At 37.7% G+C, this 60,948-nt stretch overlaps 1 protein-coding gene across 1 annotated transcript; it reads left to right on the forward strand.

Annotated features, from left to right (window-relative positions):
• The first annotated feature begins 28,651 nt into the window (after positions 1 to 28,651).
• LOC141489648 (spermatogenesis-associated serine-rich protein 1-like) lies at positions 28,652 to 60,687 on the forward strand. The gene is given in 8 exon segments (XM_074190171.1): positions 28,652 to 28,814; positions 32,818 to 32,971; positions 41,650 to 41,768; positions 43,293 to 43,366; positions 43,368 to 43,449; positions 53,830 to 53,950; positions 57,192 to 57,254; positions 60,211 to 60,687. Coding segments are annotated over 8 exon segments (810 nt in total). The 5' UTR covers positions 28,652 to 28,768; the 3' UTR covers positions 60,362 to 60,687.
• The last annotated feature ends 261 nt before the right edge of the window (positions 60,688 to 60,948 follow it).

Here is a 60,948-nt window from a genome sequence, read left to right on the forward strand (position 1 = left end):
TTGGCCATAACCATCACATGATCCAAGTCAACTTTTCTGAGTTGTCAACAAGCACCCCAAGGGAATATGTAATACAGATTGTAGGATTATGCCAATTATGACCACATCATGTAAAATATACATAAATGTATGTTAGTTTTTCATTATATACAAGAAAAATAATAACAATAAAGTTGTCTGTGGCAATTCCAATGAGTCATATAATGTTTTAAAATAAAGGTCCTGGAGCAGCTAGGTGGCGCAGTGGATAGAGCACCGGCCCTGGAGTCAGGAGTACCTGGGTTCAAATTCGGTCTCAGACACTTAATAATTACCTAGTCACCTAGCTGTGTGGCCTTGGGTAAGCCACTTAACCCTATTTGCCTTGCAAAAAATAAAAAATAAAAAAAATAAATAAAAATAAAGGTCCTAATTCCTATATGCATATCCTTGGTAAAAAGAAAAATAATAACAATCAAAACCAAAAACTCCAGCTGTCTGTGAGACTGAACAATGTAAAAATTTACAAAATCAAGCCATGTTAATTAAGATCTGTGATGTTGCAATATTGGTGCATGTGTTCACCCAATTCTTTCATTTTCTGGTTACACAATGTGGGCTGCATGAATGAATTTTGAGGGTCGAAGGTTGGAAACACCTGATTTAATGGGTTCACAATAGAAGATTTGCATGTTACCAAGAAAATTGGCACTAGGGAGGAACAAATTACTACATCACTTTGGGGAGTGCAAACTCCCTTTTGGCGTTTTATCAGATGAATGTCAAACACTCTTTCCTTAGCATTAGTATTTCAGGACTCAAGAATTGGTCAGTTGAATTTAATATTAACAGAAGTCAGATTTTAAGTTAACCAAAAATTGGAGAAGAAATCAACTTGAGCTCTGAAAAATAAAAATTATAATAAAATGAAATAAAAATTCTCATAATAATGTGTATGTGATAGTGTGCTAGTAAATATTCCCCTGATCCTGAGCAAGTCACTTCACCCTGTTTACCTTACTTTCTTCATCTGTAAAATGAGCTGAGAAGGAAATGACAAACCACTATAGAATCTTTGCCAAGAAAACCCAAATAATGTCCCAGAGACACGACTGAAATGACCAAGCAATAATAAGTCAGTTATTTTCTTCTCAGTTTAAAAGTTTCCATTTTCTATTTCTCTTTACCATGGTAATTTTTCACTTTTTTTGTTTTGTTTTGTTTTGGCTTGAGGGGATGACTTGCTGGTGTCCCTGATGAGATGCATCCTTTGACCTCTTTAGTGAAAAAAGATTCTAAGGAGCTTTTTCCATCTCAGAGTTGTGTAGAATCTCAATTGAATCATTTGCATTCTCCTTTCTAATTCTCTCTCCTCCTCCTCCTCCTCCTCCTCCTCCTCCTCCTCCTCCTCCTCCTCATCTTCTAATAACCTCTTTTTTTTATTTTTGGCAAGGCAATGGGGTTAAATGAATTGCTCAAGGTCACACAGCTAGGTAATTATTAAGTGTCTGAGTCCAAATTTCAACTCAGGTCCTCCCAATAACCTCTTAATTAGTCTCTGCCTCTTGCATCTTCTCTCATCAAACCATCTTCTATGTAACTGTTAAATGATGCTCCTAAAGCAAAGATCTGACTGTTGTTCCTACCCTTCCTCAAAAAAACTGCATTGCCTTTGGGACAAAATACAGATTTTTCTTTGTTTCACAATCAGACTTCAACTTATATTTTCACATTTATTTCCTATTACTTTCCTTGAAAACCTAATGTTCCCGTCAAAATATCTTACTTGTTATTTCCCATGTGTGACATAGAATTGAATTTATATGTTCTATAATCCCATGGAGGGGGGTGGGATGATTCTGAATTAGAGTTTAGTTCACTTTTTAGTGTTTAGCCTGCTAGAGTCTGAGAAACATTTGTTCTAATCTATGTCCAGTTTCCATATTGGGATTTCCCATGGTCCTTTGCTGTAACCCCATTCCCAAATGATACCATGCTATGCCTTTAGGAAAGAACTTTGCCTTTTTTAATTCACCTACTGGTATCACAGCGGGACTTGTGTAGGCCAGGCTTCATTTTCTGTGGGACAGATGGACCAAGGACACAGTCACCCTTCCTGTCAGAGGGTTAGACAATAGGAGTGATTTCTTTAGATTTATTAGTATTTAGCACAGGAATTCTTAAACTGAGTTTCATGAACATAGCTTTGTACATTTTTGTATATTGATTACTCATAAATCATATAGATAACTATTTTAATATAACCAGTTTTCTTTGTAATTCCATAAATTTTATTTTGTACATTTAAAAGGATTGTTTTGAGATGGAGTGAGATTATTCTCTGGACTAGTTAATGCTAGAATTTATTTTGCTTAACTATGAGTATTTGTTAAAAGTTTTGGTTTTCTCTCTTTTTTTTTCCAGTAGGAGGGGAAAGGTGAGAGGGAGAGAAAAAAAGATTTTTGTTAATGGAAAAAAAATTAAATAAAAAATATAAAATATATAATTCTCTGGAGCCCAAAGACTGAAAAAAATGTTTCATGACATAAACTAAGTTGCTCTAGAAGTTCCTTCTTAAAGGTATAGCTATCATATTTTTGTTTGAGAGTTTATGTAAGAGTGGGGCTGGAAATGGGGGCTCTTTCCCCTGATTCGTTCAGATAGGCTTCTTTGGATGAGGTTCATTGTGAAGAGTATTATTTAGCCTCTTTGGTCTCCACCAGAAATCTAAAGCTGTACTGTGAGATGGCGCATACAGTGTGGTCCCCAAATCCTCTACTTTTTCACTTTACTCAAGTGGATTGCAATTGTTTAGTAAGAAGATTTATTTTTTTCTTATACTTATAGCAGCATCAAACCAGGAATTTTTTTTTCTGGATCTTTCTATTGTTCCTACTATTGCTGTATCACCCTGAATAAGCCCAGTCTAGTCAGATATCAAAAACTAAGCAAGGCTGGGCTAGATTAATATCTGGATGGGGGAATTTCAGAATAAATTTGAGCCTCCTGGTTCTCAATGACTCAAATTTCTTTTTTAAAAATTTTTTTTATTAAAGATTTTATTTATTTTGAGTTTTACAATTTTTCCCCAATCTTACTTCCCTCCCCCACCCCCACCCCCACAGAAGGCAGTTTGTCAGTCTTTACATTGTTTCCATGGTAAACATTGATCCAAATTTAGTGTGATGAGAGAGAAATGATATCCTTAAGGAAGAAACATAAAGTATAAGAGATAGCAAGATCAGACAATAAGATATTAGGGTTTTTTTTTTTCTAAATTTAAGGTAATAGTCCTTGGTCTTTGTTCAAACTCTGCAGTTCTTTCTCTGGATACAGATGGCATTCTCCATTGCAGACAGCCCCACAATGTCCCTGATTGTTGCACTGATGGAATGAACAAGTCCATCAAGGTTGATCATCATCCCCATGTTGCTGTTAGGGTGTACAGTGTTTTTCTGGTTCTGCTCATCTCACTCATCATCAGTTCATGCAAATTCCTCCAGGCTTCCCTGAATTCTCATCCCTCCTGGTTTCTAATAGAACAATAGTGTTCCATGACATACATATACCACAGTTTGCTAAGCCATTCCCCAATTGAAGGACATTTACTTGATTTCCAATTCTTTGACACCACAAACAGGGCTGCTATGAATATTTTTGTACAAGTGACGTTTTTACCCTTTTACATCATCTCTTCAGGGTATAGACCGAGGAGTGGTATGCTAGATCAAAGGGTATGCATATTTTTTTTACAAATAATATTTTGTATACATTAATAAGTTATTCTTGTTTAAGAGTAAACAAAATACCCCCTCCCCCCAAAAAATATAGACTCACTTGAGCCGTAAAGGGGAGAGAAAAAAATTAAAATAAAAAAAATAATAGTAATAATTGTAGGTATGGCCAGGAAACGAAATGGATGGAGCACCAGCCCTGGAGCCAGGAGCACCTGAGCCCATATCTGGCCCCATACACCCAACACTCACCCAGCCATGTGACATGCAAGCCACCACAACCCCACTGCCCTGTGAAAACCAAAAAAAAAAAAAAAAGAAAAAGAAGACCTAAAATAAAATAAAGTATTAATAATAATAGTAGGGGTGGCTGGGTGGAGACAGAGCATTGGCCCTTGAGCCAGGAGCACCCAGGTCCAAATCCGGCCTCAGACACCCAACAATCACCCTGCTATGCGGCCCCAGGCAGGTCACCCAGCCCTATTTGCCTGGCACCCCCCCAAAATAATATTAATAAAGAATGTGCTTCAGTCTTTGTTCCAACACCAACAACTCTGTTGCGGGTGGATTAAATTCTTTATAAGTCCATTGTAAAAGTTACTTCCATATTTTTCCAACGTTGCCATTGCTGATTGCAACTCCCTCCTTTCGTATTTCTCTACTACCATGTACTATATTTTCTCTCCTTTCACTCTGACTCTGCTGTAGGGTAACTGAGTGGCGCAGCAGACAGATCCCTGGCTCTGGGGCCAAGAGGCCCTGAGCCCCCCCCCCACCCCTTAGGCCCAGCATCCATCTGGCCCTATGGTCCCGGACAGGCCTTCCAATGCCAGCCCCTTGCAAGAAGTAAAAAAGAAAATGTATTATATCTGACCACTCTCCCCCCATGGTCCATCCTCTCCTCCTCCATCACTCACATCTCCACCCCTTCCCCCTGTCCCCCCCTCTCCTTCTTACTCCAGATGTCTGTACCCCATTGAGTATATATGCTGTTTCCTCTCCTAACCACCTCTGATGAGAGCGAAGATTCCCTCATTCCCCCTTGTCTTCCCCCCTTCCATATCAATGCAATAGCTCATTGTAATAAAGAAAAATCTTATTATATGAAATATCTTGGCCTATTCCCCCCTCTCCTTTTTTTTCCCCATTACATTTCCCTTTTTTCTATTGACTCCATTTTACACCATATTTTATCTTCAAATTCAGCTTTCTCCTGTGCTTCATCTATAAAAGCTCCCTCTACCTGCTCTGTTAATTGAGAAGGTTCATATGAGTATTATCAGTGTCATTTTTCTATACAGGAATACATGCAGTTCATCATCATTAAGTCCCTCATATTTTCCCCTTCTCCTCCACTCTCTATGCTTCACCTGAGTCCTGTATCTGAAGATCAAACCTTCTGTTCAGCTCTGGCCATTCCAACAGGAACATTTGAAATTCCCCTGGTTCATTGAAAGTCCATCTTTTTCCCTGGAAGACGACATTCAGTTTTGCTGGGTAGTTGATTCTCGGTTGCATTCCAAGCTCTTTTGCCTTCCGGTATATTATATTCCAAGCCCTATGAGCTTTTAATGTAGTTGCTGCTAAGTCCTGTGTGACCCTGACTGCAGCTCCACGATATTTGAACTGTGTCCTTCTGGCTGCTTGTAATATTTTCTCTTTGACTTTGGAGTTCTGGAACTTGGCTATAATATTCCTAGCGGTTGGTTTTTTGGGATCTCTTTCTCTGGGGGATCAGTGGATTCTCTCCATTTCTATTTTGCCCTCTGCTTCTAGAATATCAGGGCAATTTTCCTGTAGTAATTCTTTGAAAATGATGTCAAGGCTATTTTCCTGATCATGACTTTCAGTCAATGACTCAAATTTCATTTAAAATGTAATAATGGGGGTGGCTAGGTGGCACAGTGGATAGAGCACTGGTCCTGGAGTCAGGAGTACCTGGGTTCAAATCTGGTCTCAGACACTTAATAATTACCTAGCTGTGTGGCCTTGGGCAAGCCACTTAACCCCATTGCCTAGCAAAAACCTAAAAAAATGTAATAACATCAAGTTTTCCCTATGAAATTGATAGTACTCTTAAAATCATATTTTGTTCTCTAAATATTCATATATGTAGTACATAGTGACTTATTCCAACTTCCACATGAACTGACAAGGTGAATGTCCAGAGTAAAGTTGGCTATTTCCCTTTACAATTCTATAGGGTAACCCTGAGGAATTAGGCTTGCTTATCTAATGTTACAGCTTGTGAGGCCTTAACTTTCTATAATGATTAATTTGTATCAACATTTACTGTAGTGACAAAAAAAAACAACACAACACCACATCTACATATGGATCCCGGGCAAAGTAGGCTTAAGATTAGAGTATACAGCAGGGATATACAGTGAGAGGGTGGCAGATGGCTCACCTCCATCCCTCCCTGCACATCCCTGGTGTAAAGGTGGCAAAAGGGATAACTCATAGTTCATCGTACTCTTTATGCACTCTCCAAGATTCTATCTCTAGGGATGGTGTAGCTTCTCAACTGTACTCTTATAGAGTCTTCCTTGACTTGTCCCTCTTGGCTCTTGATGCAGATATTGCCATTAGTTGTCCAGGGCTACTGCTTGGACACCAATGAGAAATATGAGGAAGTCCAAATCCTCTGGATCCTTTGAAATTCAGAAGGTATTTCTGTAACCAAGATAGGAGAGCAAAAATAAAATGGGGATTCTCTAACTCCCATTTCCCCTTCTCTCAAACAGTTCCTTCTTAAAAGTCTAACTGGAGTCTGTCTCCTCAATCAATGAATGCTTGAATCTACTGGATTCTGAGCTACCTCCTGGTTTTATACTGCCCCCATTCCCCCATCACTTTCTGACAGGTTATAATCAAGTCCCTTGGGGTGGCTAGGTGGTGCAGTGAATAGAGCACTGACCTTGGAGTCAGGAGTACCTGAATTCAAATTCGGCCTCAGACACTTAATAATTACCTAGCTGTGTGGCCTTGGGCAAGCCACTTAACCTCATTGCCTTGAAAAATCTAAAAAAAAAATTATCAAGTCCCTTACCCAATTGGAACACACTTCCTGCCAAAGTCACTTCAGCTTATTCAGTGTTTTTTTTTCATTTTTATTTTTTTCCTATAATGTGCAATGTTAGTTTTCAATATTTATCCTTTTTCAAGCTTTTGAGCTCCACATTTTTTTTTACTTCCCTCCCCTCCATGGCAACAAACAATCTAATATAGATTGTATGTATATACAATCATGTTTAACATATTTCCATATTAGAAATATTGTGAAAAAAATAGAACTAAGGGGGAAAACCATGAGACAGAAAGAAGAAACATAAAAGAATCTTTACAGAAGTGAATATAGTATGTTTAGACACCATAGTTTTTTCTCCAGATGTGGATGGCATTTTCCAAAACAAGTCTTTTAGGATTGTCCTTGATCACTAAATTGCTTAGAGGAAACTTCGTCCATCAAAGTTGATCATCTCATAATATTGTTGTGAACACAACAATGTTCTGGTTCTGCTCACTTCACTCAGCATCATTTCATGCAATCTTTCAAGGTTTTTCTGAAGTCTATTCTTATGATTTCTTACAGAGCAATAAATCATAATTTGTTTAGCCATTCCCCAATTGATGGGCATCCCTTAAATTTCCTCTTTACCACTACAAAAAGAGCTGCTATAAATATTTTTCCCTTTTTCATGATCTCTTTGGGATATATTAATTCATAGTGATATTGTTGGATCAAAGGATAAGCACAATTTTATTGGCCTTTGACCATAGTTCTAAATTGTTTTCCAGAATGGTTGGTTCACTTCACAACTCCACCAATGGTACATTAGTGTCTCAGTTTTCCCACATCCTCTCCAACTTATCCAGTGGTTTTCAAAGACTTTTTGCACTGTCTAAATTTTTGATTGACTGAGACATGTTTTCATCTTACTAAGGTATCAGGGCATAGTATTTTGTCATTTGCTTTAAGTGGGGTGGGGCAATTGTCTAGGTCAACATGGATAGATTTAAGGGGGCTATGAATATGGATGGGAAGATTAGATTTTTATTTTCAATATAATTGATTTCTTTCCTTAATCAAATATATTTTATTCTGTGAATTTAAAACATTATTATGAGGAGAGTTCCATAGCTTTCATCAGACTGCTTGCTAAAAGGGTCCATGACACACAAAAAAGGTTAAAAATGTCAATTATAGAGGTACTTACTTTAAATATGATCTCTCTCTCTCTCTCTCTCTATATATATATATATATATATATTATATATATATAATATATATATGTCTGTTTCACCCTCTTAAATAATAAAATACATGTAAGATAGGCTAAATACATTAAGATAAGAGACTATAATACCCTGAAGATCTCAAGTCCTCAGCAATCCAACATCTCATTTTATATCTTTGAAACTCACATTTTCCAGTTTCTTTTTTCTATTTTTTCAGTTACTAATAAAAATTCTTTTTCTTTCCCTTTAAACCATCAAACCCTTCATACACAAATGAGTAATCATCCTACTTCTTTGACATAGTTTGTTTTCTGTTCAAAACTAAAATCCTATCTGAAAGTTATGTTTCTTCATACATATATTTTAGCAATTTTTAGTAAATTGAAGTTTTTAAAAAAAAAACTATTCCTTTCAGGCATCAGAATAATCTACAATAGCAGCAATGCCTTAACAAGTCATTTAGATATTCTTTGCACAAAAGTACTTTTTCTTCTTTATTCAATTAAATTGCTCTATATGGAAAGGACTTTAAAGGGACAGTACCTTATGGTAAAAATTTGGAAATAGTGTGGTGGAGGAACAAGAAATTTTGGTCTTCAGTTGCTTCCTAGATGGAATGTTTTTTTCCAAATGATGATGGGTTGGGATGCAGTGGGGAGGAAGAAATCAATTTTTGAGGAAAGCTCTTGACCAAAGGAAGGGCATCTACCAGAGTTGAGTGGCCATGAGGAGAGGAACAGAGAGCTAATTGTCTTCCAGCCTTTTGTAATCCTAGTTCTCAAACTCATTTGTATAGGACACTTTCCTCATAGTGAAAAATCAATATCCTGTTCCTGTGTGAGGGATGGGGCAGAGCTGGCTGAGAGCAGAGGAGAAAGGAGAACCAGGCTTCTCTCTTCAGGCTTTTGGGGCTCCACAATTCTAGTTGGGCTTTCCCCATTAATAATGATCAGAAATTTAACTTCATCTTGAAAAAGACAGTCCTTAGACTAGTAATACTCAAGGAGGAGAGACATTTCTAATTTCTTCTACCATAACCTTTCTTCAAGGGATACTTGTAGAATGTCAGATCATATGCAGGGATGGTCCCACCAGAAAGAGAGGTAACTAGGATACCAAAGAAAGAAGGGATCCATTCCAGAGTGATAATAAGTAGATTTTACTGAGGGAGCTTACCAGAGTGGACCTGGGCAGCATCAGTATAGTGGTAGATCTCCTCTAGGCACCCAGGTTTAGCCAGATATTATATCAGGACAGAACAAAGAAGGCTTATTGCCAAAAGATGGTCCATGGTCACATATAAGTTTTCCCAGGGAATGTAGTTGTTTTGTTATTTGCCATAAATATGGTATTTGAGGTTTCATCCCCTTACTCTTGCTCCTGCCATACAATATTTTATTTCCTGCTAGAACAGGAAGCAGAAAGGAAGTTGGAACCAGAAGGTTGACCACTCTACTCTCTTCAGAGAGATGGGGTACTGGTTAGAATTATTTCCATCTGTTCCCTTAAATATCATAATTTAGCAGATGGGATTTTCATGTTCAAACTAACTTCTGATTGTTGTTTCATTAATTGGGAGAAACTGGACCAAGCTTTATATCCAAGGATTAGCTTTCTTCCCACTAAATACCAGTTTCGCAATAAACATACTCAGGAAAATAGCAAAGAATCTCATTTATCCAAGTTGATGGAAAAACAGAAATCAGAGAAAGTATACATAGGAACTACATACCAGTTAATACAAAATGAGGAAGCTCTTCCATTAGGAATGAGGTAATTCAGTTCAACCAAGAGAGAGAATTCTAGATCTCATACAAGGTGATTTTCCCCAGAGTCTTTATTGTAGCAAGCTAGGCATAAGGACATGATGAAAACTGCTAACTCCTCTCATGTTAGCTTCTTCCCAGCATCCTGAAGCGGGGTTGACCTCATCCATCTTTTCCTCTTGAAGCTTCAAGCCAGAAGCATTTGAAGGTCAGAGACTAAAGAAACTGAAGAGTCTAATGCCCTTCAAGCAGATGAAGAGCATTGATTTTCACCAGTGAGGAGAGACTTCCATGCCACTATGCTTTGGGACAAAGGTTATACATTTTTTTGAAAGATTTTATTTATTTTGAATTTTACAATTCCCCTCCCCAATCTTGCTTCCCTCCCCCCACCCCCCACAGAAGGTAGTCTTTACATTGTTTCCATGGAATGCATTGATCTAAGTTGAATGTGATGAGAGAGAAACCATATCCTTAAGGAAGAAACATAAAGTATGAGATCTAGCAGAATTACATAATAAGATTTTTTTAAAATTAAAGGTAATAGTGTTTGGTCTTTGTTCAAACACCACAATTCTTTCTCAGATTACAGATGGCATTCTCCATTGAAGATACCCCCAAATTGTGCCTGATTGTTGCCCTGTTGGTATGAGCAAACCCATTAATGTTGATCATCACTTCTGTGTGGCCTGTTAGGGATGTTCTTCTGGTTCTGCTCATCTGGCTCAGCATCAGTTCATGCAAATCCTTCCAGGCTTCCTTGAATTCCCATCCCTTCTTGTTTCTAATAGAACGATAGTGTTCCATCACATACAGGTACCACAGTTTATTAAGCCATTCCCTAGTTGATGGACATTCCCTTAATTTCCAATTCCTTGCCACCACAGAGCTGCTATGAATAGTTTTGTACAAGTGATGTTTTTATCCTTTTTTCATAATCTCTTCAGGGTATAGCCCCAGATATTGCTGGATCAAAGGGTAGGCATATTTTTGGTGCCTTTTGGGCATAATTCCAAATTGCTCTTCAGAAAGGTTGGATGAGTTCACAGCTCTAAAAGGTTATACTTTTAATGGAGAGGAATGGGAAGCAGAAATTTACAGAAGTGTTCTGGGAGTAGCAAGACCCTGCTTGGGCAAGGAGACAGGCTGTGATTTTAAGCAGATTTGTGTGCTGGTGAGAAAGGTTCAGTACAATGTATACAGAGAAAAAAATTTACCCCCCTCAGCTTTCCCATAGCTTTTGGTAAAAGTAACAAACTTATTGCTTATTAGAAGATGGCTAAGCCCTGCGTCTTTGGAAGTTTCTTTTGTCTGAGTTCACTTTGATCTTTTTCCTATTAAAAATGGCTAATTGTCTCCTTTGCTAACTCTTCATCCATGTTATATCCATTATTTAGGATGTCTTCCAAGATTCTGTCCTGAGCCCTCATCATTTTTCCTTTATTTGATCATCTCATCAGCTCCCATGGGTATAATTATCATATCTATGTGGATGATTTCCATGTCTATTTATCTAATGCCTCTTACAAACTACAGCTTTGTATCTTTTAGACGTCTTGAACTGATGTCCCATTGGTATCTCAAACTCAAACATGTCCTGAACAAAACTAATGATCTTCTCTCTCAAAGACTTCCTTCTTCCAAACTCCCTTATTCTTATCCAGGTCACCGCCATCCTTCCAGTTACCCGTCTTACAACCTTTGTATCAGGTGAAAAGAAAAACAATAAATGTATACTTTTGAACAAGAGACTCCAATCACAGTTATAAAACTGATTGTAAATCCTTCTTCCCTTTCAACATTTCCAGCCAGTTGCTTGGCAAGTGGTTTCCCAGAAAACCCCTATTTATTCCTTTTTTACTTCCTTCTTCCTCTACTGGGAGAGAGAGACAGAGTCAGCTATATTATGTATCTGAATAAATAATGTTAATAATAATAAATTCTTTATATGTCTCTGTCTCTGCTTTCTCTCTCTCTCTCCACACACACACACACACACACACACACACACACACACACACACGAGAGACAGAGGGGGGAGAAAGAGGAAGACAAAAAGAGTCATAGAGACAGAGAGAAATAGAGACATACAGAAACAGAGAGGGACAAAACAGAAGGGGACAGAAAGAGCCAGAGAGAGCCAGAGAGGGAAATGAGAATTTTGATTTATTTGAACAACTTCTCAGAGCAAGTAGCATATCTATATTCACTAGGGTTTCTCTGAGCATCACAATGATGTGCAGGTAGCTAACTGGCTGAATAAGTTAGGTACCTAGTATTACCCAGGGACTGTTTTGAAAAGAAACCATTCATCAAAGGGGAGGGGACTGCAGAAGAGTCAGCAGAGCAAGTCTCTCCCCAATGGAGGAATACCTGGTCTCCCACAAAGATGGGTGGGGAATAAAAGTGACTGACAATTCTGCTTCCCTCCTCACCAGCCCAGTAGTACGAAGCACAGTCATACTGTGTGTATATGCTCTAACCCCTCAGAAATCTGTAAATTCTTTGAGGGTAGAGATGATTATTTCTCATCTGTGCAATTCTTGTACCTTGTAGACTTGTTAGTGAGTATTGGCTGAATACTTGGATTGAATGCTGATAGAAGTCAGCACTGTGTGTGGTCATGGTTGCCACCTGGTGGCTTTGATATTAAACTTCATCTGCTTTTTTGAGAACAATGTGGGTTGGGGTTGGGGGATGGGGGAATAAGGAGATGGGGTCAGTAGGTTCACAGAATTTAGATCAAGGAACGGGGAGCAATTTCGGATTCTTGTCTTTTTTGAACATAGGAGCACAATTGCCACAGGGATTCTGCCTTCATTGTAATTTAAGCTCTCCTGGAATTATGTCAGTAAACCTATGAAAAGTTGGAGGAGGGGAAGGAAAAACTTGTTTAGGACTGAAGAAAAGGGGTGTTAGACTTGAGGTGAGGGAGAAGTTTTATAGAATTTCCACTTGGAAGGGACTTCTGAGTTAGCTGGATATTAGTGACCCAAAATGGAGGAATCACAGAATTATAGAATTGGAAAGTGAGAAAAAAATCTTGGTAGGTACATGGGTGGTGCAGTGGATGGAGAGTTGCATATAGATTCAGAGAACCCTGAGTTCAAAAATTGTCTTCTAATACTTGCTGATTGTTTTAGACTAAGAAAGTCATTTAACCGCTCCCTGCCTCAATTTCGTCATCTGAAAAATGGAGTTAATCATAGCACTTATCGCCTAATATTGTTGTGAGAGTAAAATGTAAAGTAGTTTGCAAGTGTTAAATTCTAGTACTTATTATTATCTAGACCAACTAATTCAGGAGAAGAATTTTAGAATCATATATTTGACAAATGATTATCTAGATTTTTAAAATTTTTTTTAAATTTAAGGTAATGGGATTAAAAGTGACTTGCCCAAGGTCACACAACTAGACAATTAAGTGTCTTGAGGCTGAATTTGAACTCAGATATTCCTACTCCAGGGCAGGTGCTCTATCTACTGTACCAAATTAACTAGGTTTTGAAACCCAGAGACCTGAAGACTGACAAAGTGAAGGCAGTTAAGTGGCTCAAAGGAGAGACCACTGGGCCTGAAGTAAAGGAGATCTGAGTTTAATTTGGATCTCACATGCTTACTAGCTATGTGACCCTGGGCAAATCACTTAACCTCCATTTGTCTTAATCCACTATAGGAGGAAATGACAGAACACTTCAGTTATTGTTTGGCCTTCATTTTTCCAAGTGGACCAGTGGGTGATATTCTTGATTTGTGTATCAACTGGATTTAAGAGAGGCATTGTTGCACAAAGTCATCAGCTTCACTTTATCTTCCTGAGTCATTGAAATCCAATGGCCCAAATTGAAGGACAATGACCCAGGATACACTGGATGACCTAGACATTTTTTTTTGGCAAGGCAATGGAGTTAAGTGGCTTGTCCAAGGCCACACAGGTGGTTATTAAGTATCTGATTTGAACTTAAGTACTCCTGACTCCAGGGCCGGTGCTCTATCCACGCCTGACCTAGACATCTTTGATGCCTGACCAAACTCTAAGCCCTCCACAGAGTCTGCTTTCTCTGCCTTCATTGCCATGGGGGTGAATTGTTCTCATACAATCATTCTGCCAGGAAAAATCGTCAGATTCATGGAGCACATATCCCCCAACTCACTAATATCTTTTAGCTTGTCAAGAAAAACCCTTTGATGGAGTTACAAAGAGTTGGACATGACCAAAATGACTGAATGACAATGAGAACCTGCTACTTTGAGTTCATGTTGTATGAAAACTGATGGAAGGAGCTGGGGATCAACTGGACTTGAAGAAAGAGAAGAGAATTTGATAATGGTCTTCAGGTATTTATGTGAGGGAAAGATGCCCCAAGGGGATATCTGTGGGTAAAAGCTGTAAGGGAAACATAGATTTGATGTAAATTCCTAACAATTATGATTGTTTCAAAGTTGAAGGGGCTGCCTCTGAAGGGAATGAGTTGAGAATCTTCCAGTAGAACTTGGATGATCATTTCTGGGAGTTGTAGAAAGGATTCATAGCCAGGTGGGTTGGACTTGATGATTTCTCAGAACCGTTTTGGTTTTTTGATTCTATGGTAAAAGTTCATGTCTTATGCCAAATGTCATTAGTCTATTAGTATGCCAAAGACCAGTGAATAGCAACAAAGAACTGAGGTTGTAGAAAACCAAACTCTGACTTTGACTTTTTCCTCACCTTTTCTCTGGTGACTCTGGAGCCGAGGAGGAGAGGAGCATGATAAAAATACAGAGAAAACCAAAGAGATCCTTTTCTGTCTATAATTATGGAAAAGGAGTGGTTTGTTCAGGCACCTGATTTTAGCTTTTCCTTTGGTTCCCTAACCCAGCATTCACAACTGATACAATTAGTCCCCAGGTGCCACTTTGCCACATAATTAGGGCTATCTTTCTGTTCATGTGCCTTCCAGTGTCAGTGGCAACTCAGGGAAGGAAAGAATCCCTTCCCTCTTCTTACTGCTCATCAATCACCTAAATGAGCAAGGTCTAGCTCAAATAATCATAGAATTTAGAGCTAACTGAAGCCCACCTAGGAAACTTGAGTCATCCCACAGCAAGAGGAAGCATCAGAGATGGGGCCTTAAACTCTAATCTTCTAATAGTCTTTCAAGTGATCTATTTTGCCTTTTTCAGGAGTCTTCCATTGTGGGGACCATGGAAGCCTGTCATTGATTGGGAAAAAAACAAAAAAATCAAGAATTCCATTTCTTTGGTAATTGGTATTCTCTCCGAGATCCCCATGAGTGGTTAAAAATAGCTGGAGGTGACTCTGTGAATTTATCTAGCGGTAGACCTGGAAATATCATTTTTCTGTATTTCATCCTTTTTCATCCTGTTTTAGTCGTCCTGATCTACATCTTGCCAGTAGATTCAGAGGAGAAAGTGAGACTGGCGACTTTACACAGCACTTCCTTCCTCAAATCTAATTCACTTGCAAGTCATGGCATCACCTTCCTGATGTTATGGTCCTCTTCAAGAACAAAGGAAAACTGGAGTGGCTAGGTGAGGAAGTGGATAGAGCACCTGCCCTGGAGTCAGGAGTACCTGAGTTCAAATCCGGTCTCAGACACTTAATAATCACCTAGCCGTGTAGCATTGGGCAAGCCACTTTACCCCATTTGCCTTGCAAAAACAAGACAAAAAAAAGAACGAAAGAAAACAATTAGGCTTTCTCAAGACAGTATTTCTGATATGTTATTGTTGTTTAGTTGTTTTCAATTGGGCTCAGTTCTTTATGACAAAATCAGCAGTTTTCTTGGCAAAGATACTGGAGTGGTTGACCATTTCCTTCTTCATCTCATTTTATGGATGGGGAAACTGAGGCAAACAGGGGGAAATGACATGACTTTCCCAGGTTATAGAGCTACTTAGTGTCTGAGGTTGAATTTGAAGTCAGGTCCTCCTGATTCCGGATCTGTTGTTCTACTCACTAGGCCACAGTTCAACTCCCATCCACCTATCTCTGTGACTTTGGCAAGTAAGCCAAACTCTAGGTTTCAGTTTCTTTATCTCCAAAATGAGTGGGTTAGACTAACTGACTGATAAAATCCCTTATATCTGTGATACCATGATTGATTGGTGTGGGGTCCTGGAGCAACACATATTAGATGGTCACTGAAGTGACCACCTGTCTCCAGGTATCACCTGGTAATCTTTCAGGAAGTGAAAACCAGTCTTACAAGGATTCAATAGGGAGTACCTTCTCTTTCATGGTGAGTGAGTCTCTTCTCTTTCCTATCTTTGGGACTTTGAAGGAGCTTAGTGAATAGAGTGTAGGGTCTAGAGTCAGGATGACCTGAGCTCAAATCTGACTTCAAACACTTCCTAGATGTGTGGCCCTGAGAAAGTCACATAAACCTCTGTTTGCCTCAGTTTTCTCATCTATAAAATGAGAAGTAAATGTCAAACCACTCCAGTATCTTTGCCAAGAAAATTCCAAATGGGTCATGAACTGAAACATGATTGAAACAACCAAACAATAGCAGCAGCCCACCTTCACAAACAGTCTTTGGGACCAAGGCTGTTTCCCTTGGCCAAAGTTAGGTTGAGGATTAGGAGCATTTGCTGATGCTGAGAAGCATAGTTTTCAGGCCTCTGAAACCATAGTTTCAGCCAGCAAGGCTAGGCTCAAGCTCTTGGGAATTTTAATGTTGTATCTTTTATTTTCAATTCCATTCAGTAAATATAACATGTGAGTGTAATCACAGAATCACAGGCTTGGAACTGGCAGGGACTCCAGAGGCCAGCTAGTCCAAACCATAACTGAACAAGAATTTGTTCTATATTATGTCCTTCAAGGGTCATTTAGCCTCTGCTTGAAAGCCTTTAATGGAAGGGAAACAGGGGTATGATGTTAAGTGTTTAATAATCAACTTTCAGGAAAAAAAAATAAAACTCATCAACTTGCCAGACATAGCTTTAAATTTAATCTGCATTATTCACATTTTAGGCAGGTAAGTGACACAGTAGATGAAGAGCCTAGAGTCAGGAAGGCTCATCTTCCTGAGTCCAAATCTAGTTTCAGTCACTTACTATATGACCTTGGTCAAGTCTCTTACTTCTATTTGCCTCAGTTTCCTCTTCTGAGTTGTAAATGATTATATTTAACAATCCACTCTCTGGAGCTGATATGAGTTGGCTCTGGCACAACTCTGGAGGGAATCCACTATTCTTTAAGAGAAACCATTCCACTGTGGCATAGCCTGGTTATTTGGAGGTTTCCTTTACATTATGAGTAAACTTACCTGTCAAAACAGTTAATATTTTAAATGTTGCTTGTTCTTTGAGAATGACCAGAAATCTAAGAGTGAAGGATAAATATAATTCCTATCACTGATCTGAAGAGGAGCTATGGATCTTGCCTTATAAGGCCAGTAATGAGAGTTGGAGGGGATCTCAGAGATCATCTAATCACTTTAGAGCCCTTGGGAATGTAAGGAAATTAAGATGTAGAGAATTTAAATGACTCACCCAAAGTCACAAAGGTAGTATAATGTAAGACTCGGAAAGGTAGGGTGGCATTGCAGCCGATCAGTAAGGCAAGTTCTTCCGTAGAGAGATTATAAAGGACTTTGAATGCTAGGTGGAGGAGCTTAAACTATTCTGTAAGCACTGGGGAGCCTTTAATGATTTTTTAGGCTGTGGATGAGGGAAGCTGGGAAGTCCCTTATAGGAGTCCTCTCAGAAATCATAGAATCAAAGAATTTAGAATTGGAAGGAACCTTAAAATCATCTATTCATAAAACCATAGGATGATACCATTTAGTGCAATTATGTTACATTACAGATGAGGAAACAAGTTCTGAGGAGGAAGTGACCCACCCAGCATTATATACTGTAGCTAGTAAACTCTAGAACCAGGATTCAAATCCAGGTCCTTTACCATTATTTTCACTGAATCTTAGCTACTATCTGATTTAAGGAGTAAGGAAACTCATATTCAGATTCAAGTTTCTACTAAATTAAAACTCATCCTTTAATTCTTTCCCCTCCCTTTAGGACTCAGGGAGGTTGGAAATGGGTTTTGTTTTAGTCCGGATCCATTATAAACCTCTCCTTGGTCTCTGCTTCCTTTCCTTGCTCTCTCTCATCCATCTCATCCTCTCCTCTCTCTAAGCTCTAGGGAGTGCTGAACTCAGCTCTTCCCATCAGCAATCCTTGGCTGAAGAGTGGAAAGTTTGATGAATCATTTGAGGCCCAGTTGTGCCACCTAAGAATTGAAAGAAGAGACCAAGTAAAGTCATTTATTAAATTCTTACTATGTAGCATGAGAACATAAAGAAAGGATAAAAATACTGGAAAAACAAATCAAAATAGTCCCTTCTTTCAAAGAGTTCACAGTGTAATGAAGGAGACAACAGGTAAACAACAATGAATAATGAATGTATATGTATGATGAATTGGAGATAATCAGAGAGGGAAGGCATTGAAAAAAGGCTTCTTAAATAGATTCCTCTGTTATTTCTGTGGGTAGGGCAAGGAGAACCATTTATTTTCATCCATATTCACTTTACCTATTAATAACAAAGTTTATTTTTTTTGGACCACTTTCGTGAGATCATTCACAACAGAGCCTCCACTGACATTTGTATTTCCATGGGAATCCTATTCCACATATGATTGTCATGGGGAGAAAAGACCCCATGACCTCAGCCCCAGAATCACAAACCCTCAAGCAAAGTTGGGAAGGAGATAAATATCTTAATGACATCAGGGCTGTACCATCTTGATCAAGTTATGAAATAATTATAATATATAATTATTATAATATTTTATAATAATGTACATATATATTTGTATTCCATATAAATATATACACACATAATTTATATTAATTTTTACATTTTAAACCCTAGATTAAATGAGAAATATTACCTGGAATTGATTTCTAAAGTACTTCAAGGAGGCTAGGAACTATGGGGAAATAAGATCAGTCTGTACCTGCATAGAGAGAGAGAGAGCAAGATAGGGGACATGGACTGAAAGTCACAGACTTTGGGTCCTGTTGGACCTGTGTGAGAATCACTTAGGGATCTAAGTCTATCTAGTAACTGAAGCAGCTTGAGTATGGATCACCATCTAGTGACTTACTTGGAAACTGCACTCTAAATAGTCATCTTTCTACTTGTCATCAGTCGGGTAAGGCAAAATCTTCTGTAGAAAGAATTTCTGCTCCTCCTTTATTTATATGTTCATCTAAGTTGTGAGATAGAAACATCTTGTGTCTATCAAAGAAGTTAAAAGTAGAGACAAAGATTAAATGGATTTGATTATATGATGATGATAATAATAACATTTTCCCCAACAAAAGCAATGGGAGGTTGCAATGTAGAGAAGGGGAAAAAGTATGACCTCTGGAGTCACAGGGCATAGGTTTGAATCCTGCTTCTGACTTTTATTATCTATGTGATTTTAAGTCACTTTATAGTAGACCTGTTTCCTTATCTGTAAAAAATGAGGGATTGGGTTAGATTCTTTCCAGTTCTAGATCTATGAACTAGACCTATATATTGTTTCAGTGTTTCTGGCATAAAAAGAAAAAAGCCATTTTGGAAAAAAAAATTGACGTAAATATATCTGTAAGAAAAAAGCAATTCAACATCTATAATACATAAAGAATTGATGCAAATTTTCAAGTGTGGTGATCCTTGGTCCCCTCCTCCTCCTCTCATTCTGGGGCATTCCAGGTAAGCATATAGAAGACTGAATTGGATTTGTATCTAGGCCCTTCTCCCTACATCAGAGCTTGCATAATATTCCCCAACTGATTTCTTTTTTTTTTAGGTTTTTTTTTGTTTGTTTGTTTTGCAAGGCAAATGGGGTTAAGTGGCTTGCCCAAGGTCACACAGCTAGGTAATTATTAAGTGTCTGAGACCGGATTTGAACCCAGGTACTCCTGACTCCAGAGCCGGTGCTTTATCCACTGCACCACCTAGCCGCACCCCCAACTGATTTCAATATGAGATGTAGGGAATTGGTAAACTTTCTTCCAGTCCTGAGTAATGGAGAGGCTAATACTACATGGTAATGAAGAGTCTTCTGATTGGCTGAAAATTTGAAGAACTGATGGTATAGGGAAGGTTGACCTGAAACTGAAGGTGCCTGATGCTATCAAGAGAAAAGGATTTTTTTGTGGAGTGCCCTGTCTTCTACTCCTTGAGATAGGACATCTCTGTTATTGTTATTTCTTCTTTCTTCACCTTAGATAAATTTCTATTCTGAGGTAGGAATGATGAAGTGATCACTTTGTGAGAGCAGAAGATTCTTTTTTTTTCCTTTAAAGCCATTCTGGGTCCCATAGACAATTGAGATCCTAGAGCTGGTAGCAGCATCAGTCAAGGATCAAATGAAAAAGCATATGAAACCTGTTTGTAAAACTTAAATACTACTTAATAGTAATAATAATTTTTTTTTAGTTTTTGTAAGGCAATGGGGTTAAGTGGCTTGCCCAAGGCCACATAGCTAGGTAATTATTAAGTGTCTGAGGCCAGATTTGAACTCAGGTACTCCTGACTCCAGGGCCGGTGCTGTATACACTGTGCCACCTAGCCACCCCATACCATAGTAATAATAATTTGTGATGATGATGATGACGATGATGATGATGATGATGATGATGATGATGATGATGATGATGATGATGATGATTATGATTTATTAACTACCTGGGGGATGACCTGAGTTAGGTCCATCACAGAAGAAATTTCATGATCAAAAAAGTTTTTAGAATGCTAATCTATAGAGAGATGTTTCATTAAAAATAAAACAAGATACATGTGGTAAAAATTTTTAAGCATTTTGTAAAAGAAAAAACCTAGTGGCTGGGGATTGGATGAATAAATTGTGGTTTATCAATGATAGAGTATTGCTGAGTAGAGCTTCATAAAGCATAACAGGGCCTTAGGAACAAATAAAATGGACTAACAACAAGACAAGACTGTAGGGAAAACTGATGAATATTGATATTCTCCAAACTTATGCAAGGACTAGCAGACAGGACAAATAAACAGTTGGGTTGAGATCTGCAATCTTGGAAGGAAGATTAGTGAAATCATGGATTCATCTGAATATTTGAGAATATCAATGTAATGGCATGTGATTGCACCATAAAAATGATGAAAAAGGAAAAGGAAAGGCTTAAAGTGAGGAAAAAATTTCAGAAGAGTGGTATCTATACCAGTTAGGAAGAATTTAAAAACAAGAGGAACAAAACTGGATGACAGGGAAAGGGACAGAATGAATACATTGTTACTGCTATCTTTATACTTTTAAAAGTAATAAAATATGACTGATATGGAAATTTGTTAAACATGATTGTACATGTATGACCTATATCAAATTATTCACTGTTACACGGAACAGGAGGGAAAGGAGGAAGGTAGAAAAATATAGAACTCAAAAGTTTACAAAAAATAAATGTTGAAAATTATCTTTGCATGTAACTGAAAAAAGAAAATAAAATGAACATTTTAAAATAATGCAAATAGTCCAAATTTTATTTTGGGATTTTAGTACTTGTTTCTTGCTAATTTGCATTTGTAGAAATGACTATTAAAATGTAGGATGAACATCATTTTGAAAAGGTCAGACATTAGAAGGATAACTATGTTAGTGGCATACAGGAGGCTTATAGAGTGTAGATATTGGATATAAGGAAACTAGTGAGGAGGATCAAATAAATTATCAAATTATTATCAAATAAAACCCTTAGTAAAGTGCCTGGCACATAATGGATGGTATATAGCTGCTTATTTCTTTTCCCTAATAGTTAGAAAGGCAGCTGGGTGATGCTATAGCACATAGAGCATTGGCCTTGGAATTAGGAAGACCTGAGTTCAAATGTCACCCCAGACTTTTGTGACTCTGGGCAAATCACTTTATCCTATTTGCCTCCATTTCCTTTTCTGTAAAATAAGATGGAAAAAGAAATGACAAAATTATTTTAGCATCTTTGCCAAAAAATCCCCCAACAGGGTCATGAAGAATCAGACACAGTTGAAACTCCTAAACAACAATTGATATTTTGGTATATGTATGCAAATGATTTGTACACTGCAAAATAATTCACAAATCCAAAGTATTAACAGATTCACAAACTTAGAAGGCTCCATGTCCATAAAGTGGGAATAATAATTGTACTGCCATCCTCACCATGGTGATGAATGTGAAGTATTCTGTAAAATTAAGGTAAATGGGCAGCTAGATGGTGCAGTGGATAGAATTCTGAGCCTTGGAGTCAGGAAGACCTGATTCCAATCTGACCTCAGATACTTATGTGACCCTGGGCAAGTCATTTAACTCCATTGGTCTCAGTTTCCTCATCGGTAATATGAGCTGAAAAAGAAAACGGCAAACTACTATAATATAATTGACAAGAAATCCAAATGGGGTCATGAAGATTTGAACATGACTCAACAACAATAATCAAAATTGCTCAAAAGTGAACCTGAAATATTGAGAAGGACCCTCCCATTCAAGGTTTTCAAGTCTAAGTTCTTGTGGAAGGATATGGATGGAATTAGATGGTCTCTGAGGTCCTTTTCAACTTTGAGACTGATTTTGTGCTTTTAGTCTGATCCCAAAAAAGTCATAAAGAGGCAGATTTTGGTTTGATGGGAGGGGAATTTCTAACAAATGGAACTATTCAAAAGTAAATCATAGATTTAGAACAGGAAGAAAGTTAGTGGTTAATTAATCCAACTGCTTATTCATAGATGAGGAAACTGAGAGCTTAGGGTAATGTATTAAAATGAGGCCTTCTGACGCAAACCATGGAGCATGATACCTCTAAAGGTAGGGAGCTCCCCAACAATGAAAGTCTGCAAGCAGAGCCTATATAATCATGTGTATAGATGGAGTTCTGCTTCAGGCTCAGGTTGGACCTCTGAGATTCCTTTCATTTTTAAGATCTTTTTTTTTTTTAGTTTTTTTCAAGGCAAATGGGGTTAAGTGGCTTGCCCAAGGCCACACAGTTAGGTAATTATTAAGTATCTGAGATCAGATTTGAACCCAGGTACTCCTGACTCCAAGGCCAGTGCTTTATCCACTATGCCACCTGGCCGCCCCCATTTTTAAGGTCTTATGAAATGTTTAGCTGCAAGAGTTATTAGAGGCAGGAAACCAAGGAAAGTTTCAATTGGATCTGTATAATCAAAGACAATACCAAGGTTCTTTGTCTCATTTTAATTCCTCCAGTGACTCAGAGTGAAGGTATCCCTGGAACTCTCAATGAATGAAAGACTGCCTATTAGGCCTCTATTAAGTCACAAAAGGATCACTATCATGAGCTGCCATTGGCAGGGATAGTCATTTGTAGGCTACTTTAATTATCAGCTCATACTTTATTGGCACTTCAGAGACTGTGAAAAGAGCCTGGAAGTTATATTGTCCTTTATTATTAATAATACTTGAATACTTTGTATTTTGAATGGTATGTTCAAGAAAGATTAGTACTGAAGAGTACTGAGCCCCTCTTTAGGGCTATTTTCCACCTTTGATGTCCATCGGAGCCATCTAGCTCTCATCTGTGACTTCAAGAATCATAGCATGCATAGCAGCCAAGGCAAACTGACCACCAACTGTTTCAGCAGATGGGCTAAACCAGGTTGAGGGTAACTGAGGGGGTCTCAAACCAATTGTGAGTTGGGGGGTCTCTACCCCAAACCTGTGAAGACTTCCTCTTATGGAATGGGTGGAAGAGAACAAGTTGGTCCAATGGCCATGAAGGGCACTGAAACAGGCTCTGTGGAGTGCTTAGAGCTTGGTCAGACATCAAAAATGCCAAGGTCATCCATTGCATCTCATACCAGCACCAGTTGTCTTGATTCTATCTTGCCATTGGATTGTGATGACTTTGAAAGAGAAAATGAGGCCAATGACTTCGTGCAATTCTGCCTCACTTAAATCCAATTTATGCATGAATCAAAAGACATCATTGCTATTTTGCCATTCCTATTTCAAAGTCCTGTGGTAAGAGGCAGGTGACTAAGCAACAGGTATGGATACCCTGGGAGCTGTAGTCACACCCTTGTACATAGGTTATTCAGGCCATAGAATTGACTCTTCACTGGAAGCAGCAGTGGGATTCAGCAGTCCCATGGGTTTCTGAGCAGCCTTTTTTTTTTTAAACTGATATTTTATTTTTCTAATTATATGTTATGAACATTTTTTCAACATTCATCCACTTGCATAGGCATATTTTTAAGTTAACATGATTTCTTTCCATCCTCCCTTCCCAGCCCCCTCCCCTCAGTGGCAAACAGTCAGGTGAATATTGTGTACATACATTTATATTTAACATATTTATGGATTAGTCATTTTTGATAGGAGGAATTAGGATTAAGGGAAAAGAAAGAAATCCATGAGATAGGAAAGAGAAGAAATTAAAAAAAAATGAGTGTGGTGTTCATTCAGATTCTGTAGGCTTTTTGTTTTGTTTTTCTTCCTCTGAATGAGGATAGCATTGCCTATAGCTGGTCTCCTGGGGTTGTTCAAGCTCTCTAAACTGCTGAGAGGAGCTGCCTCCAACAAGGTTGATCAACTCACAATGTTGTTGTTAGTGAGTACAATGTTCTCTTGGTTTTGCTCCCTTTGCTCACCCCAGTTCCTGTAATTCATTCCATTCTTCTCTAGAGTCTGACTATTCATGATTTCTTATAGAACAATAATATTCCATAACATTTATATATCATAACTGGATCGGCCATTCCCCAATTGATAGACATCCCCTCAAATTTCCATATCTTTGCCACTATAAAAAGAACTGCTATGTATATTTTGGAACATGTGGGACCTTTCCCATTTTTTATTATTTCTTCTGGATATAGATCTAGTATTAGAATTGCTGGACCAAAGGGTATGATCAGCTTTATTGCTGCACTGTTCACATCCTGGTCTGTGAGGAAGGTACTAGAAAAGATGCCCTAAAAATTGTCTGCTTACTCAACCCTGGCCTAATTTCCTCAGCAAGGGGGGGGTGTGTACAAAAAAATGTTCAAAAATTTCTTTAAAGATGAATGGAATGTGTGAACACTCATAGCTAATACAATATCTAATAAATCTGAAAGACAAAAAACTCTTGTTGCAAGAGGACTCAGCAGGTATCACATCCAAATAGCTACCTTGAGTGAAATAAGGCTGGTATATGAAGGTCAGCTTACTGAAGTCAGACCTGAATACATATTTTTCTGGTGTGGTCACAGTGATGGGGAATGCCATGAAACTGGGGTAGGTTTTACAAACAAAACTAATCTAGCCAAACTTGTGTGCCTACCCAAAGGAGTGAAGGATAGGTTCACAATTCGATTGCCACTTAAAAGAAAATGCCATGCCACCATCATCAGTGTCTATCCTCCCATTATGATGAACCCTGATGAGGTCAAAGAAAAATTTTATGAAGACCTTGGAGACCCTTATCATTGTGCCAAAAGAGGACAAGCTTTTAATTCTGAGTGATTTAATACTAGAATAGGCTCAGACTACTGGACATGGCAGGGAGTTCTTGGAAGAAATGGAATTAGAAACAGCAACAGTAAAGGTCACTCTAAGTACTTAAGGCTTGTATATCTCATGACTTCATCAAAAACATTGTCCTCCATTTACCTAAATGCAATAAAACTTCCTGGATGCACCCTTGCAGCAAACTGGAGAAGAGACAGATAAGATGTGAGAGTGATGAAGGCAATATATGATATAGAGTGCTGGACTGATCACAGACTAATCCTCTCCAAGAAAAATATTCACATTCAATGAAAGAGGCAGCCCCAAGGCAAACTGACCACCAGAAGAATTAATTTTTTGCTATCTTGGAGGGAAAATTGAACAAACCCACAGTTGGCAACAGTGGAGCAGAAAAGGAGAGGCCAGCTTTCAGAGATTTGGTGTACAGTACCATATTTATTCATCTGGGTTAGAACATTTGCAAACATTAAGACTCGTTTGATAAAATGTGAGGAATTTCAGAAACTGTTAAATGTAAAATAAGAATCCCACAGGGTTTTTACCAGCAGGATAGTTCATCCATTTCTTTCTTTCTTTTTTTTTTTTGCAAGGCAAGGGTTAAGTGGCTTGCCCAAGGCCACACAGCTAGGTAATTATTAAGTGTCTGAGACCAGATTTGAATCCAGGTACTCCTGACTCCAGGGTTGGTGCTCTATCCACTGCACCACCTAGCCACTCTGAGGTCATCCATTTCTAAGAAGGTAGATTACAAATGAAGCTTAGAGAGATGTAGGATTCTTGGCTTAGAAGGCCGATGAAATTCAGTTTTATGTGGATAATGCTTTTAAGATACACTGAAGGCTATTTATGAACCAAAGACATATGGTACATCTCAACTATTCATGGATGGATAGGGACACCTCCATGAATGAACACTTCCATAGTATTTTTAACAGACCATTGTTGTCAATCAATGCAGAAGTCATTGACCTCAAGCTGAAATCAGTTCATTCCCTAAGTGAAGTTCTAACAGAAGAAGTTTTGAAAGTCATTAGGTTCCTTTTCATATGGAAAAGCACCTGGTGTTGATTCTATTCCAGCTGAGATTTACAAGGGGGGGGCCATTACTCATACAAAAGTTGACTGAAATTTTCTAGGCTGTATGACATGAAAAAGTTATCCCCCAGAAGTTCAAGGATGCTTCTATTGTTCATCTTTATAAAGGTAAAGGGAATAGATTGTCCTGTGACAAATCACAGGGGTGTTTCTCTTTTAGTTCTTTATGTCAAGATTCTTGGCAGAGTCCTTCTTAATAGACTGTTCCTTCACCTGGAAAGATAGTCACTTCCCTGAGAGTCAGTGTGGCTTCAGAAAGCGTTGAGGAAAAGTTGATATAGTGTTGCTGCTCAACAACTCCTGGAAAAACACTAGGAACAGAGACCAAAGTCTTTATATGTTTTTGATCTGATCTTTATGTTTTTGATCAAGGTCTTTGATAGTTGTGAGAGCTTATGGAAAATTATGGCAAAATTTGGTTGCCCAAAGAAGTGCATCAGAATTGTACATCAATTTCATCACAGCATGCTTGCCTGGATTTTGGAAAGTGGATGATATTACTACAATTTCCCAGGCACCAATGGAGTGAAACAAGGTTGTGTCCTTGCTCCCATGCTTTTTAGCATGATGTTTTCAGTCATTTTATCAAATGCCTTCATTGAGGATGAACATGGCCTGAAGGTCAGCTACCACAATGATGGTAAATTCTGCAACATGAAAAGACTACAAGCCAAGACCAAAGTGGAGGGAGTGTTGGTGCATGATTTTCTGTTTACAAATGATTGTGCACTTCATAAAGCTGAAATGCAACAAAGTATGAATCAATTTTCTGCTGTTTGGTCTAACAGGGCCAAGAAAACACAGGTGCTCCATTAGCCAGCACCACACCATCCATATGTGGAACCATAGGCTACAGCAAATGGAGAAATTTGCTCACTATGGATAAGTTCACTTACTCAGGGAGTATACTTTCCAGGGAGGTTGACACCCACATTGCCAGAACTAGCTCATATTTGTGAGGCTCTTGAAGAAAATGTGGGAGAGAAGAGGTATTAGGTTGACTGCCAAAATGAAAATGCTCTGCAGAGCCATTGTGCTAACCTCATTGCCTTTGAAACCTGGACAGTCTACCAGCACTATGCCAGGAAACTGAATTGCTTCCATTTGAATGGTTTTAACATTATTCTGAGGATTACCTAGCAGGAGAAGATACCAGACACTGAAGTTCTTTTGTGAGTTAAACTGCCAAGTATTGAAATATTACTACAGAGAGCATATTAATGGGCTAGCTGTGTTGTTCAAATGGCAAATGTAAGCTTGTCAAAAAGACTATTTTATGGAGAACTCACATGTGCTTGTGGAAATTGTGGAAATATCCACTTTCCAAAATCCAGGCCAAGCACTCACAGGGAGATCAGAAAAAGAGATACAAAGACTTTCTCAAGGTCTGTCTCAAAAATTTTGGAATTGTGCAGCATGGGAGACACTGTGCAGGACCACCCAGCATGGTGTGCCCTCATCAGAGAGGGCAACCTGTGGTAGGGCATTCCAAGCTTGTATTGGTCTGATCAGCCACAGCTGGACACATATAACTTGTCTCTAACATAGTCTCTTCCATAAGAAGAACAAAAACCAACCTTGTGTAGATGAGGCTTATTCTACTCATATTGAATCCCCTTAGGAGAATGGAGAAATTCTTTGAGGGCAGAGACGAGTGTGTATGTGTGTGAGGGTGTGCACAAGGAGCCTAATGGTATCTGACATACAGTAGGTGCTTCAGTGATTTTTTAAAAATTGACTTGAAGGGAGGAGGATTCTAGGTAGACAGGGACAGCTTCATTTTTCTCTATGCATCCCCAGCTCTAACCCAGAATGCTCTCTACACGGTAGGTGCCCATTAAATATTTGCTGAATTTAATTGAATAATAATAAATGGCAATATTATGACAAAAAAATCTCAATAGCACTTTCAGAGTTATGAAGTACCAGCTGTCCTCCCAATGACCGACAGATAGTGTGAATAAAATCGTAGCCCAAGTAGCATTTTCATCCTCCTTTTACAGATGAAAAAAATCCAGTTATTCCTGCTGAGTAGATCCCATGTCCCCAGCAACAGCCCTCTTTTTTTCCTTCTTTCTCTGAAGCAGGATCCTCAAACTGTATCACACTAGTGGGAGCAGAAGCCTGGACGGACGTGAAGGGGACAAAACATTCCGAAGGAGACTGGAGAAAACAAACAGGTCAGTTCCAACTCAGAGGAAGGGAGCTTCTACTAAAGTGGAAATAGGAAAATCCCTTGGGAAAGAGCCGGGACTCCTTGCCAGGCTCCGCGCTCCCCCCCTCCCCCAATACTGAGATGCAGTTAGTATCTCCCGTAACGTAGAGACCAGAGAACGCTACCTTGCTTCCACTAAGGAGGAGAGAAAGTGAAAATCTTGCTTCCCGGGGTTCTCCATCTTCCTCCAAGCCCCAAACTGGGCTGGCTGCTCCATGTTCAATTGATTCCACGGACCCCATAAGGTGATGGAGCCCAACGGATCACTCACGGAGGAGGGGGTGAAGGAGAACGGTAGGTAAAACTATGAAGGAGAATTGGGGGGTCTCGGGGTGGGGATGAGGGGTATTAGGGAAGAGGTGGGCAATACTTTAATGTGGACACCAGCACTTAGTACAGAGCCCTGAACACAGTAAAAACTTAATAGTTATTGGTTGATTCTCTCATTGATGGTAGATCTACAACTGGTTATTAAGGGAAGGAAGTAAGGGGTGTAGCTGGGTGCATCTCTAACCTCTTGGGAATGAAAGCATTAGAATAGGTATACCCCCTCCTGGGGAGCCTGTTGGAGAGAACTCTGATCTAAGGAGGTGGGAGTGGATTCCAGTGAAGAGACTTCTCTCCTTGATGATCTATTCTCCACACTGCTTCTAAATGATTATTTGGCACAAGTCTAATCAAATAAGGAGAAGGGAAGGCATCTAGATAGTTCAGTGGATAGACCACTAGCCCTGAAGTCAAGATCTTTGTTCAAATCCATCCTCAAACACATTTTGAAGGCAGTTAGGTGACTTGGGGGTTCAAATATTGGTCTTGGAGTCAAGAAGACCAGAGTTACTTACTGACACATTAACTCTGGACAAATCATTAACCTTAATTTGCCTTAATCCACTGGATAAGGAAATGGCAAAACCACTCCAATATCTTTTCCAAGAAAATCCCATAGACTGAACAGGTGAGTTCCAATCCATTCAAGAAGAATCATTTACAATGTAAACATGTCACCCCCCTTGCTCAAGTAGTTTTGATGGCACCAACTGTCTCTGGCATAAAACAAAAACTCCTTTGTTTGACATAATCCTTCACAATCTGCTGGTAGTCTTTCTTTCCAGAATGATTGCATATTACTCTCCCTCATATACTATGATCCAGAAAACTGAGGATTGTTCTTCTAAGTAGCTCACATTCTATTTCTTGCCTTCCTGTCTTTGCTCAGGCTCTTCTCCATTCCTGTAATGCTTTGCCTTGCTACCACCTATTCTTCAAACCACCTACTTCCTTTAAGGCTTCCTCCTTCAGCTGTCCATTCCTAATTTCCCCCAGTTATTAGCAGCTGTTAGTGTTTCGACTGCTTTCATCTCTCTGTATTTATTTTCCATGTATTGATTAATTTATGAACATTTATCAGTGGAATGGAAAGTAAGAATATGGACTGTCTCATTTCTGGAACATGTGTTCTTAGCACAGTGACTGATATATAGTAGGTATTTAATAAATGCTTATTGATTAGTTGATCCATGTGAATCTCCCCAGGGTACCATTTATATTCTATTATTGATCAGTGGAAAGGGAAAATTGAATGATTGACCCTGACTCTTCAAAATCTAGGATTAAGATGTTAAAATCTAGTCATTCTGGATTATCTTTATTCATTCTGGCAACATTCCAAGAGAGATGGCTAGAAGGAAGGCATATGTCACTCTTAGTTGGGAAAATTAAAGCAGGTGCATCCTGCTTAACATTACTTGCTAAGTTCCTTGAGAACAGGGCTTTATCCAATCTTTGGCACATTCTCTATTCCCAGAATGTACTCAATAAAATTTTTATTAAAAAGAAATTCAACTGGGTATAGTAGTGAATATGTAAAAAATCCCTTCCACTGAGGAAAGCTGAAGCTGGCAGAGCTCTTGAACTCAAGAATTCTGAATTGCAGTAGCACTAAGACAATTAAATTATCTATGCTAAGTATAACACAAGCCCCCTTGAACCCATGATACCAATGAGGGATGCTTTTCTAACAAGGGTGAAATAGGAAGATCCAGTTTTCAAAAAGAAAAAGTTGATTTGGATACCTAAGTATGGGCATATCTAAGGTTCAATGTTCACTCTCCTTTCTTTTTGCTCAAGTCCTCAGAAATTACATTTCGTCATATGGGGTGGGGAGATGAATCCCAAATCTATATTTCAAATGCTGATCTAATTTTTGTTTACATATGCAGTGACATCTCGCACCTCTTCATCTGAATGTCCTTCTTTTGAATAAAAAGCATTCTTTCTAAAACCCAAATCCCTCTTCCCTATTCTACTTACATATCCTTGTTGTAGTTCACTTCTGTCCAACTCTTCATGACACCATGGGCCATAGTGTTCATGGGGTATTCTTGGCAATTTTATTCATACATTCTATACTCCATCCCCCAATCAACTGTTTGTCTTAACTTTCCTAATTCAGTCAATGATATCATTTATTTCTTTTTTAAAAATTTTTCTAATTACATGTAAAGATAATTTTCAGCATTCATTTTTGTAAAATTTTGAGTTCCAAATTTTTCTCTCTCTCCTCTCCCCTCACCAGACAGCAAATCAGCTGATACAAGTTATACATGTATAATCATTTTAAACACATTTCCATAATATGTGACAGAAGAATCAGAACAAAAAGAGAAACATCATGGGAAAGAAAAAAAAAAGAAAGCTTTTAAAAAGTGAAAATAGGATGCTGGAATCTACATTCAGATCCCATTAGTTCTTTCTCTGGATGTGATACATTTTCATGTCTTTTAGAATTGTCTTTGATCACTATATTGCTCAGAAGTGCTAACTATCAGAGCTGATCATCATATAAAGTTGCTATTGCTGTATATAATGTTCTCCTGGTTCTGCTTGCTTTACTGAGCATCAGTTTATATAAGTCTTTCCAGGTTTTTCCAGACTCCACTGGCAGCATCCATTTCTATGTCACTAGGGATAAAAACTTTGAGTTATTCTTGATTCTTTATTTTTCTCACTCCTCCTTCCCCAGTTCTCCCCAGTTCCAAGGTTTCATCTTCCTAGCATAAAAAAGTTTTATGGCATTGGACTTGGAGTCATGAAGATTTTGGCTCCTGCCTCCCTTAACAGCTAGTTGACCCTGTCAATTCATTTAACCTATAACTCATTTTCCTTATCTGTCAAGTGAATGTAGTACACTACATTCTTTCACTTTTAAATTATGTGATCTGGATTCCCTTTCTTCATTTCCATTAACTATTGTCACTATTCTAAGAAGCCCCCATTGCCTGTCATTTGGACTACTACAGAAGGTTTCTAACTAACCTTTTCAGCTTTCAGCTTACAAGAGAGGGCTTCTATGAGATGAGGGGGGTGGAAGCAATGATAGAAGTATACTTTTTTAAAAAAAGTCAAGGAGAAAATTTAAAAGAAGGTAGATATCAGAGTGGAGAGTTAAAGACTGAGGTTTTCCCCAAGAGGTCTCTAATTCTGGAGAGAATCCCTTCAGTATAAATACTAGTGGGGCAGGGGTGGGGGTGAAAGGAAATAGAAGTGGAAACTGTGATGATAATAATAGTAATAATAGCTAACATTTATAGAGTGCTCTAAGATTTGCTGAGTAATATGATTGTAATGATTTTCAATATATTTGGTATGATTTAGAATATAAACAGATAAAAATATATAAAAATTAATCAGTAAATGTATTCAAGGACAGGTAGGTGACTGTATGACCCTGGGCAAATCACTTAACCCTGTTTGCCTCTGTTTCCTCATCTATAAAATGAGCTGGAGAAGGAACTGGCAAATTACTCAGGTATCTTTGCCAAGAAAACAACACATTGGACCTCAAAGTTAAATACAATTGAAACAACTGAACAATGACAATAAATGTATGCATATACATAAACATATATATATATGTATATATATATATATATATATATATATATATATATATATATATATATATATTTGAAACTCTCAACAATTTGGTGAGGTCAGTATTATTATCTCCATTTTATAGAGGCACTAGGTGACTTGCCTAAAGTCACACAACTACTAAGTCTGAATTTGAACTCAGGTCTTCCTGACTCTGAAATCTCAGCAGTCTTATCTAATATGCTATCCAGAGGTAGTGTTTGCTGCCCTTTTGAGAAGTAGTTCTGTGAAAGAAAAAGAAGGAAAGGCAAAATATATTTTGTAATTAAATCTTGGCCTTTCACTCATTAGTTGAGTCTCAAATACTGAATAGAATGCTATTTTCAAAAATGTTAATTAAAGGATTCAAAATATGTTGTGGCAGGTGCTAATGGCAATGGGAGTCTGGAGTCTAAGGAACACAGCCTTAGTGCAATAGATGTCAATCCACTTCCAGATCCTGTTCCTTCATCTGTTGCTGAATATGATGCTTCTGTCAGCTGTCTTCAGGATGTCCCCAAAGGACATGCTCCCAATGAGTAAGAGTCTGATAAAGATCTATGAACCATTTTAGCCCAATAAAGCTATTTGCCTAAACAGCTCATAGTTACATAAGGGTGGATTGGTAAATATTTAACTGGCTCTTAGGGGGAAAATGTACCCACTATACACTTTTAAGTTTACTTTTTATTGAAATGTTATTAAAATTTTTTCTATCACTTTCTTATGTTGAGATAATCAACAAATTAATAAATCAAATCTGATCTGTAATATTTGCTAATTTCTGTGAACAATTGCCTTCCATGATCCAGTTCAAACTGGCTCCAGCACACCCCTACCTTTACATAGTAAGAACCTATTTCTATAGCACTTTGAGACTTACAAAGAACCTTCCTCACAACATCCCTGTGAGTTGAGTAGCCTAAGCATTGTTGTTATTGTTTAGCTGTTCAGTCATGTCTGACTCTGTGTGTGACCCCATTTGGGATTTTTTTTTTGGTCAAAGATACTGTAAATGGTTTTCTATTTTTCCTCCAGTTCACTGTACAGATGAGGAAACTGAGGAAAACAGGCTGAAGTGACTTGCCCAGGGTCACACAACTAGTAAGTGTCTGAGGCCAGATTTGAACTCAGGTCTTCCCATCTCTTGGTCTGGTGTTTTATCCACTGCAACACCCAGTATAAGCATTATGTTCCTCTTTTTAGAGGTGAGGAAATTGAAGGTTATTTTATTTTATTTTATTTTATTTATTTATTTATTTATTTATTATTTTTTAAATTTATTTTTTATTCTCATTTTGTACAAATGATTTTTTTTACATTAATAAAATATTCTTGTTTACAAGTAAACAAAATACCCCTCCCCATGAACATAGATAGACTTGCTTGGGCGAAAAAAGTAAAGGGGAGAGAAAAAAAATTAAAATTAAAAAAAATAATAGTAATAATTGTAGGTATGGCCAAGTGGTGCAATGGACGAAGCACCAGCCCTGTAAACCCAATAATCACCCAGCCACATGACATGCAAGCCACCTGATCCCCACTTCCCTGCAAAAACCAAAAAGAAGAAAAAAAAAGACCCAAAATAAAATAAAAATAGTAATAATAGTAGGGGTGGCTGGGTGGCAGACAGAGCATTGGCCCTTGAGCCAGGAGCACCTGGGTCCAAATCCAGCCCCAGACACCCAAAGATCACCCCACTGTGTGGCCCCAGGCAGGCCACCCAGCCCCACTTGTCCTGCACCCTCCCCCAAATAATAACAAAAAATATGCTTCAGTCTTTGTTCCAACACCAACAACTCCGTCATGGGTGGATCACATTCTTTATGATGAGTCCATCACAAAAGTTACTTCCATATTTTTCCAACGTTGCCATTGCTGATCTCAACTCCCTCCTTTCTTATTTCTCCACTACCATGTACTATATTTTCTCTCTCCTTTCACTCTTACTCTGTTGTAGGGTTGCTGAGTGGCGCAGCAGACAGATCCCTGGTCCTGGGGCCAAGAAGCCCTGAGCCCCCATACCACCCCTTAGGCCCAGAATCCACTTGGCCCTATGGTCCCTCCTGGACAGGCCTTCCAATCCCAGCCCCTTGCAAGAAGTAAAAAAGAAAATGTGTTATATCTGACCACTCTCCCCCCATGGTCCATCCTGTCCTCCTTTATTCACATCCCCACCCCTTCCCCCTGTTCCCCCCTCCTTCTTACTCCAGTTGTCTATACCCCATTGAGTATATTTGCTGTTTCCTCTCCTAGCCATCTCTGATGAGAGCAAAGGTTCCCTCATTCCCCCTTGCCTCCCCCCTTCCATATCATTGCAATAACTCATTGTAATAAAAAAATCTTATTATGTGAAATATCTTGGACTATTCCCCCTCTCCTTTTTCTTTCTCCCATTCCATTTCCCTTTTTTTCCTATTGACTCCATTTTTACACCATATTTTATCTTTGAATTCAGCTTTCTTCTGTGCTTCAACTATAAAAGCTCCCTCTACCTGCTCTATTAACTGAGATGGTTCATATGAATATTATCAGTATCATTTTTCTATACATGCAGTTCATCCTCATTAAGTCCCTCATATTTCCCCCCCTCTCCTCCAACCTCCATGCTTCACCTGAGTCCTGCATCCGAAGATCAAACCTTCTGTTCAGCTCTGGCCATTCCAAAAGGAACATTTGAAATTCCCCTGGTTCATTGAAAGTCCATCTTTTTCCCTGGAAGAGGACATTCAGTCTTGCTGGGTAGTTCATTCTTGGCTGCATTCTAAGCTCTTTTGCCTTCCGGTATATTGTATTCCAAGCCCTACGAGCTTCCAATGTAGTTGCTGCTAAGTCCTGTGTGATCCTGACTGCAGCTCCACAAAATTTGAACTGTGTCCTTCTGGCTGCTTGTAATATTTTCTCTTTGACTTGGGAGTTCTGGAACTTGGCTATAACATTCCTGGGGGTTGGTTTTTTGGGATCTCTTTCTCAGGGGGATCGGTGGATACTCTCCATTTCTATTTTGCCCTCTGCTTCTAGAATATCAGGGCAATTTTCCTGTAGTAATTCTTTGAAAATGATGTCAAGGCTCTTTTCCTGATCATGACTTTCAAGTATTCCAATAATTTTAAAATTATCTTTCCTAAGTCTGTTTTCCATATCAGTTGTTTTTTTCAATGAGATATTTCACATTTTCTTCTAATTTTTCATTTTTTTGGTTTTGAAGTATTGATTCCTGATTTCTGGTAAATTCATCAATCTCCCTGAATTCTATTCTTTGTCTGAAGGATTTGTTCTCCTCAGAGAGTTTTCTTATCTCTTTTTCCATCTGGCCAATTCTGCTTTTTAAGGCATTCTTCTCCTCAATAACCTTTTGAACTGTTTTATCCATTTGACCTAAGCTGGTTTTTAGCATGCTATTTTCTTCAGCATTTTTTTGGATTTCCTTGACTAAGCTGCTGACTTAATTTTCATGTTTTTCCTGCATATCTCTCCTTTCTTTTCCCAGTTTTTCTTCCAACTCCCTCATTTGATTTTCAAAGTCTTTTTTGAGCTCTGTCATAGCCTGAGCCCAATTTCTGTTTTTCTTGGAGTCTTTAGATGCAGGAGCTTGTGCTTCCTCATCTTCAGACTGAGTATTTTGATCCTTCTTGGGCTCATTTGCAAAATATTTCTCAATGGTCTTCCTCTTGTTTCTTTGCTTGCTCATTTTCCCAGCCTAAGCCTGTTTTTTGGGGTGCTTCCTTAGCTTTTGGGACACTCCCACAAGGGTCTCAGTGTGTGAGGCTCTGTCCTCCCTCCTGGTCTGTGAATGACCATAAGCATCCCCCTCTGCCATGGGGCCGAGGTGGGGGGGCCCTTTTGTTCTATGGGGGGGCCTAGACTGGGATCAGGATCTGAATGTGGTCAGAGCCCTAGAGTCCTGTTCCAGGGGCAGAGGACAGAGCTCTGCAGTCTCTCTTCACTCCCCTCCCTCAGCTCAATGGGCTCATGCCCTGGGGGGCTCCTGCTTACCAGCTCTGCCTGCTTCTGTTTCTGGCTCTGGGATGCGGAAAGACCAAGCTGCTTGCTGTGTGCCCTGAGGGCTGGGCTCGCTCTGGCAGAGATTCCTTGCTTTTCCCCCACTTTCTACCCAGTGCTCCCCCGGGGTGCAGCTCAGGAGACTCCCCCACTGCTGTGAGCCGTGGCTCCCAGCGCCCTGGGGCTGCCTCTGGGAGGCTGAAGTTCTTTCGCTCTGGTGGGCCACCCCTCTGGTGGGCCACCCCTCTGGTGCGCCGCCCCTCCAACCCCGGGGAGCAGAGCCTTTCTGCTCTTTTCCAGGTTACCTTGAGTAGGAGAACTGCCTCACTGGGTCCCTTTGTGGGTTCTGTCTCTCGAAAGTTTAGTTAGAGTCCTTAGTTTATGAGTTTTTATCAGAGGGCTCCTAAGACTCGATCCCTTCATGTCGCCATCTTGGCTCTGCCCCTGAAGGTTATTTTAATATTTAATATATTTCTTTTAAATACATTCAAATTATCTACATGTAGTTGAAGCCATGAGAGTAGATGAGCCTATTAGAGGATAGAACATAGAGAGAAAAGGAATAGGAAAGGAATTTGAAGAAAAGTCAAAATTATGGGAAAGAAGAAGGGAAGCTAGTTAGAAAAAGAGTCAGAAAAGAGGGAGAGAGGTAGGAAGAGGACTGAACAAACTTCCCATACTCACTCTAATTTTAAAAAGCTAGAATCATGTTACGCCTCCTGATGCTACTCTTTTTTTCATGGTGCAATGGAATAAGTGGGGTAATAAGGGAAGGGTGATCTGGCTTCAAGGTGAACTGAGAGTCAATTTTAAAATTTTCACTGTGAGCATTTTACTCCTCTAAATCAGCAAATTTACAAATCAATGTCTGATTGATTGTTTTGTTGATTGTATAGACTTAAGAAATGATGGAAACAATGAGAACAATGCAAAATAAATTTATCGGTGTCTTATGATTCTGGTTTTGGAGAACTAGTTTTACAAGCACATTCTTGCCCAGGATCAAGGTGTTAGAAGGGAGGAAAGTGAAATCAAGGTAGAAATGATGAAGAACATTGAGTGTGGGACATACTATTGATAATCAGGGGCCAGAAAAACATTATTCTCAAGTACTCTCCATATTCTTGATCACATGGGTTCTCCCTGAGTATTTTTATTTCCTCTGTAAACTACAGTGCTCAGAACTCATCATCTCAGATGTTAAATCTGTCCAGGGATGATTATTCACAGGCTATGAAAATGTTGAGGTCCATCCTATCTTGGCTCTAGGATTCAAAGCACAAACTCTCTTTGAGTATACTGACAGGCTCTCAGGAGAATGCTGACCTTTTTCCAGCTCCGGTTCTGGCTCTGATCATGCAAGAGTACTGAAAAGCAGTTAGAGATTCACTCTCCTATTCTATCTCAGCACTAATTCATGCTCTCCTTTGAAAAGAACCTTTTTCGCTTTCTGTCTCAAGACTAATTGGTTCATATTTTTTTTTGAGAAAGACACCGACTCTCTAACCCAGAATGCCAGCCACATTAACAAGGACAAAGCTTCAAGAGTCTATGCTTGGTGGGTATTCTTTGCCCTTCTTTCATACTCAGCTTTCATGATACTCCACAGGACTCAAACTTCCTTCATAAATACTCAAGGGTTGGATTAATTTCCCACATTCTAACTCTAACTAAAATCAGATTAAGTTATCCTGATGTGGCTCATATCCATGAAGATGAGAGAGGTTTAGGAGATGGGGTAGAAATCATCAATGAACTGTCTTCCAGTGGGCTCAAAGTTTGCCTGCCTTTCAGTTCTTATGGGGATTGTGTGGGACAAATGCCACTTAAATAAATTTCAGAGATCTCTCAAGGTATGAAGAGAAGGCTTTATTTGTTTCTTGAGAAATGGGCCACAATCAATTAGATTGAGGCAAAAGCAAAAGGCCCAAGAATCACATTTATCCTAACTCGATCCCCGCCCCAACTGACCCACCCTTGTTAAGGAGGATGTGGTCTTACAATCTAAACATGAAAACCACCCTAGGGAAAAGGGCATAGAATTCAAGCAAAGCAAACTGATTTAGGGAAAAGAACATAAAATTCAAACCAAAACCAGATTATCTCTTTAGTCCCAGGAATTGAATGATTCTCCAGACATCAACAGATAAGATGAAATCATTTGACTCTTCAACCATATCCCAGAAGTTTGCTTTGTTAAGGGAAGGTGGGCACATAGTTAACAAAATTCAATCTATAATATTTTACTGAAGAAATGTCAAAAGTTTATCCCACACAGGATATCATTTATCATATAAAAAAATCTTGCCTAATGCTGAGAATAATAACTCACATATTGAGAAAATGGAGTCAACTAGGTGGTTCAGTGGATACAGCACTGGACTTGTAGTCAAGAAAGCCTGAGTTTAAAGATCTATAACTGCAAAAGCTCTGAGTAGAGATAATGTGAATTTTGAAACCTGCTGATGTGGTTGGATGTCTTCCTCTGTGTCTTTTAATGTTTCTCAAAATAAAATCTTACTTTGGCAGAAAAAAGAAAAAAAGAAAGCCTGACTTCATATCCTGCTGTAGACTTACTGGCTTTATAATCCCGAGCAAGTCACTTAACCTCAGTTTCCTTACTATAAATTAGTAGCAACTACCTTGCTAGGTTGTTGTGAGGATCAAATCAGTTTAACATAGTGAAGTAATTTGTAAGCCTTAAATTGCTATAGAAATGCTATCTCTTATCAATAAATTATTATTTGGGGCAGCTAGGTGGCGAAGTGGATAGAACACCGGCCCTGGAGTCAGGAGTACCTGGGTTCAAATTCAACCTTAGGCACTTAATTACCTAGCTGTGTGGCCTTGGGCAAGTCACTTAACCCCATTTGCCTTGCAAAAAAACCTTAAAAAATTATTCTTTGAGTTGAATTGAAATGATTAAATTATTATTGAAATAAATAAAGTTGACATGTTAGCTCTTCCAATGTCCCATGTGACCTTGGGCAAGTGAAGCCATCTTCCTGAATTTTCTCAACTACAAAATCTGGCAGTTGGATTAAGTGATTTCTAAAGTTTCCTCCAACTTGAACATTCTTTCATTCAAATATTAATTAATTCAACAGATTTATATTAATGTTCTAGCTGTGCTAAAGTGAGCTAAAGCACCCTAAGTTGCATGAGAGGATAGGTGCAACACAAAACTAAATAGAATTTAATCTAGTAGAAGGCAATGGGAAGTCATGTAGATAAATAATTATTATACATTCTATAATAAATTCATGAAAAGAGGACAAAATGTTAGTAGATGAAATGAAAATGAGACCACTTCCAGATGGAAGAATCAGAGAAAGTCAAACTAATATTTACTATAAGAGTTTCCATCTGGTTTAGATATTGCCAAATAAAATGCTTCCTATTAAAGAAAATGTTTATTTGGAAAGTTTTTCCTGAAGAGTTATTTGGGGAAAGATTAAAACTAACTGTCTCTATCTTTAATTCTACTAAACCAGGGTAGTTTACATATGGAAACTTAAGTAACTAAAATAGTTTAGTGACATCCACAAATAAATAGTCTGTTGTCATTGGAGAAAAGCTCATGTACACTTTCATAGGGTGGTTCTTTTGGGAAAGTCAGTAGGAAAATCAACCTGAAGTTAATTTCATAATTGATGATGTAAAAGACAATAAATGGAGTAATTAAAATAAATTCATTTGAATGAGGGAAGGGACATTACTATGATGCTTCTAAATATATTTTTTGTACTTTTTAAATTAATCAGCTAGATGTTGCAAATGCTAGAGCACTGGTCCTGGAGGGATGAAGACTGGCTTTATACATTAGCTGTGTGACCCTGGACTTAATTTTAACACTTAATCTCTGTTTGTCTTAGTTCTTCAACTGTAAAATGGAGATGATAATAGCAATTACCTTGGGAGGATCAAATGAGATACTATTTGTGAAGGATGTGGTATAATGTTTGGCACATAGCTATTATTATTATTATTATTATTATTATTATTATTATTATTATTATTATTATTATTATTACTGTTTTAGGCATAGCCCTGACTGCCTCACTTAGCTATAGCTCTCCATTTTTTCATTGAAGATTAGAGTTGAATGAAAGAGTCTTGGTTCTTAAAAGAATCATGATTTTTAAAAGTTAGACAAGTTAGAAGTTTATGCATTCCTTCTAATGTTCTTAAAATGAGAAGCTAATATTGACCTAGGTTTTAACCAAATAGTCTAATCTGTGTTTAGCTCTGGATTTAGTCACACCTATTCAGATGCCTTATTTCCTGAATGTCAAAGTCCATGCTGCGATAATAAAAGGATAATGGGATTTACTACTGGAAGGAAATGTAGAGATCAATTTCTTTAACATATAGCTACTTGATGAAATAAATGAAAATTGCCTATTTAAAATAAAAAAACCTGATTTTGATGTCACATCTCATTTTTGTATCCATTGTCTAATTTAATCCTCAGAATGGACCCTGTGAGTTAGGCGGTATTAGCATTATTCAAACTCCATTTAGGGAAAATTGAAGGTAAGAGAGGTTAAATGATTGATCCAAAGGTAATCTATCAAGATCTTTGGACAATATTATGTATTAGGTAAATATATCACATTCATGCATAAATTTTATATATTATTCATCCACAAATGAATTTTATTTAATAACACAGGTTTATGTAATATCTAAATTTATATTATATAAATGCACAAAATATTTGTTTATTATGATTTTCAGAAATTTATATAATTCGTTATATTGTCATGGATAAATTTATATATGATATATGTTATATACATTTGTATGCAATTTATATTATATAAATTGTAATGTTGTATTTGTTATATAATTTTTATACAATTTGGACTTATTATATTATTATATTATATAAATTTATATAAATATATTTACAAAATGCTTTCCTAAGGGATGTTAGGTTGGGGAAAGGGAAGCACCTTATAAACCTTGAAATTCTATAAAATGCTATAGTTCTTTTTTATTGTATAATCTTGAGTTACCAAGTGGTAGAATTTGGCTTTACTCCAATCACAAGGACAGGCACTTAAATATGGAAAGAATTAAATAGCTCCAGTTTACTTCCCAGTAGAGCTCATTGCCTCTAGATCAGGTAAAAGAAATATAAGGGGGGGGGGGGGGGAGATTAAAAACTTGTACAAATGAAAGATCAGAATTCTTTATGCTTCCTTTGTAGTCATCCTGTTGCTGATAGGGAGTTGCAGCCCAGCCCATTTCCTTCCATGAAAGTCATTGATGTTCCTCTGGTAACACAAGTTGGAGAGAATGACTATCCAAGAGAAGTCAAGCTGCTCCGTGAGTGAAGTCCAAGACTGGGTCTGTGAAGGTCTCTGGCAGGAGTAGGCTCTGGGAGGTGTTCTGATTGGAGATGTCATATAGGGGATTTGTGGTCTGCCTGAAACTCTTAACTTTCACTCCTCCCCCCCCACCTCTCCCCAAACCCAAACAAGACAAAGCAAAAATGTTGAAGAACAGTTATTAGAGTGTCAGTGCACTCAAGGGGGAAACCCCTGGAACCAAATATAGAAGTTCTTAACCCTTTTTTGTGTCATGGGCCCCTCTAGTAAAATCAAAAGAAGCTCTTAAAATTAGAAAATAAAATACATAGGATGACAAAAGAAAAACTAATTATGATTAAATAACATTTATACATTATTTAAGTATGTAACATAAATATAATATATATTATATGTACATATAATACATTACGTTATAGATCTGTATATGAATTATAAATTTATGATACATAAATTTATACTATACCAAAATATTATACAAATTTATATGAACACCCACATAATTATACATAAACATGGCAAATAGATTTACATATAAACATGGAGATCTGATATAATAATACATTTATGTTTATATATAAGATAGAGAACAAACATTTTTATTAGCTTATATCAATATTATAAATGTTGGTATTTGTCCTTTTTTCCCCTTGAGGACTAATAACATCACAAGGGTTACATTTTGACTTCTGAATGAATTGGATTTTAGTGAGGTAGAGCTACTCAAAGTAGTTAATCTCACCTTTTCCTTCAGAGTCTATAGATGGCTCTGGATGTAATGGTGAGTAAGGTCTTTCCCAGGCTTCAGTTTGTCTGAGTAAGTGCCCTTGCAATGACTAAAGGCTAGATAAGAATTGAGACAAAAGATGGCCTAATAGTAATTATTTTCAGTTCTGGTCAGAAACTTTAAGAGTCTTCCCCTCCCAGATTGATGCTTTAAATATAGCATATAAATACATAAAATGTAATTGTAATAAAATGGTATTTTTTCCCAACCTAGTTTATGGACCCCCAGAAAATCTTGGGGTATCTTGGGGGATATCTGGGGCCCCCAGGTTAAGAACTCCTGTTATAGGATGAATTCCCAGTTTCCTTTGGTATTCCTGAGAAATCCTCCATGGTCTATAGCTGGTTTGAAGTGAGGAGAAAAAATAAAAAGATTTTTTTGACTTTCTATTTTTTGTTTTCTTCTCTCCCTCTCCCATCTTTCTCTCCTCCCTCCCATCTCTCCCTTCCTCCCTCTCCTCCTCTCCCTCCCTTCCTTCCTTGTCTTTACATCAGTTATTTTTAGAAGTAGAAATAAAAACAAAAACAAATTCCTCCCTCCTTCCCTTCCTGTACCTCAAAGATATAAGGACCTGAGAGTAAGACAGAAAATAATCATCTTCTTGCTAAAGCCGTAAAGCTACCGAGCCACATTTAAAAATGCACATTCAAGTAAAGTTCTTAAATTTTTTCTTTTATTATTGAATGATATCATAAGCCTGTGCTTATAACTGAATTTTCTTATGTTTTTCCAAAGATCAAAAGGGTGCAGAATGGAGTTTTTATCCAAGGGAAGGGCATCTTCATACCTATTGTAAGGGGAAAAGGTGTTTATTTCAATGGAGTCTATTGTGCATACCAGAGATGTTCAACAGAGATGACATTGGACAAAAGCTTTGGGAGGAAAAAATATGGTAATTCCCTCCCCCACCCCCATTTTTCAGTTCTTCAGTATCTCTTCCAATGAAGACTTCTTTTTAAGTCTGGAGAAAGACCATGGAAAAACAAACCAAGCTTTGGCAAGTTCTTTCGGATTGGAAAGGCTTTCTGCATAGGTTTGTGGCTAACAATAATAATAACCTTCCAGTTTTCAAGGCATTTTACAGCTTATTTGATCCTCACAACATTCCTGTGAAATAGGTGCTCTTTATCTTCATTTTGCAGAAGAGGAAACCGCATGTTTAGGGTTCCATAATTAGAAAATGCCTGGGGTGGCTAGGTGGCGCAGTGGATAGAGCACCATCCCTGGGTTCAAATCCAGTCTCAGACACTTAATAATGACCTAGCTGTGTGGCCTTGGGCAAGCCACTTAACTCCATTTGCCTTGCAAAAACCTAAAAAAAAAATGCCTGAGTTGGGACTTGACCCCTTCCCCAGTCCTTGTCCAAGGCCAGGGCTCTTTTGACTATCCCCCATTTCATTGGTTGACTGATCTGCCTGAGTGCTGTTGGATTGTGTCTGTCATATGACAAGCATAGCTAAATCTAGGTAGGTTCTTACCAGGTTTACCTGGCTTGGGGGTAGGGGTATGCTCTGGGGTCATATACTCATTTTTTTTTAAAGAAAGATTTTATTTATTTTGAGTTTTACAATTCCCCCCCACCATTCTTGCTTCCCTCCCCCACCGCCTAAAGAAGACATTCTGTTAGTGTTTACTCCGTTAGTGTTTACATTGATTGATTCCATGTTATACATAGATCTCAGTTGAGTGTGATGACAGAGAAATCATATCCTTAAGGAAGAAATATAAAGTATGAGATAGTAAAATTACATTGTAATGGCCATATACTCTTTTTTTTTGTTAGCTCTTATATTTTATTTCTTTTCCTTAAGAATATGATTTCTTTCTCATCAGATTCAACTTAGATCAATGTATACCATGGAAACAATGTAAAGACTAACAATGCTTTCTGTGGGGGTGGGGGAGGGAAGCAAGAATGGGGGGGAAAATTGTAAAACCCAAAATAAATAAAATCGTGCTTTAAAAAAAAAACTTAGGAGCAGCTAGGTGGCACAGTGGATAGAGAGCAGGCCCCAGAGCCAGGAGTAGCCGAGTTCAAATCCGGCCTTATACACTTAACAATTACCTAGCTGTATGGCTCCGGGCAAGCAACTTAACCCCATTTGCCTTGCAAAAAAAAAATTAATTTTTAAAAAAGCCATAAAGAAAAAAAAGAGTAGTTGCAGAAATGGGGTGGGGAATAGAAGATACACTGCAAAGGAAAGAGTGGTGAGGAAGTACAGGGACTAAGTACACATTTTTCAAGGCAGTTGAGAGAATAAGAGTAACTGGATAAGAATAAGAGTAATAGTCTCATCACAGAATTTCAAACCTGGAAGATTAAGGTAGTTCAGGAGCCATCAAGTTCAACCCACATCTGAAAACAATCTCCCATTATAAACATCGTCATGACAAATATGGTTCTCCAGCTTCTGTCTGAAGGTTACACTATGTAAAATAATCCCTACTTAAGTTCTAGGAGGGGAGACTAAATGCAAACATAAAAAATATAATTTTTAAAAAATTCAATTATCTGCAATTCCATAAAACTGGAAATTCTCTCCAACACTGCCTATAATTTTTCCCACGTTCTCCCTTACCACATTCACAAGCTGGTGGCATTCAATTTCTGTTAGCAGAACAGCACTGATTTTAACTATTATCCTTTGCCCTTAACAAACAGCCCATCTTCTAATTCCATCAGTTGCTGGAAGCTATTTTCTCCCTTTGCAATTCAACAATAACTTTGAAATTAATCCCATTCTTTGCTTCTACTCACCCAATCCCATACCTCATTGCCTTTTATTCATTTTTAATTCTACAATCCATTGTATTTCATTGCCCGAAAACTGATATTTAAAAAGGTCATTGTGGCGCAGCAGTCCAAGTCTGGAAGACTTGAGTTCAAATTTGAGCTCAGACACTTAATTACCTAGCTGTGTGACCCTGTGCAAGTCACTTAACCCCATTGACTTAAAAATCTTTTTAAAAAGGTCATCACTTGTATTGCAGTAATCCATAAGTGAACACTAAGTTGAAAAAGACATTTGATATAGCCACTATGTGTGGATAGCAAAGTCAAATATTTGAATTATTAATCTTTCACTAGACTCAGAACAATGTTTTGAGAACAATGTCATCCATCTACCAATACCAATCTGATTCTAGAGGAACTGTACACTGGGAAATTCCTTTTCAAATTGGGACCTTTGGTTAGGTCTCTATAATAATTGCACCTTTAGGGACCATAGCTTTTTATTTAGGATTAGGGATTGTAATCTTTCAGCCAATTCTGAAATAAAGTGGGAAGACACCTTCCTGGAAAAGGTCTTTTAATGAAATGAAATCCTATATTGTATTGAATTTTATTTTTAATCAAAAAAGAATAGTGTTCCTATATCCCATTAGTGAATTGTCAAGAACGTTGCTTGCTCAAGAGAGTTATTCTTAATTTCCTCTCACTGATGTCCTTAATTCTTGTACAGATGATACAAGTATTTTGTGTGTAGTTGAGTACACAAAATAGAAATTGATGTCCTCATAAAACCTACAGTGCATCTCCTTCCAGTTCAACCTGTCTTTTCCCCCATGTTGAGGCTTATAAGTACAACTGGGACTGTGATGTTCAGTCAGTATGGTGATTTTTTTCATTGTCCTAGGTCAGAGTTAAAATTTATTTTGTGTTTTTTCTACTTGGCCTTCCATTTCACATACATTCAAAAATGCTTGTAAAGCATTTAACAATATCTAGACTACAGTCAGTATACTTTTATGATTGGTTCCTTCCTAAAGCACTTAGTAGGAATCCTGGAAAGTTCTTGTATTAAGAAAATTTCTACTAAGCTTTGAAACTAAGGGAGAGAAGTATGCAAAAAGTATATGGAAATGCTTAGAAATGCAAGATGGCATGTTCTGTGAGAGAACAAGATGAATCTGACTGGATCATAGTAGGGAGTTTTAAGGCTAAAATGGATTTTCAAATCTAGAGTAGTTTGTATTTGACCCTAGAGTTAAAAGGGAGCACAAAAAGAATGACATATTAAAATGTGTCAGATCTCTTGGGTAGGTTGAGGCAAAAAGTGCCTAAAAGTAACTTCCAAGTTAGATCCATGATCCAATAATCCTACTGCATCAGTGCAGCAAATACATAGGGATATAACTTGATAACTGTTGGTGATGAAAGATAGATAATTCTTAGGGAAATGTAGGCATTTTATCAACCCACAAATTCAATACAAACCAATTATATGAAAGCAGCAGGAAAAAAAAAGCTACAAGTAGTAGCTAACATTAACAGTACCAGGCACTATGTCAAAGCATTTTACAAAAATGATCTCATTTGAAACTCATAGCAACCCTGGGAGGTTAGATACTGTTGTTATCCCCATTTTATAGATGAAGAAACAGGCAAAGTTAAATTGACTTGTCCAAGGTCTCATAGCTATAAAGTTGGAGATGAGATTTAAACTGGGGTTTTCTTGAATTCAGACCTTATGCTACATCAATAAGTATAGAATTTTAAGCGGGGTGGTAAAGTCTTGGATGTTCTTTGTCCTTGTTGCTGCTCAATCATTTCCAATTCTGACTCCATTTGGGATTTTCTTGGCAAAGATTGGTATTTCCTTTTTTTTTTTTTTGCCATTTCCTTCTCCAGTTCATTTTACAGTCAAGGAAATTGAGGTAAACAGGGTTGGTTAAGTGACTTTCCCAGTCATACAACTGATAATGATCTGGGGTCAAATTTGAACTCTGGTCTTCCTGGTTCCAGGCCCAGCCTTCTAATGGTCATATACTCTTGAAGACTGATTACTGAGGGGCCAACTAGGTGGGGCAGTGGATAGAGCACCCACCCTGGAGTCAGGAGGACTTGAGTTCAAATAGGAATTCAGACAATAATTAACCTAGCTGTGTGACCTTCAGCAAGTCATTTAACCCCACACTGCCTTGCAAAAAAACCAAAACAAAACAAAAAAGACAGTCTACTGAGGGCAATAGAAGGGTTGCAACCTGTAGCAATGTGACTACTATTTGTGTGGATGAAATCCTAAATCGATGTACTAACTTGTCAATGTGCTAAAAGGAGGATGTTACTTTCCAGTTCATGGCTGCTTCATATAGGAAGGAAGTGCAAATCAAGGTAATTCAATTATTTCTCAATAAAATTTTTATTTTTTTCAATAAAGAAAAAATAACCATTTTCCCTCAACTTCCCCCATTTAAAAAAAACAACAAATATCAAAACACTTCAATTTAATAAACTTCTAGTGGATACAAAGGACTATGCTAGATGCCAAGAGAGATATAACCATTAAGAGAAAAGACTGACCTTAAGGAGTTTATAGTCTATTAGAGAAGATACACTATGTATGCAAATCAATATAACATAAATAGAGTGGCATAAATGCTTAAAAGAGGTTCAAATAAATGTGATGAGGCACCAGACTTTGAAAGATGGGGAGGATATTTTATTTATTTTTTAGTGGGGGTTTTTTGCAAGGCAATGGAGTTAAGTGGCTTGCCCAAGGCCACACAACTAGGTAATTATTAAGTGTCTGAGGTCAGATTTGAACCCAGGTACTCCTGACTCCAGGGCTGCACCACCTAGCCATCCCCATGGGGAGGATTTTAAAGGAAGGAGAGATAGATTAATGGGGTATAAGAATGGTATGAACAAAGGTACGACAAATGAGAATTAGCCTAGGTTGTCTGGAATTGAATGAAGGTTAGTAATGTCAGTCAATAAGCATTTGTTAAACACCTACTTTTTTTCAGATATTGTACCAAGGCTTGAGATATAAAGGAAAAGGATAGTTCCTTTCCTCAAGGAACTCACAGTCTAATGAGGAGAAGACTATGAAAACAGTTATGAACATGACTTGTTGGTTGTTCTTTGTCCTTTGTTCAAAAGGAGGATCATGACATCAGGTAAATGATGTCATGACTTCCAAGTGAATTGAATTTAAGTAAGGAAAGACTGTGCTTATTCGCCAGCCTCATTTTTTACTATGAAACCATCTAGGTCCAGAGGCCAGAAAAGGATCAGAAAGGAGATGGCTCTGGATGCAGTGGGCATTGCCTCAGGTAAACTGAGACCTGTTAAAGATCTTAGCTTAAAAAGGCCAGGATCCCCCTCTGCAGCAGGCTGTCTCTATTCATACTGATATAAAAAGATCTCTCTCTCTCTTTCTCTCTCTCTCTTATCTCACAGTGGACCCAGATGGAGGAGAAAATGAGGCAACACAGAAACCCCTCAATTAAATCCAATTTACTTACATGTCACATCACTTCCCTCATGTTATAATCCTCTTTGAGAATGATGTATATATGGGAGATAATGCTAGAAGTGAAGGGTGTGGTCAATTTGTGGAGTGCCTTGACTGCCAACATAGAATTTAGTAGACAATAAGGACACAGGGAGGAAGACAGTCAGAATAGCTGTACCGGAAGATTAATCTGGCAACCATGCTTGAAATGGATAGAACCAAGAAGGGAGACCAGTTAGGAGGCTATTACAGTTGTCTAGGGAAAAGGCAAAGACCTGACTGACAGTGTGACAATAGGAATTGTAAAGGGAAGGAGAGGCAACATGGCCTAGTGGAGCAGACTTCAGAGTGAGGAAGACCGCAGTTCAAGTTCTGTCTGTTAAGGCTCTGCTATTTTGGGTAACCTCTCAGTGAACTAGGCAATTCTCTGATAACATATATTACAGTGAAGGTTTCAAACTGCTTTGGTACAGTAAACTCCTAACCTGGGCTGATGAAAATAGATGAAGATAGGAGGGGCCATGAATAGAACAATAGATATGAGTTAAAAAAAGACCTCATATTCTTCCTAACTATAAGACCCTGGCAAGTCATTTAACTTATGTTTGCTCCAATTTCCTCAACTGTAGAATAATGATAACAATACCATTTATGTTCTATGTTTGTTGTAAGGATAAAATAAAATTTGTTAAACACTTTGTAGACCATGAAAGCACTAAAATGTTAGCTACAAAATGACATGTCTATTTAAAAACAATAAAGGAGATGACTTTTGCAAAAGATTTGTAGAGGTAGAAATTGGTGAGATTTGATAAATTGATTATATAGGGGCTGGGATGACCCTGAGGTTTTGAGACTGGGTAAACTGATAATTATTGCCCGAAATAGCTCTGGTGTGTGTCTAAACATTGACTTGAGAGTCAAGTTGAATAGAGACATACATACACACAAGGTCTAGATACAACCCTATTGGTTTATTTTTGGAAACTCAGACTTTTTACAACAAAAACTTATCTCAGGAATGACCAGTTAAAAGAGACCCAGTTTCACAATTTCCTGGGTAAATCTGCAAATTTATTTATTTATTAGAATATTTATTCTTAGAAATCTGCATACTTCCTTATCAGAAAAACCTTTTACAAGCACCTCCAGAGCCACAGATTGTCCCAGGTCAGGATTCACTGGAGAGTCAACAAATCCATTTAATGAGCAAGAATACATACATATCTCTGATGGAAAAGGTCACCAAAGATATGTGTAAATCACTCCCAGGAGCTGGCTCTCAACAGATAATAACTGTTTTATAACAGAAGTAGGGGAGATGAGACTAAGAGGTCATAGGGAGAGAAGATAAATTCCATTATAGACATTTTGGTATTTTACTGGAACATTATCCTTTCATATGAAGGAGAAAACTGGACTCAATATGGATTACTTTCAGCTTGGAAATCACAGCACATATGCAGAAACATATTTTTACTTACCTCTAAATTTTATAATATGGTAATGTGGCATTGAAATCATCACATATGTGTGCTTTTTGTTGGGTATTAATAGAAAACCTTACTGAAGTCCAAAAAAAAGTATTTCTACTCACTTATGTTCTTCTAGCTATGGTCATTAAAATCACATTTTCCGGTCTTAAGACTGAATTGTTGTTTTGTTGTGTCAGACTCTTTATGACCTCATTTAGGGTTTTCTTGGCAAAGATAATGGAAATGGTTTGCCGTTTCTTTCTGAAGCTCACTTTTACAGATGAGGCAATGACTTGCTCAGGGTCATACGGATAGTTTTTGAGGTTAGATTTGAATTTAGGAAGATGAATCTTCTTGGCTCCAAGACCAGGGCTCTAACCACTTTGTGATCTAGTTGTCCATATTGTTAACACTTTTCGATTGTTTTGTGAACAAATTGTTCAACTGTTTTTGATCATTTATCTCTTGGGAAGTGTAATGATTTTTCTGCTTAGTAGCAACAAAGGGTTAAGTAACCAATGGGGTGGCAATGTCCTTGGTATTCTTCTTTCCTTTTTTTTTGTTTGTTTTTTAGATTTTTCAAGGCAGTGGGGTTAAGTGGCTTGCCCAAGGCCACACAGCTTCTTCCTTCCTTTTAAAAGAGATTTTAGTTGTTTTTAGGATTTATCTCTTATAGTTTTAAGAGTAAATCCCTTTAGTAAACAGAAGCTACAGAAATACTTGATCAATAGAGGGAGGCCATGGAATATAAAGGGGAGATTAACTCTTGCTGGAGGAATTCTCTAAAGTAATCACAGGTTAACTTAAAATTTAGCTTGAAATATTGAAAGAAAGGGTTGAAAAGCAATTGAATCAGTAGATTTGGGGCACTAATTAAGGAAAGAGGGTGTCCAACCTAGTTCATAGGGAAGCTATAGGTAGACTTAGCAGACTTGGAGCTCTGTGGGCATAGCTTTGCTTTGATGCCATTGCCTTCTGATCTACAGTTTGGTTTGCTAGTATTAAACTGGACTGCTGTGTCATCACGTCAGTACCATTTTCATTTTATTAGATGACTTTATATTTTGCTGTTTATCTTAGAAGCTATAGCAACATCTTAGGGAAAAGGTTCTTAACCTTTTTTTTAAATTATGGATACTATTAATTTAGGGTAAAACCATAGACCTTTTCTCAGAATAATGCTTTTAAATGCATAAAAGAAAATAATATAAAATAATAAAGGAAACCAATTGTTTTGAAATTCAGTTATGGGGCAGCTAGGTGGTGCAGTGGATAGGGCACTGGTCCTGGAGTCAAGAGTACCTGAGTTCAAATGTGACCTCAGACACTTAAAATTATCTAGCTGTGTGGCCTTGGGCAAGCCACTTAACCCCATTGCCTTGCAAAAAAAAAAACCTAAAAAAAAAAAGAAATTCAGTTACCAAAATATTAGAAAGACAGATTCATTGACTCCAAGATAAAAGCCTATGCCTAAAGTAGACAAGGATCAAAATAAATGAATTATTAATTGCTATATAATATATAATTTATATTTTGTATATACTATATAATTAATTGTTAACATGTAGGGTGTGTGCATGTTGCCCATGTTGATTATATGCATCCATATGGATCTAACTAGGTATGGCTCCTAGGGAGAAGCCAACCCCTCTAGAGCATCCAACCTCCTCCAAGGGAGATTTTGATTCCTTCCATGATAAGTAGCAGATTGGTGTCAGAGACTAGTCACTGGACTTTCCTCATAGAAAAGATTACAGGATAGTAGTATAACTTCCTGCCCAACCTAAATATTGTCAGGCAAGAGGAAATAAAATTTAGGTTCACCTGTACTCATGATTACTATTGCTTAAAAGGGAAGGAGTGTCTCAAGCAATATTCCAAGCTCTTATTCTTCTCACAAAATGCCAGTTCCACAAAAACTGCTAGTAGCAAATAGCAAATAAACTCATGTATCTAAGCTGATAGCAAATTGGTATCACAGAAGACATGCAAGATGAGACTATACCAGATAATAAAAGAGTGAATGAGCTTTCCATTCAGATAGAGCTATCTCGGCTCACCTGAGATTCCTAGATATTACTCAAGGGGAAATTTCCCAAAGTCTCTAATGTAGTATGCTAGGGACATGAATGAGGCGCCAGGATTGGCTTCTTCTCAGTCTTTTTCTTTCTTCAGAGTTCTATCCTTGAAGAGAATCTGGATCTACAAATCTGGATCTATCTCTTCTCCTGAAGCTAGTAAGGTGGGGAAATGCAATGGGAAATAAAGATAATGTAAAAACGAAATAGTGATTTTTTTTTGAAAGACAAATTATAATGATCATACTTAGTCTCATAGAAGAGAGAAAATAGCTCCCTTTCTTCTCAGCAGAGGTGCTAAGCTTATACTGCATATATAATGTCAGATTTTTAGCTTCACCAAACTTTTTCTTTTTTTTTTATTTCTTTTGTTTTTTTTCCTGATTTTGTGTCAATTGATATAAGAGATAGGTCTCTGGGAGGAGGAGGGAAGGATATAGGAGTAAATATAGGTGATGTAGAATATAGAAATTTTTTTTTAAAGAACAGCCTCAGACTTTGAGTCATATAGTTCAGCTCTTGGAGCTTATTTCATCACCTGTAAAATGAAGAGGTCAGAGTGGATTATCTCAATGGTTTCTCTCAGCTCTACCATTAGGGAGGCAGTTATATGGTGGAGAAGGACATGGATTTAAATCCTACTTCTTGTGTGACTTTGGGCTGGACATTTAGACCCCTGAATTAATTTGGTCTCTGAGATTCCTTCCAGCTCTTTGCTGGTAAACATTCAACAATTAGCCTTCCAGAAAATAAAAGACCCTATGATATCCTTTTATGTTTATTTGTTATTAGCATTTTCTCCTATCACTTTCTTAAACCTAGGCAATTTACAACATAATATAGCAAGCTTTGATTTGTATATTTCTAAATTTCTAAGGTGGTTTTTTACATTGAAAATTTAAAAATAGGCTCCCTCAAGCAAGTTTGAGCTAGCTCCAGCACACCTCTGATGTTACTATACAGTTTAGGGAACTTTTCTGACTATTCATCTAACTGTATTCACTTATCCTTTCATTTGACAAATATTTATTTACTATTTACAAATATTTAATAGTTAATGGATATTCTGAGAATAATATATCTTGGAAGTTTGTGACATATGCTCCTTTGTTTCATATATCAGTTTTAAACATATGTTCCCATTTCAGTGTATTGAATACATGAATAAATTAATTTCTCCATTAAGATTTTAAGCCCTTTGAGGGAAAAACCTATTGCTACATGTCTAAAAAGACATAAATCTTGTACTCCTCCTGTTTGTTGTTGTTTCAGCTAACAGAGTCCTCATTAAGAATTTTACATGCTTAAAAAATGTTTGAAGATAACAAAAGGAGAAACAATGAACTTCATATATTTTTATTTATTCTGGTGGAAAAAGTGTCATTTTTTAATTTTTAGCTTGCTTTCAATTTATCTGAGGTGACCAATGGCCTATCTTTAACCTTTATTTAATTTTTTTTGGACATATTATTAATAGACATTGATCCCAGGAATGGAATCCCAGAACTAATTCCAGGGGACAAAGTATATTTAAATGTAGAGGACTCTCCAGACTTTTATAAACATGGAGCAACTATACCGCCAGTGAATTTTTCAAAGTGAGTTCTAGTATATTAATGTTTGATTTATTTGGTTACCTTTATTTAGTCTTATCAAGAAATCTCTTTTTGTCTCTGTTATGTGGTAGGCATGGGGTAACAGTGGCTGGATCTATATAGACAAAAAATGAATAGTTTCTGCTCTTTAAGAGTTTTAAGTCTATTAGTTCAAAGCAACATGTAAATAGAAAATTAGATACAAAATACGTTCAAAGTGTAAATTCTGGGAGGAAGACAATAACAACAGGGGATGGTGGTGGAAGTGGGGATGAGTTATCAACATTTAGGAAGGGTCACTGGAGCTGGTCTCTGAAGGAAGCTAAGGATTCTATAAGGGAAGAAGGGAGTGCATTTCAGTCTTGGAGAAAAAGACAATGCAAAATCACTGAAGAAGAAGACCGGAAGTGTTTTGGGAACAACCAGTGGATGTCTTTGGGGGCAACACTGAGTATGTGAAGGAGAGAAACATAATCATAATAAAGGACTTTTAAAGCTGAGTCTATATTTGATCCTAAAGGCAAGAAGAATCTACAGGTTTTTTTTGAATAGGGGAATGACTTGCACTGGTATCCTGAGAGAGGAGATAATCTTCATAGAAACTTCAGTCAATTAAGTATTTTTTAAGACTAACTTAACTCTGTGTCCATCACTGGACTCATTCCTGAGAATACAAGGATAGATAAAAGACAGTCTAATGAGAGAAGACAACTGGCAAACCAATAGGTACAAACAAAATATGGACAGGATACCTGGGAGATAATCATAAGAGGGAGGTCACTGAACTCTTAGAAACCCAGAAAGGGTTTTTGTAGAAGGTGAAACTTTAGTTGGGACTTGAAGGAAGCCAGAGTAGGCATTGGGCCTGGAGTCTGGAGGATCTGAGTTCAAATCTAGCTTTAGACACTTATTGGGCTGTGTTTACACTGGTGAGTCAGTTAACCCTGTTTGCCTCAGTTTCCTCATCTATAAAATGAACTGGAGAAGGAAATGGAAGTATCTTTGATGAGAAAATGCCAGAGTCAAAAAAGTCAGACATGACTGAAATGATTGGACAAGGGCAGCCAGAGGGTACAGATGAAGAGAATTCTAGGCATGACAGTCAGTGAAAATACCCAGAATTGGGAGTTTGAATATCTTGTTCAAGGAACAGCAAGGAGGTCACTGTTACTGAATCCTAGTGTAAGAAAATTAGAAAGATAGGTAGTTCTCCAGGTAGGAAGGTCTTTTTGATTGATAAACAGAGAGTTTATATTTGACCCTATAGGAAGACACTGGAGTTTGTCAAATATCAGTTCATTGAAGTCAGACTTTCACTTTATAATCCTCAATTTGACAGCTGAGTTGGAGAATGGGCTGGAAAAGATTTAAGGCAAGGAGACCAAAAAAAGATTAAAAAAAAAAAACTACTATGATCAAGTTCAATTAGCAACCAAAATCTTAACAATTAACATGGTTCAAAAGTGGGGTGAGTTCCAAGTTACTGAAGAGCATTTGTCAGGGAAATTGTAGAGGAAGTTGTTCTCATATGGACTGGAAGATGGTAAAGGATCCTATGAAACAGGCATGTTGGGAATATATTAATTGTATCACTGAAGATATATGTGGCTCCTTGTCATTTGGACATAAGTAAGGGTATTATTTTGTTCCCATGGTCAATCTCTGCCCTTCTCCTTCTCCCCCTACCAGCCCCCAATCCAAGGCCCTTAAATTTCTAGTCAAACTCAGACTATTGGCCTTTGATTTCTAAAATAACACCAGGTTTAGCTTGAGCTCAAATCCATTAGAATAAAGAAATCCAGGGCGGCTAGGTGGTGCAGTGGATAAAGCACCGGCCCTGGAGTCAGGAGTACCCGGGTTCAAATCCGGTCTCAAACACTTAAATAATTACCTAGCTGTGTGGCCTTGGGCAAGCCACTTAACCAAAAAAAAAAAAACCTAAAAGAAATCCAGCTAATCACAGGTGAAAAAAATGGAGATTAATGAGGATTTATTTTGGAAGAGCATGGAAAAGTGTGGCATTGTGGGTATTTTTATTTAAAAAAATTTTTTTATTGATTCATTTTGACTTTATATAATTACCTACATTTCTGAATGTACTTCCTCCCCCATCTCCTACTCCCTGTCCCATTCCCAGTCATTTCTTATCACAAAGAATTCTAAAGGGGAAATAGTTTAGCAAAACTAACCAACAAATAAGAACATGTAGTATTTAGTACAATGTTCCTTGTGACTAAGTTGTTTTTTACGTTTACCAACAAACTGATTTTTTAAAAAATTATGTATTATATATGTTTATGTAAGGGGTATGTGTGTGGTTGGCCATGTAGGTTATGTGTTTCTCCACATAGGTCTTAGTAATTAAAACTTGAGGGAGGTGTAAAGAGATATCTCTGGAATCTCTTCCACTGAAAGGGAAGTTTTGATTCCTGTCTGGTGGTGAACAGGAGAATGAAGAATTGAGGCTCTCCTTAAATCAGAGAAATCAGACTAGAATTATGCCTATCTGTTTCCTTAAATATTAGTCTAGAAGGAATTGATTTAAGTTTAAGTTGCTTTTCTGGTTGGTATCCCTTGATGGGGAGAGTACTGTATAAAGACTCGACTGTTTTTGCATTAAGTGGTAGTTACAAGACCATGAGAAATAGTGAATAATGAATAAATTCATTCTAAGCCGACTATAAATAGAAATGAGAGATATTATACTGATCAGAATATATCAGACAATATAGCATGAATGAGGAATAAGATCTGTGTATGTTTGTGAGAGAGAGAGAGAGAGAGACAGAGAGAGACAGAGAGAGACAGAGAGAGAGAGAGAGAGAGAGAGAGAGAGAGAGAGAGAGAGAGAGAGAGAGAGAGAGAGAGAATACCCTATTTCAACTAAGGGGGAATTTCCAGCCATTTTACTCTAAGAAGGTGGAAATCAGGGGCATACTGAAGTCCTGGCTTCTTCATGTCTCTCAATTTTCAAAGAGAACTTAGAATCACCTTGTATGCAAAGGCAAGAAGAAATCTCTCTTCTCCCAAGCTCCTCAACAAACACTGAGCATCAAATATTCAGTCTGTCCATTAAGATCATCTTATGTAAATGTACCAGGCTGGAACCCTGGGTTACATTTATAAAAAAGTAACAAAGTAACACAACAGAATAGAAGGAATTTCTATTTTAGTGAAAACAAATGTTGATCTGGGTAGAGTGCCAATCTTTGCTAATTTTATGGTTGCCTTTCATTGTTTTCAGAACTCCATATATAAAGAAAGTAGATACATTTATTCCTCTGGAACCCCTGCCTCAGGAATATCAGTGAGTATTGTTACATTATTTTATATTATTTATGTAGGCCCAGAATTTGTCCACTGAATTTTTATTTTTTCAATCTTTATTGGGAAGGCAGAAGGAGTGTGAAAGGAGTATGAAAATCTGAGTTTCGTGATCTGTTTTTTATCTAGTCCTTCCATTCTATGCAACCTTAAGTGAAGCATTTCACTTCTCAAGGATTCGGTTTTCTCATCTGTAAAATAAGGATGGACTAAATGATTTCTGCGGTTCTTTTCAGCTCATAATAAATGCTCCTGTGATTCATCAGACTTTGGTTGGATAAGATACAATATTAATTTTTTTTAAGATACAATATTATTGATGAGGCTTTATTACCATTTCAACATTCATCTGCTAAACTTTCAATTAAACTTTGGGGGTAATACTTTTCCAAATGACAGAATCTTAGTGATGAGATGTAGTTTGATAAATCTAAAAATAATTTTAGAGATCAATAAGACTACATTATAATACTTTATCAATTATTATCATAGATTTAGAACTGGGAAGGACCTTAAAGGTCATCTAGTCCAAACATAAATGAGGAAACCAAGGTCCAGAAAGGTGGTGATTTTCTTAAGGTGACAGCTAATGACAGCTAGGTGGCCCAGTGCATAGTGCCAGTCTTCCATTCAGGACTGAGAACAAATCTGGCTTCAGACACATAATAGCTCTATGACCTTGGGCAAGTCACTTTACCTTACTTGCCTCAGTTTTCTTATCTGTAAAATGAACTGCGGAAGGAAATAGCAAAGCATTCCAGTATATTTGCTAAGAAAACCTCAAATATGGGGTGGCTAGGTGACACAGCGGATAAGAGCACCTGCCCTGGAGTCAGGAGTACTTGAGTTCAAATCCAGCCTCAGACACTTAATAATTACCTACCTGTGTGGCCTTGGGCAAGCCACTTAACTCCATTTGCCTTGCAAAAAAACCTAAAAAAAAACAACACCTCAAATAGGTTCACAAAGAGTCAGACATGATTGAAAAACAGCAAGGAGGTGACATGAATCTGACTTCAGTCACAGTATTCTTTCCACTATACTACATTGCCTAGAAAGAGGAAAGATGCTTCAGAAGTTTTGATTTTAAGTCACTAGAAGTATCTTTAATTAAAATATAAAATTTAGGAAAAGTAGCATTGTGACATAATAGGTGACATAATAGATAGACTGAAGACTAGAGTTAAAATCCTACCTTAGAGAATTATTAGCTGTATGATTCTGGATGAGTACCTTAATCTTTGCCTGCCTCAGTTTCCTCATCTGTAAAATAGCATTTATATAGTATTTATCCTCTAGGGTGGTTGTAAGGATCAAACAAGATAATATTTGTAAAGTTTTGATGGCACTTTAAAGGTCATTTAATTCAACCACTCCCCTATTTAACAGATGAAGCTCAGAGAGGTTCAGTGATTTGTTGGTCATACAGGTGGCAGAGTTGAAGTGTGTTCCCAGGTCCTCTGACTCTAAAGTCCGTGTTCTTTAGAAGTGAGATTTAAACTCAGATCTTATGAGAGGTTAGGAGATGGTGAGCAAGATGCTGATAAATTCAGTTTTGGATATGTTGAGTAAGAGTCCTTGTGTAATATATGTGTGTGAATTTACAGAAGACAGTTGGAAATCCTGGCCTGGTGCTTTGAGGGAAGGGTTGGATACTGAGGATAAAGATTCAATTCAATTGAGCAAATATTTATCATAAATATTACATGCAAGGCATGTGTTGAAGATATAGAGGCAAAAAGGAAACTCTCCTTGCCCTTAAAGAATTGACATTTTTTTGGAGGCATTTGGGAATGTGACTTTCCCATGGAAACTCAGGTAACAAGTATCTGAGGCATATTGATACTTGTTCTATCCCACACACAGCTAGTTGCATTTTTCCTTTAACTTGCTTATATGATGATACTATACAAAATACAGTTTAGATTCTTGGACAATTATCTGAATGCAGAACTGCTTGAATTGAATAAAAGGAGTTGATTTAATGGAATATTCCTATAGACTTCTGACACAAAAATAGGAAAAATCCTGAACTTTTTTTTTTTCAGAGGAGGTGAAGGCAGAATTGGAGGGAGGGGGAAAATGAAACAATTTTTAAGATATATAAGTCTTTTTTTAGTTTTTTTTGCAAGGCAATGGGATTAAGTGACTTGCCCAAGGCCACACAGCTAGGTAATTATTAAGTGTCTGAGGCCTGATCTGAACTCAGGTACTCCTGACTCCAGGGCTGGTGCTCTATCCACTGTGCAACTTAGCCACCCCTGTAAGTCTTTTTTAAGGTGGAGATGGAAATAACTGGCAGGCAGTCTTGAAACATGATCATTGGGGGGACTTATAGATTTTAGAGTCTTCCATTCAATATTCATTAAGCCAGCTTGGTAGGCAAAGTCATATGCCAGTCACTGGAGACTTAAAAATTTAAAAAAAAAATAAAGCAGTCTTTGCCCTCTGAGTACCTACATTCTAATGGAGGGATGGAGTTGGGGGGGGGGGGTTCAGAATGTGACTTGTACACAGGAGCAGGGTTGGGTCTGATAAGGAGCAAAAGAGAGCTCTAGATAGTGACTCCATGAAACTAGATAGGATGATTCAAACAGTACCTGAGCAGTAGCAGTCAGTACATCCCAGCTCTGCTCCAATAGTTCGAATTCAAATACATGGGACTACTTCAGATGGCTAATTATTTGCACTAATCAGCCACCTGACTATAGTCCTTGGTATTATCAGCCCCATATCATAAGTGTGGAAACTGGGGTGCTAAGAGTTGAAAATGACTGGCTCAGAGTCACATCATCACATCAGTAAGTAGTAAAGCTGTGACTCAAACTCAAGTCTCCTGATTTCAAATCCAGGGCTTTTCCCCCATCATCAGGATGCCTTCCCATAGTTGTACAGGTAAATTTTGCTATCATATAACATATGGCCTTTTCTTCCTGCAGCCTACCTTATTCTGAGAGGAAGAAGAAAGAAGAAAAAAATACTGAAATAATGGAAGTAAAAGAACTCAATGAGTGGAAGCCAGCAATTCCCATAATGGTATGGTTGTTCCCTAATGTGCTACAACATACAAAAAGAGTGATAATAATATGAGAAGCATTGGACCCAGTAAGAGAAAAGCTTCTCGGGAGATTATATAACTAAAAATGCAGTATACACTCTTGTTACTTCCTTTATGATAGTTCCTTGACTTTTTTTTAACATGTATTTTATTTTTTAAAAAGTATTAAAGTATTCTTGATATTCTTTGTTTTCCATTCCATAGTTGTTTATTCTTTCCCTTTTCTCCCTTGCCATCCCTTTCTACTCCAACACAGTGGATCATCTGCTCCATTCAAAAGTCTCCTACCTCTTTACCAAGAGGAGGGAAGTATTTCTAATCATATCTTCTGGAGATTGGTTATTACAATAAATTAGAATTCAGCTACATTTTAGTGTTGTTTTTATTTATATTGTTATAGTCATAATTACACAGCATGTTTCTTTGTTCTTCCAATTTCAATTTTCTAGTTTTTTTATTTTTAGGTTTTTTTGCAAGGCAAATGGGGTTAAGTGGCTTGCCCAAGGCCACACAGCTAGCTAATTATTAAGTGTCTGAGACCAGATTTGAACCCAGGTACTCCTGACTCCAGGGCTGGTGCTTTATCCACTGTGCCACCTAGCCGCCCCAGTTTTCTAGT

This window comes from Macrotis lagotis, chromosome 5 (genome assembly GCF_037893015.1).
Source record: "Macrotis lagotis isolate mMagLag1 chromosome 5, bilby.v1.9.chrom.fasta, whole genome shotgun sequence".
NCBI lineage: Eukaryota > Metazoa > Chordata > Mammalia > Peramelemorphia > Peramelidae > Macrotis > Macrotis lagotis.